The sequence below is a fragment of the Cimex lectularius genome, unplaced genomic scaffold (genome assembly GCF_000648675.2).
Source record: "Cimex lectularius strain Harlan isolate CLEC.00 unplaced genomic scaffold, Clec_2.1 scaffold350, whole genome shotgun sequence".
In the NCBI taxonomy this organism is placed as follows: Eukaryota; Metazoa; Arthropoda; class Insecta; order Hemiptera; family Cimicidae; genus Cimex; species Cimex lectularius.
Genome location: NW_019392929.1, coordinates 36,762 through 108,850, shown reverse-complemented (window position 1 = coordinate 108,850; position 72,089 = coordinate 36,762). Strand labels below are relative to the sequence as shown.

The 72,089-nt window shown below is 33.7% G+C and overlaps 2 protein-coding genes and 1 non-coding gene across 3 annotated transcripts; 2 read left to right on the top strand and 1 right to left on the bottom strand.

Moving 5' to 3' along the window:
- The first annotated feature begins 13,573 nt into the window (after window positions 1-13,573).
- LOC106674241 (phospholipase B1, membrane-associated-like) lies at window positions 13,574-57,589 on the top strand. The gene is made up of 8 exons (XM_014406859.2): window positions 13,574-13,689; window positions 34,838-34,997; window positions 35,055-35,301; window positions 49,326-49,552; window positions 53,538-53,697; window positions 53,755-53,900; window positions 53,955-54,123; window positions 54,189-57,589. The coding sequence occupies exons 2-8, from the start codon at window positions 34,875-34,877 to the stop codon at window positions 54,350-54,352; spliced, it is 1,236 nt and encodes a 411-aa protein (XP_014262345.1). The 5' UTR covers window positions 13,574-13,689; window positions 34,838-34,874; the 3' UTR covers window positions 54,353-57,589.
- Window positions 21,019-21,091, top strand: Trnah-aug. Its single transcript has one exon. It is a non-coding gene; the product is annotated as a tRNA-His (tRNA).
- LOC106674243 lies at window positions 36,240-39,906 on the bottom strand. The gene is made up of 3 exons (XM_014406861.1): window positions 39,399-39,906; window positions 39,277-39,332; window positions 36,240-36,517 (listed from the first exon to the last, which is right to left on the bottom strand). The coding sequence occupies exons 1-3, from the start codon at window positions 39,512-39,514 to the stop codon at window positions 36,285-36,287; spliced, it is 405 nt and encodes a 134-aa protein (XP_014262347.1). The 5' UTR covers window positions 39,515-39,906; the 3' UTR covers window positions 36,240-36,284.
- Window positions 57,590-72,089: the final 14,500 nt, after the last annotated feature.

Here is a 72,089-nt window from a genome sequence, read left to right as displayed (position 1 = left end):
ACAAGAGTTCTTTAAGTTTCATTTTGAACGATTTCGGATTTTTAAATAGTAAAATCTGTTGATATGGAGTTTAAGATTTGGGCTTCCTTTATTTTGAAAGAATTTTCCTTTGAGTTGCATCTATCTCTCCATGAGAGAAAGAGAGATAAAGGAGGAAAGAAAGGTAAAAAGAGAGAGAAAGAAGATAGAGGAGAAATTAAAATCGAAAGATGGGAGAGAGATAAAGAAGGAAAGAGAGAAAGAGAAAGGAAAAGGAGAGGAAAAAACGAGAGAGAGGGAGGAAGAAGAGAAAGAGAGAAAGAAAGAGTTTTCAGTTGATTTGATAAACGATTTATTTTTAAAAATCTCGCGGAGTTAGGCCAATTTGATCTTTCTTAAACTCAACGTGAAACGAATGTTTTACAATTTGAATTTACATTACTTCTAGATGATCGTATGTAAATAATAATAAAAAATTAAAAAAAATTGAATGTGGAACAATAATAAAAACCAAATAATTTTTTTTTTCATTTAACTGTAACAAATCAAGAAATAAATAAATTACATAAATACAAAATTTACTAACAACGTTAAAGATTACATATATATAAAATTAAATTTTATTACGTTTTGAACTTACATACATGCGCTTGAAGGCGATGATATGTACTAATAAAAAAAAACAATAAAAAAAGAAAATTTAAACTGAATGTGGAACAGTAATAATAACTAAATAAAAGATTACATTAATTTAATTGCAACAAATCAATAAAGAAAGAAAAGTATATAATTATACAATTTACTAACAATGTTGTAGCTTGTATACAAAAAAAAACTAATACATTTATTAAGATACAAACCTGAAAAGAACATACAAATTTGTGCAAAATAACATACAATACACTATAATAGTTGACAGATATATTAAATACAATTATTAATCATTCTTCATTAGCAGTTTTGTATAAAGTTTTTTTATTTCTTCTACATTAAAGACTTTCTTAATTGCCCCTGGTAAATCATTGTATAGATATAAACTCGTTATAAGAAAAGATTTTTCTTTTGATATTTTTTTAGAAGAAAGAGAGATAAATAATGTACATAAAATGTACATAAGTGTATCTCTTAGTACTTATTAAATGGGATAATATAAGAAGACCAACAAAATTCAACAAATTCCATTGGTTGTCTATTGGTTAAATCAATAGACAGAAAAAGAAAACGAGAGAGTGAGACTCTTAAAATTAATATAGGTTCCTTGAGGTCGTTTCATAAGGATTTTTGTTCATTTCAAAATGATTTACTTTCTTATTCTCTTCTTCCCACTATCCTACTAGTAAAATGTGCTGAAGATTTGGGATGGTTTTATTTGAGCGAATTACTTTGAGTTGCATCTATCTTGTATGTAGTTCATTTATTATTCTGTAATACATACATAATAATACAAGTTGCACTATGGCTGAAAAGTTATAAGAATGACATTTTGTAAGTTTTTGTCATAAAAACCTAACAAAACAATAGCATTTACATATTGGGTCAGCCCGTTTTCATACGCGCTTGCAATAGCTAAGGTTTTTTTAAAGTGTTTTGCAAAAAAGAAATTATGAAATGCTGTACAAGTTTGGCACAATGAGTATACTATATACATATATATTACTCTAGTACTAATAGTACAGAAGATAACAAATTAAGAATTCGTAACGATTAGGTACAACATATAAAAATAACTAGTGTTAGGGTCAAGAAGTAGTTGTAGAAGATCAACTTGAAAATAAAAAGTGCTTTACCTTGTTTCTACGATTTTATCGGACATAACACCTAGATTTAAGCTAATCCATTTGGAACTAAAGAGCAATGAAAAAACAAGTTTTTGTACGGAGAAACTTTCATGGTGTTATTACATTGCATACTTGTTTACAACTTTTAACACCTTCCGTATGAGGAAAGCCTTTTTGTTGGCCAAATTGTTCTTCAAAATAATAAATTAACGCTGTACATATTTTTAAATGAATTCATTGGTTAAAATCAATTTAAAAATTATGGTTTGTTTATCAAATAATATCGTATTTTTTCGCAAGTTTTCATCGATAATTCTTATCGAAAAGTTGATCAAGGCATTAAAACAAACCAGTAAAAACATTTCGTAAATTAAGTGACAAAGTTCATTTCAGAAAACGCTTAGAACGACGACTCAGCACTGAATTGTGAAACAGCAGATATTCAGATATCTTTTTTTGGTAGCGTGAACTGGACAGATAAAATTTGTCATAACAATGATAACGCCGATTCCGTTAAATATTAGGTAAGAATTGGCCAATCGAAAAACCATTTTGTCCTGGAAAGTTCTGGCTTTGTAGATCATAGGAAATCAAAAATAAGCCCAATGAACTTACAGCGGTGTCTCAATCCTCATTCGTTTCCTTAAAGAAAATCAAATATAAGTATTTTACAATAATTATTGAATAAATGGTAAATATTTTATTTTCGATAAAGGCAATTTCGATATATTTGTTGTAGAATAAGTAAATAATTTTGTTAGGAAGCTTACCATGATATTTCAAGCTCGAACTCTTCGATATACACTTCAAAAAAGGCTGCAAATGTGGGAACACCGTTTTTAATGAACCCTTTTTTGGTGATACTGAGTCAAAAAATATTTGAGCCTGATGGTTCTTCTCAATGAGGCCGGGGGCCCGAGAATCTGCCAAGTTGATGGGCAGCATACCTTTCTCACATTTTGTAGATGCGCCTCGGCATATGTTAATTCACAGTGGACCATCTAGAAAGCAATCCGCATAATCTCTAAAAATGTCATAACAATCCGACCAATGGTTTCGGAAATTAAGCTGTTTATGAAATTTTACGTTTCTGCATGCGCATATCCTATTGGTAAAAAATTCATATGGGATCATCTAGAAAGCTATACACACAATTGCTGAAAATTTCATAAGAATCCGTCAATGGTTTCGGAGATATAGCTGTGTACGCGATTTATTGCGCTGGCGGTACCGTTGAGAAAGTTCTGAATCGCAAAATGAGAGTGGAAATTTTGATTTTGGAGGACAAAGATTTTTTCGATTTCCAGCACAAATTCAAAAAAGGCTACCCTTCCTTCGGTAGTTCGGAAGCAAAATTAAGTAGTTTATTATATAAGGTCGTCCTCTTAACCAAAGTAATTATTTTGAATGATTTATTCTTTTTATGCAAATTGTGGCTGGATTTTAACAATCTATATAAATTTCTTATTTTTAATCGATTTATTATTTTTACGCAATGTATTGCTGGATTTTAAAAAGTTATATAATTTACTAATTTTGAATTAATTAATTAATTTGTTTAAAGGGGCGGACGACAACTTGGTCATTTCAGCCCTGAGCGTATGCGCAATATAACAATATACATTCAATACGCATTCACACAAATAAATACATTCACACTTATATACATTGCATAATTTTGCATATTTCAAAAATAAATAGAACGGACAAATTTCTATCACTCAAAAAATCATATAACACAAAATATTGTATAAAATAAATAATTAAGACCCATTACAGTTCGTGGTCCGTTTGACCAATTAACATTTTTATATTAATTAATATTTATGAAAGGCATTGGTCGAGATGAAAAAGTCAGTGTCACGAGCCGGATTCGAACCCACGATCTTCGGCTAAATTAAGAGGGAAAATTCGAGAGGTGAGGTTGAGAAGGGAAGTTGGTGTCCAAGTGGATCGAGGTCACGATAGCTCAAGTGGTAGAGCAGCGGCGTATTGAGCCGAAGTTCGTGGGTTCGAACACCGCTCGTGAAACTGACTTTTTTATCTCGACCAATACCTTTCATAAATATTAATTAATTGATAAATAATTAAGCTTAACTACGTTCATGATCTCAATTGAAAAAGACAATGTTGTACCTTTCAAAGTTAATTTCTGAAAAACTACAGCCTTTACCGCTCAAAATATATTTGTAGCTATCCGGGCAGCTCTTACGATTCTCCAAGTCTACCAGAACATTTCAAAATTTGTCTGGTGACTACTAAATATACTTTAAAAAACTTGATTTACAAACGGACTAACGCGTGCGTCCCAGGTCACGAGGCAATTTTAGGCAACGAGGCAGCAGACATTCTAGCTTAAAAAATGATCCTCCGAGCAGCACAAGCCCAAATCCAGTTTGTACTGGATAAACAATAGACACATCTTAAAAAACGGTACTTTTTCAGAATAAAATTGAATGAAATTAATAATTTTTCGTGATTCCGTCCTGTTTGAGCGATCCTTATCCACAAAGTTACACAAGTGTTTCAACATTACTTGTCCATAGAAATGATGATGGTTGGGTGAGCGTGTAGGTTCACTTTTTATAAGCGATGGTTCTACTAAAATGTAAATGAGCAAAACCATCATTTACAAAAACTGATTTGTCCATTTTTTCATGATTCGGATTACAGTTGATTAGGACAGACAGTCACCATTGGTTTTGTGATCGCCATGATCCAATTTTTTGTTTTTAATTTTATCAGCTATTATATTTAGATTTATTTTTCAGTTATATCGTGGCTTCTCCTTCTTGGAGACTCGCCGCCATGAAGTTTCGCCTTCTCCTTCAAATAATTAACTTGGGTGACCCGGCGGCCTGTTGTAGGAAGAACAGCTGTAGAAGAGTGCAGACCACTACCAGTACGACGCTTCATTCTAGTTTGGTGAGTACACAGAATTTAAACTATAAACACATTAAAAAAACAAAGCACTTCAAATGATAGATCGTCGATTACATATATAAAAACTTGATTGTTTCCATTTAAGATTACAATAATTTACCATTGTTCAGTCAATCCTGTATTTTTATCAAGGAGGTTTTTATTTTCTTTAATTTTTTTTTTTTAAATTTTAATTCCTGCATCACCGAAGATTCTGTTTTCCGTTGAAAGGATATATACATGCTATTTTAAAAGCTGAAGTTCCCGCCTTTGCCATTTTTAAGTTTTACTAGGTTGGAAATGTGAATGACCCGTTTCCTTCCACAAGACCAGAAAAATTAATTTTTCAGGAAAGGCAAACAACTGCACCCATTACTTTTGACAATGGGGGGGATTCAAATAAGATGCTGGTTAATTAATTGTAGAGGATTCGATTGTGCCGTTTGTTCCTGGATAATTAACTGAATACTGAATAAGTTTTAAGTTTTTGTCTTTTTTTCTCTCAAGTACTTAGTTGCCTGGTTTTTTTATTTCTCTAACTATAACCAAAAATGTTTCAAATTTTCGATATTCTTCGAATATGCAAATTTATGCAATATTCTTCACATATGCAAATTTATGAAATATTATTCATATAATTAAATTTATACAATATTCTTCAAGTATGCAAATTTACGCAGTATTATTCAAATACGTAAATCTATGCAATATTATTCAAATACGTAAATTTATGCAATATTATTCATATATGCAAATATATGCCGTATTCTTCACGTGTGGAAATTTACGCAGTATTATTCAAATACGTAAATTTATGCAATATCATTCAAATACGTAAATTTATGCAATAGTATTCAAATACGCAAATATATGCCGTATTCTTCAAGTGTGCAAATGTAAGCAGTATTATTCAAATATGTAAATTTATGCAATATTATTCAAATATGCAAATTTATGCCGTATTCTTCAAAGGTTCAAATTTATGCATTATTATTCAATTACGGAAATTTATACAATCTTCTTCAAATATACAAATATATGTAGTATTCTTCAAGTATGCACATTTATGCAGAATTATTCAAATACAAAAATTTATGCAGTATTCCTCAATTATGTAATTTTGTGCGGTATTATTCAAAGTATTCTTCAAGTATGCACATTTATGCAGAATTATTCAAATACAAACATTTATGCAGTATTCCTCAATTATGTAATTTTGTGCGGTATTATTCAAATACGTAAATTTATGGAGCATTATTCAAATATCTAAAATTATGCAATATTATTCAAATATGCAAATTTATGCAAGATTTTTCTAAGATGCAAAAATATTAAGAATGAAATTTGAGCCAATGTACGACGGAGGTATGATTAGGATAACTAGTCACCATGTTCAAACTTTAGTAAAAAGAGTGTGCAATTGCATACGAATCCGGGCTTTAGTTGTGTCCACTGCGGTTTAAAAGAAGGAAATCTTTACAAAAAATTGTATTTAGGGTGTTTTTTATAGGTGCAAAATCGAAAATCAACTTTGTTTCTGACCCATGAATACAAATATAATCAAATGAAATTCTCTAGTTTATTTCTTTCCGGGGGAAGTGTAGTTTGTGACTTTTCGAAAATGCTCTAAGTCTAGTCATGAATGTATGGTATCTTCATGGTATAAAATGTAAGCATGTAATGAAAAATTCTGTATACTTGAGATTCTTTTAAATATAAAATAATTGGGCTCCTATAAACCATATAGAAATTAATTAAAATTGAAATTAAAAATTATATAGAAATAAAGGAATCTTCTTTTCATTTGAGAATGCTTTAAAATATATTGGTTCTAGCCAAAACTACCGCTAGAAAATAATTTATGGTTAATATTAAAAGTTATATAAAATTAAAAATAAAAACCAATGACTATTAACGTGATCTAAAAAATTATAAAATAATAATTTTATAAATCAATTATTTTATATTTATAAAAATGTCGGATTAATAGATGAACCATTTATTTGTATTATATTTACCTTGATATAACATTTAATTTTAATTGTACTTAATTTCTATGATCTTGTAAGAGCCTAATTTTTATATTTAAAAAATCGCAAATATACAGAAATATTTATTCATTAATAATTAATTAATTTAAGACCATCACCTAAGTTTTTATTCCTTATTTGACATTACAAAAGTTAATTTGACGTTTAAAAAGGTTTATTTGAAATTAAAAACTGGTTAATTTTAAATGAGATGAGATAACCCAAATGTAAAAATGAAATGACACAACCAGTAAAGTTAAAAAAAAGTTGGATTTGAATTGACCAAATCGGATTCGTTTTAAGCACCATTTTAAAGCCATTAAAAACTATTTTTTATGGCAAACAAAAAATAGGTGTTTATGTGTTGCTTTAATCTGGGGCAATTTTTTTTTAACCCCCTTGTCCTGTTGTTCGAATTATATTTCATACCATTACCTACGTTTCTTGTATTGCTTTAAAGAAAAAACTAATTTGTCGTTAAAAAAGGTTAACTTGATGTTTAAAAAGTTCCATTTTAAATTAAAAACGGTTTAATTGGAAAAAGTATTGGAAAAGCACTGGTCGCGGCAATTTTATTTATTCCTCCAGTTTTTTCTTTTTTTCAGGGGCATCCGACAGCTTGGTCATTCCAGCCCCAAAGCACCAGCAAAATACCGCTGCACACTGTAGACTCATTCACACCAATAAATACATTCATTCCTATATACATTGTTCGCACAAATACTGTTCTGTAGATGGAGTAGTCGATATTCCTCCATCTACCTGTTCACTACAATAATTTTGGGTACTTTAAAAGTTTTCCGCCCTAGATCCAAGTCACGCACGCAACATGACGGCGATGGCGATGCTATTCTCGATTCTCGCCATCAGCCCTTCCCATTCACACCAACGAACATTCATCGTACTCATTCTGTTTGGTAGATGGAGTATTCGATAATCCTCCATCTACCTATTCCCTATAATAAACTAATCTAGATTGGGGTCGATGTGGTATTTTTATAAAATTTCCGCCATCAGCCCAAGTCATACACACAACCTAGAGGCGATGGAGGAGCTGCTTCGCCATCAGCCCTTCCTCATTCACACCTATAAACACACTCACTCATACAAGACACAGAAACACAAAACACATAATTTAACCTCTATATACAATAAAAAAATTCCCAATTCCCCCAAAAGGCGGAACAGGGTACCCTGAAACTCGCTACCGTGTCCGAGAACCATTCTTAAATCCGGCGGCATGCCTACACGCTCTCTATATGAAGCCTCTAATATGACATGCCTCTAATATGCAGGACACATCGAGCAACCTTTCTTTTGCACATTCAACTTATATGTCATACCATTTCGTATGCGTTTTTATTGCTTTAAAGAAAGGACTAATTTGCCATTAGAAAAAGGTTCATTTGAAGTTTAGTTTGAAGTTTAAAAAGTTTTATTTTTATTAAAAAAAGGTTAATTGGAAATTAAAAAGCATTGGCCCGAGGCAATTTTTTTAATCTCATCTATGTTCATTTTTATTTTATACCATCTCCTAAGTGTTTTATTGCTTTAAAAAATGATTAATTTGACATTAAAAACGTTTAATTTTGCGATAAAGAGGTTAGTTTGAGGAAAAAAGCTATAATTCCTTATCGCAGTTAACAATATATANATATATATATATATAACCTTGAAATACATTCACATCAAAGGCAAAAAAATTTACTTTTTTGCTTTTAAAAACTAAGTAAATAACGTTTTGTTAAATTCGTGTCTCCAAGGGTCTATTGGTAAAGAACGCTCGGACACGTCTCTAATAATTTTTGACACATTATCACAAAAAAAGTCTCATTAAAATTAATGATCTACGTCCGTAGCATCTTTTTGTTAACTACAGAAACTTGACCGACATAACAGTTTTGATATTGACTGATGGATATCGGGCTTGTACCCGGGTCAAAAAATTGAAGAGCCTTCTCAGTTTCATATTTACATAGAAAGCGCCAAGATAACAATCATTTTATTGATGATTATTGACGCAGGATGAAAAGTAGATTCCGTCTGACAATACAGTTAGGCAACGATTACGGGGAAAGCTAAATGAACCATTAACCACACGGATTTAGAAAGAATGAATGATTGGATTGGACGGAGGTCATTTTATTAATATCTACTTCCTGAAAAGGAAAGCGTTAATTACTTTTCAATTTAGTGCTAATTGACAGATTAAATACACCCATCGAGGAAATTGGGACATCATTAACCATAAACAATTTGGTTGTTTTAAAAATTTTTATCCCAGATTTTGAATAAAATGCAATATTAGTTGAAGAAATTGTATGTCTTGTGGGAAATTATAGTTAAGTTTTGATTTTATAGATAATTTCTATTACCAATCAACTTAAGAAATAGTATTGCTAACTGTGTTTTGTAATTTAAGGTAGGAAAGAGGTTCAAGGTATGGGAAAAATGCACTTTTATGAATTGTTCTGTTGCTAGGAACGTTCATCGCCTACTCGTCTATAAACTACCAAAACTCCAATTAGAAAACGTTTGACAAAATCTCTCATAACCGATAATTGCCTCATCGTCGTGTCGTCTCATCGACCGTGGTGGGCAAATGAAAACAGGTGGCCCCCCCTTATTAAATTCACGGGCGATGGAACACGTCGTGAAGGCGTAGTGGGTCAACTTTCGGTTTTATTCGTCCGTGATGTCCTTTTTCGACGTACAAATGGTCTTCGTTTTGTAATTACGACGGTTAATTCCATGTCATTATCTTCGTAGTTAAGTTCAGTTAAGTTCAACAAATACGGGGTTGTTTAGAGGAATGTTATCGCCTCATCTCTTCTCCACAATTAGTATGAATAATTTGTCATGTTTTTGGTCGTTTTTTTCCCCTAACAATTCACTACGGTCAATTTATAAAAATTGAAAAGTCTTACATCTTCAGGAGCCATCTTATAATTATATCCCAACGCCTATTCAAAATGCATGTACCTACAAAAATTATATAAGATGTTTTCATAACCAAAGATATAAAGAAAAATTGTTTTTATTTCATCTATATAAAGCTAGAAATAATATAAAATGGATTCACAAGGTCTTCCTATAGTGATTTATTGATTTATATAAGCCCAACTCTGCACACATATGCACAGAATTGAGTTTAGGGTCAAACCTTGGCCCTATCATTTAAAAATACTAAGTTATTTCAGACCCAATGTTAGCATTTTTTTTAATCTAGCCCTCACACATTATTACATTCCGCCCTATTTACGCACGTTTCAGTAAAGTACAGTGGTATAGTAACGGTATCCGATAAACCCTTTCATACCCTACATTCTCGCTAATAAATACATTCAGTAGCAGAATAAACAAAAGGGAACATAAAATAAGATATCTACCAACAGTTCTGTTTCCTCCAAAAATAGGAACGAGGGACACAAATATTCAGTGCCGCGTTCAAGTAGAATTCTATCGGTTGGCATTCCTACACGCTCATTGTATGGAGCCAAGGAATGGCCAATTAAGTGGGACACATCGAGCAACATCTTTACATTCTAGACATGTATGTGTCAACCATATCTTTATATATGGTACAGACAGGATTTGGACCCAATGTTAAGGAATCTTAGAGCAAAAAAGGCGGTGGCGTGGTTTGATGGTTTTCGATTGTTATGGTTTGCCTAAATGTTGTATTTCCCTGTCAGATTGCGTTCTCTCTCTCTCCCCCTCTCTATCTGATATTTTTTGTCTAGTCGTGCCATATTTTGTAAAGATTAAGGGTTTTAAGCAGCATCAAACGCCTCTCTGACCCGCAATACTTGACTTGTCCATACTCTATTTTGTCGGGCTTGACATCACGTGCCATTGTGTAGCAACAGCCAGGTGGAAGCATCAGAGCTTCGGTAGTAAAAATTTCCAGGTCCTGCTACAATATAACGAAGTTGGGTTCGAATCCCGGCACAGCCCTTGGAATTTTAAATGATAATAATATGTAAAATGTATTATAAAGTACCTTACCGCGACACCAAGGGTAGTGGGTCGTTAAGCCGAGGCCTCGGAAGTTGTTTAACTTTACTTACTACTAGAAAGAGTAGTAAAAATGACTGAGGATTAGGAAAAAGAGTCAAATGATTCACGGAAGATATGGATGACTCAAAACCGTAGCTTCATCAGGATCATTTCTGAAAGGAATTGAAAAATATCAACCTCAGTTAAAAAAATATGATCTGAACGAAACATTTAAAAGGTTGGAAATAGATAGTAAAAAGCCTGTCCCAAGATAAGGTCACTAGTACACGTGAAAAATAGGAACAGGGAATAAATCGTCTGTTGTCTGGCCCCAGAACACAGGACTTAGACCTTACAAAAAAGCTGATGAAGTAATAACTGATAATGTAAAATCTATAATATTTTAGGCATGATTCATAAATAGGAAAAACCAAAAACGATTTTTTGAAATTAATCGATTTATTTATTAAAACAACTAGAAAATTACTAGTAGTAAAATTTAGGTTCAACCACTGGTGTACTTATTTAAAGTTCATGTCTAGGAATCAAGTTCGTAGGGCTTGGTCCTCTTCAGTCGTCTCACAGGGTGTCGTGATGATTTTGGTCAGAAAACCTCAGTAAAACTGTCCGGTATTCAGGTATCGATAAATGTCTTCATTCGGTGCGCCATCAACTTCAGAGTTGTTCCTTTTTTTGGCACAGGCTCACAATTGAATACCATTGATCTAGATCGGTTTAATGATCTGTTTATAAATGAGGATTTTGTTCTAGAGTTTCTTCCAAAAAGGAAATACAGCTATGTATATTTTAGAATCAGTTCTTTTTTTAATGTGTAATACTCTTATTTCCTCCTTCCCTCATTTTTTGATTTTCACTTTTTTCACCCCTCTGCTTCCTTTTCTGTTGTTTTCAGATATTTCATATATTTCTCTACTGTTGCACTCTTTCACTTTATAAACAACTGTGTACTTCTTATCCCTATCTACTTCTCTTAGCCTTTTGTTTCTTTCTCATTATCTTTAACTCTTTTTCCTTTTCCCTTTTTTCCTCCCTTTTTCTTCACATATCTCTCCATCTTCCTCTTTTAATTTCCATATCTTTCTCTCTCTGTCTCTCTCATATTTCCCTATCACTCTTTTTTATCCTCTTTGTGAATTGTAAATTTAATTACAGTAATTTGTTTAACCACTTTTACTCTGCTTTCTCTCTCGTTCTCTCCTCAAACTCCCTCACTCCCATTCTTTTTTTAATCTCTCTCTATTATCTATCCATCTCTTCCTCTCTCATTCTCTTTTTCTTTCTTTACATTACTCTCACACTTGCTTAACTTCACCTAAGTCTTTCTCTCTCTATAACTTACTTACCCACGACATCTCTTGCTCTCCTTTCTCTTCCTCCCTCTCTCACTCCCTCTCTCTCACATTTACTCTTTCTCACTCTCCTTCTATCTGTCTATTATCGCTCTATCTATTTCATCTTTCTCTCTCGCGATTCTTATTCTTTTTACGTATTTAAATATGCAACTATAACCTCCTTTTCTCTTTTCCTTTCTTTCTTTTTTATAATAATAAATAATTTTTATACTATAAATTATAACCTTATTTTTTCATTCTCATTCTCATTTTCTTTCTTTGGATTACGCTCAGCCTTGCTTTACTTTACCTCAGTCTTTCTCTCACTTTAACTCACTCACCCAAGACATCTCTTATTCTCTCTCTCTCTCTCTCTCTCTCTCTCATCCACTTTCTATTTTATACTTTTTCTTATGCATCCACGACCTCTCTCACTCTCTTTCTTTTCCCTCATAGTTCTACAACTCTCACATTGCGTCTCTTTCACTCTATCTTTTACATGTATCTCTTAAATGCTATTTACTTCTCTTGCCCATCTCTCTTTCATTCTCTCTCTCTCTCTCTCTCTCTCTCTCTCTCTCTCTGTCTCTCTCTCTGTCTATCGACTTTTCTATTCTTTTAACTATTTTCTATTCTTTATCTTTCTCAAACTTTCTTACACACTCTCTCTCTCTTTATCTTCTTTCATCTTTCCACTCCCTCTCTCCTTCCTCTTTTTTCTTCTTCGCTTTCTATACATCCATAGCACAATTGCTTTCTGTCTATCACTTGTCTGTCTTTCTGTATCTCTCTCTCTCTCTCTTTTCTCTCTCTCTCTCTTTATTTATCTATCTATCTATCTATCTATCTATGTATCTATCTATGTATCTATCTATCTATTTCCCTCTCCCTCTCATTCTCTCTCTATCTTTATCTGTGTATTTATCTATCTATCTATATCTCTTTTCCTCTGCCTCTCTCTTTCTCTCTTTCTCCTTGCAGGATTTATTATTCAACGATTGCACCCCTAATTTTCTAAGTTCTAATTCCTCTTTTCCCTCTAATTTTTAAAACGTGAATAAAATTAATTTAATAAGTTAACTAAGTAAAACTCTTGTTCTCACCATGTTTTGGAATATCGAATATATTTGAAATATCACTATTAACTTTTTTTATAAAAGGCTGTTTAATCAGGCTTCAGCAATTGATTATATCATCAGTTATGACAGGAGAAGACCAACGAGATTAGGTGGATTAAACTGGAACAAGTATTACACGGAGAAAGCTTTTATTTATTTTTGAATATGAGTTATGACTGGGTCGTTGTTGTAAATTGGCGACTCGAAACTTAGTATAAAAGGATTGAACCATCGGTATAAATTCGTGTAAAAAAATTACCCAAAAAAACAGGAAATTTTTATGTTTTACTTGTGCAAACCTGGTCGTTCATTAGGAATGTACATATATTTACAATAGCAAAACGGGCCATGCTCATTAAGACGGAGAGGATCGAGGGTAAATGACGGGGAGTGGGATCGTTTCCGAAGAATCACAGACGATTCGGCCCAAGTGGGAGACTTAGAATCGGGTAGGGAGAACCTCCTGAAGCTCACAGTTACCCCTACAGACCTCGGATAAACACTGATACAGGTGAGCGGAAATTTTTCCACATCCGAATTCTCACAACGACAAAAAACTAAACAATAACTATATCATATGTGGGAACTTTTTTAATTTAGTTTTTAAAAAAATCGATATATAAGTTGAAAACAAGAAACAATGGAAGGCTTAAGTAATGCAATAAAATTTAAAAAAATCTTCCTGGAATAAGTAGGATTTTAATACTGATATCAAAAATTTAGCTATTGCTTATTTTCAAAAATTCAATTTTATTTAGTTCTACTTAATTGTATATTTGTGTGGCTCTTTGGAAAAAGGACTGTTTTAGATTTACTACCACTTCATCCTGAAAATTTGAAATTTTCTCAATTCTCAAAGAGTTGTTCGGTATCGCAGAGTTTTTCTTAGGCCATAAACATAAGAAAAAAAATATGTTTTCTGTAGACTCCATAACTGAGCATAATTTCCTATTTGCAGTTACAATGTACCGGTGTTTGTTACGGCCTCGCAGTTTTTTTATCTGACCGACTGCAAATATTTTGTTTTAGGTTACATCTATATACACAATTTTGGATTTTTAAAATTTATAAATACAAAATTTAAGCTTAACTAAAAACCTATTCACTCGTTGCTTTCTAATTGCAAAAGTTCTATTGGTTGATCATCCTAGCTCATCATGGAAGGAAGTATAGTGCACGTTGTCAAAATGACCAAATGCCAAAACAAAAAAGCGAGACTGAACAAACCAGGAAGACCAGAAAATTAGTTTGCCTAGTTACGATGTATTTGTACAGATTGAATTATGATTCATTTCGTATCGATACGGTTTAGTCAACGGGCATAATTGCGAATAGTGGGTCAAGCCGGCTATCGGCATTAGCAGACCGCATGGTCCGTCGTCCGTCAGTTGTGGGCAAATAAAAACATTAATGACTGCTAATTTAGAAGAGCGTCCGGAAATCGATGATGATCACTGGAAAATCTCGCTTCAGTACTGGTTCAACAATGCTGGCTGATTTCTTACGGACTTCTTTTAATTTTATTCCTCTTGATTCGACCAAATATAATATAAGTACAAATATCTTAGAATATGAATTTTTTCGTCAAAATATACATATACGATTGTTGCGACACCATTGGAATGGGAAATACTGTTTATTTATAATGTATCATTATGTGTGCATTATATTTATGTTTCTCTTCCCATCCTTTCTGTAAACATGAAACAAGCTTTAAAGCTTTTATAACTTTTATAGCTTCTATCTATATGTATTATATCAAGGCACATTGTATATCTCGTTCCTTCTTGTCAATCTTATTTATTCTCTCTCCATCTCTCTCCCTCTCTCTCTCTCTCTCTCTCTCTCTCTCTCTCNATTTATTTTTGTAAAATCGAACTCGTTGATTGTAACAAATATCAATATGACCGAGATCTGCGAGTATTTATTGTAAATAAGGCGTTTAATTCAATTCTCCCTCCCTCTTTCTCTATCTATCTATCTCACTCTCTCTCTCTCTCTCTCTCTCTCATTTTGTTTTGTTTTCTTATTTTGTATCTATTTATTTTTGTAAAATCGAACTCGTTGATTGTAACAAATATCAATTAGTCCGAGATCTGCGAGTATTTATTGTAAATAAGGCGTTTAATTCAATTCTCCCTCCCTCTATCTCTCTCTATCTCTCTCTCTCTCACTCTCTCTCTCTCTCTCTCATTTTGTATTGTTTTCTTATTTTGTATCTATTTATTTTTGTAAAATCGAACTAGTTGATTGTAACAAATATCAATATGACCGAAATCTGCGAGTATTTATTGTAAATAAGGCGTTTAATTCAATTCTCCCTCCCTCCCTCCNGATCTTTTTCTTTCTTTTCTCTTAAGCTGCATACTTGTCACTCTCCTTTTCTCTCTCTCTCTCCCTCTCTCTTTTTCACTTTCGCTGTTTCTTTCTTTTATACCTGTATTCATTATAATCCTAATATATCTATCCAAAAAATTGTTTTTCAAACAATCTCTCTCTGTTTACTCTAATCTCCTGTTTTTCTAGCTTTTCTCTTCAGCTGCTTCTTGTCACTGTCCTATTTTTTCTCTCTCTCTCACTCTTTCTATCTCTCTCTACCTCCCTCTCTCTTTTTCACTTTCGCTGTTTCTTTCTTTTATACCAGTAATCATTATAATACTAATATTTCTAACCAAAAAAAGGTTTTCAAACAATCTCTCTCTGATTACTCAAATTTTTTGTTTTCTTGTTCTTTCTCTTTCTTTTTCCCTCTAGCTGCCTTCTTGACACTCTCCTATTCTCTCTCTCTCTCTCTCTTTCTCTTTCTCTATCTTTCTTTTTCTTTCTCTTTCTCTTTCTATCTATCTCTCGCGCTCGCTTTGTTAAACATTATCTTTTTAAAAGTATAGTTCTTTCACTACACTTTCTTTTATTATTTATTTTATTCTTTTTCTTTCACTCACTTTTAGTCTCTCGTACACTCCGTACGTTCGTTCGTATTTGTGTATAGAAAAGTAGTTAAACATTTAAAACATACACCGAGTTTTGTTGTTTGCGAGCAAAAATTTCATTAATGAGTTAATAGTTCTTGCTTTTAATTTGTGTACAATAGTAAAAAGACATAAAGACATTTTACGTCAACCTCTATTAGAAAGATTGTCATAAAAATCATTCAAATCTCTCAAATTGTAGCCTATATTAAAATCTAGAAATAAAAAATCAACCATAAATTACATTAATCCAGATATGTGAATTTGTGTCTTAAACTATCAAGTATAAACACAAGTTTAAATACTGAATTAAATTATTCCTCATATCTAGATTGACCACACCATTTTCAGTTGTCTGATGCAAATTATAAAACGCGTAAAAATTCAGTTGTAAAACAGATATTTTCATACCGACAGGATTTAGACATATTTCACGTCTCGTCGAACTTTTCGATGTTTATGATGCTTGTTTAGCCTTCACATGATCTATGGGTGGCAATTTGACAAAAGCAGACGATCGATGATTTTGTTATAAATAAACTAACACGTGTTTAACACCATTTGAAACCTTAAGCGCATGGAGATCATTTTATTTGTCAGTTAATGTGAAAAGCATTACACAACCACATAAAATTTATGTTGTTTTTATGTGTAATCTAAACCAGACGTATATAGGTCAAGTAAACACGGATTTGTAATTATTGAAAACCTACGTACATTTTCTTTTGGAGGTTTTCAATTGAAATTTCGTTTTGTTTTTAATTTACATACAAAATAAAACTTTAGACGAATGTTTTCGCGTTTGAAGACGACCGTCCAATATAATTGTCGAAGTGTGGAAACACAGCCACGTAACGACCTGCAGAATCCTCCGGCACGGCACGACTTCCTGCCGAGAGACGTGGTTGAAAAACGTAATCCACCGAAAATTGAATTTCCAACCACTTCAACGAGCCGATTATTTCATTCGGAGTAATTATTATACCATGGGGAAAAACTGCCCACAAAATGAGAAATGGATTGAAGTTTAAATATTAGCCATCGGGGTCTGTGGAGAATATCGATTGCATCGGAAAATGCTTTTTTTTTCTATGTGTTCATATCATTAACAAATAGACAAAATAAAAATCATAATTGGGAATTATAAAACAATATGGCGTGGGAATTGGAATTTAACTGCCGTGTGCTTGTTATGTAACGACCACTGCTTCTCAAAAATTACAGACATATCAGATTGCTGCTGGATATTTACAGGCCAACTCCATTCCAGCTTTCCAAAATTAGTCTATATAATATAAAGTGAACCGTGAAGAAACATATTCAATTTAAACATTTTAACAGTTTTATGCCAAATATACGATAAAAGGCTAGAATTATGGTTATATAGGAAACGCAACGTAATAGCAGAGAGAGGCAGAGAGAGAGAGAGAGAGAGAGAGAGAGAGAGAGAGAGAGAGAGAGAGAGAGAGAAAGAGAGAGAGAGAGAGAGAGAGAGAGAGATTGTTTCAATAACTTTTTTCAAGAAATGGCAGTATGATAATGAATATATAGAAGATAAAAAGAAAGAAACAGCAAAACAAAAAGAGGAAAGGAACAAGGTGGGAAGAGAGAGAGAGAGAGAGAGAGAGAGAGAGAGAGAGAGCGAATAGGTAAGAGTGACAAGAAGGCAAGTAAAACAAAAAGGAAGAAAAAGAGATAGAAAAACAGAGAGAGAGAGAGAGAGAGAGAGAGAGAGAGAGAGAGAGAGAGAGAGAGAGATTGTTTTAAAAACTTTTTTTTGTTAGAAAGGCTAGTATCATAATGAATATATAAAAGTGATAAAGACTGAAAAAGAGAAAGAGATAAAAAAGAGAGAGAGAAACGAAAGAAAGAGAAAGTAATGGAGAGAATAGAACACCAGAAGAAAGTTATATATATTTTTTATTAATTATTTGTCGGTTGTTTGAAAAAAAAAATTGTTTGATTTATAAATTTATAAGACAATATTTAGTTAATTATGTAAAAAAACACAATGACTACAATCAAAAGAAAAGATAAAAAAATAAAACAATTTTGAAAAGACTTTTTGATAGTTATGACATTAAATTAATTTATTAATTAGTTTTTAATTTTTGTTGTTATTTAGAGAATACAAAAACATATAATACGTACGTAATATTAATTAATGTTTCCAAGATTTTATGTTGCTTTTAATTATTTTCCGTCAGATGTTTATTAACATCTTTATGCTAGTAATTAAGAAAGAGAGAGAGGAGAGAGAAAGAAAATAGGAAAGAGTGACAAGAAGGCAACTAAAAGAAAAAAGATAGAAAAGCAGAGGGAGAGAGAGAGAGTGAATAGGTAAGAGTGACAAGAAGGCAACTTAAAGAAAAAGAAAGAAAGAGAGAGAGAAAAACAGAGAGGGGAGAGAGAGAGAACTTTGTTTTGATGAACGATTTATTTTTTCAAATCGCCCATATTTAGGGGTCAATGTGACCTTTCTTATACTTAACGAGAAACAAACATTTTACAATTTACATTACTTCTAGATGATCATATGTAAATAATAATAAATAAATAAAAATTAGGTGATTGTGGAACAATAATAATAACAAATAAAAATGTGCATAAATTTAGCAGTAATAAATCAATAAAGAAAGAAATTATACAATTACGAAATTTACTAACGATGTTATAAATTACATATATATAAAATTAAATTGTCATCACCTCATTAAAAAGTGTAATAAATCTATTAAGAGATAAATCTTGAAAATAACTTAGAAATGTGCAAAATAGCATACAATACACTATAATAGTATGAATACTTGACAGATATAATAAATTCAATAATTAATCATTCTTTATTAGCTGTTTTATATAAAGTTTTGTCATTTCTTCAATATATTGGAGGCTTTCTTAATTTCATCTGGTAAAGCATTATATAGATACATACTTGTTTTGAGAAAAAAAAATTTCTTTTGACCTTTTGGGAGAGAGAGAGAGAGAGAGAGAGAGAGAGAGAGAGAGAGAGAGAGAGAGAGAGAATGTGATAAGTGTATCAAATGGGGTAACATACGAAGACCAACAAAATTCAACAAATTATTGATTGGTTGCTAAATCAGTACACAGAAAAAGAGAACGAGAGAGTGAGAAAAGATTGATTTCGTCCGAAACAGATTCATGTCCAATTGTGTTATTCGGAGTCAAATCGCATTTCCACGGGGATAAGTGGAATGTATTGGTTCAAGTCAAAGATCGGTCCCAGTAACCTTGTACTTAACATTTGGTACCTTTGGTTACCGAACTTGAAACCGGATTCGAACAACGTTACCCAACTTGAACGGCGGCCCCTTGATCGGCAAAGGCTGCAATTAGCCCACCGTCGTCTATTATCATTTCTCTCTGGATAGTTCTGGCCCCGGGGCGGCCAGTAACGTCTTAACTATGCTAATGGGAAACGAGCTCTCCTGCAAGCACAGTTACACGTGTCGGATTACACGGGATACCCACGAGCGCGGTGGGCCCTTCTCGTCCTTCCGAACGGCGATCACTCATCGAGAAGCGTTTAACATTTTTCTCTATAATTGCCTCCTTCATATTGAATAATGGAGGGTGTGTTCTAAATCTACGTTCCGTAAAATCAGTTAATAACGAATTTCTCGAAACGTGTATCATATTAATTTTTATGATTTTTGTTTTCATTGAAAACCTAGTAACTACAGTTCTATAATTTCTTGAGTTTATTGATGTGTCTTGATTGTATTCTCGTTATCTCATAGACGTAAGTACGTATTTCCGATTAGATTTCTAAGTTTCAAATTCTATTTATTAGATATTTAGTGATGAGAGGTTGAATAATTAAACTCGTGTAAATACAAAAGTCCATTCAAAAGCGATATGTTTCAATAATCAGATTCCTTATCTTTTTCCTAAAGACTAAATGGTCAGTTTATTAGCGATCAAGCAAAAATAAATAAAACCTCCTTCTACATCCCTATCTATCAGTTTCATAGGTCCCTTGAAAGGTCTAATCAATATTTTCCTGTTGTATGCCGTTCTTGTTTTATACTATTTCTCTTTTCTGTACTTCTTAATCTCTCTTACCACCAAGTCTTTTTTTCTCATTTTCTTCCGTTGCCATCCTGTCTTTCTGTACCTCTTATTTTTTGTCTACCTATTTCTCTCGAATTGTGTAAGTGTTACAAATACTAATATATTTGTCAGTCAGTGTATCACCTATCACTGTAGTTTTCAACACAGTAAATGTTTATTAGGTTTCGTGGTCCGCTTGACCAAATTTCAATTAATTAAGGTTTTGGTTGAGATAAAAAAAGTCAGTGTCACAAGCGGGATTCGAACCTACGATCTTCGGCTAGATACGCCGCTACTCTACCACTTGAGCTGTCGTGACTTCGATCCACTCGGACACTAACTTCCTAACTCAGCCCCACCTTTTGAATTTTCCCTCCTTTTTGCCATTTTTCAACCTAATAAATGTAATAAGCAAAATGAAGTATACTTCACTATAGCTCTCGTGTCCATTTGTCGCCGTGAATCAAATAGATTACATGACATTTGGAAAATGGCAAAAAAGGGGGAAAATTCAAAATGGATAGATATTTTTTATTTTTTTTATTTTTTTTTTATATTTTTTTTTAACTAAAATGTATTAAAAAACATATTTGCTAGGGAAGATACACTGAGATGGAAAAATTTCAAGGAATACCACCACTTGTATAGTTTTCTATATACAGAATCAGGGAATTTAATATTTTTAAGATTAATTAAGAATTCACTAATTTTCGTGGTCCGTTTGACAAATTAATATCATTCAATTAATTAAGGTTTTTAGTTGAGATAAAAAGTCAGTGTCACGAGCGGGATTCGAAGTCACGATAGCTCAAATGGTAGAGTAGCGGCGTATGAAGCCGAAGGTCGTGGGTTCGAATCCCGCTCGTGACACTGACTTTTTATCTCAACTAAAAAACTTAATTAATTGAATGATATTAATTGGTCAAGCGGACCACGAAAACTAGTGAATTGAATAAGTTAAAATGAAGTATAGTTCACTAAAACTCTCCGTGGCCATTTCATTTGTCGCCGAGAATCAAATAGATTACATAACATTTTAAAAATGGCAAAAAGGAGGGAAAATTCAAAAGGTGGGGTTGAAATGGGAAGTTAGTGTCCGAGAGGATCGAAATCACGATAGCTTAGTGGTAGAGTAGCGGCGTATCTAGCCGAAGGTCATGGGTTCAAATCCAGCTTGTGACACTGACGTTTTTATCTCAACCAAAACCTTAATTCAGTAAATATTCTTATACTAACAATTTTGTTTAAATATATCCATCTTTTTGCTTTTTCTTTTTCCTTCTGTAATAAAAATTTGGTTAGCCACCTCCTTATATTTCTTTTTGTCAATAGTTACACAATTTATTGGTATGTTAAATCAAATCCTCTCACTCTTTTTTCTCTTTCTCTCGCTGTTTCAATCGTTACCTTTCATATACATTTGTATGTATGTATATATNTCTATATATATGTATATATATATATACATTAAATTTAATTACCTTTCAAATAGAAATATCTTCTATTGATCTATCCTGGGATCACATTTGTCACGAAATCGTCGTATGTACGAATGTTTTGTTGTGCTATTAAGATACCACGAATATATGTAAATGATCTTTTGAAATTTTACACTGCTAAATGAGCTAACTTGTTAAAGAAAGTTTTCGAATCGATGATCAATTGTTGTAATCGTAGTTAACTTCTTTCTTGACCCTTAATTGTTAATTACTTTTCTTATTGAAATGTTTGAAATCGTTTATTTTGTCCACTCTTCCATCCACTTTTTTTTAATGAATTACACTTATTTATTCAAATAGAGCAACATGCAACACAGAACAGATGTTACTTGTGTTGATAAAAGTTACTCTTAAAAAGCGAACCTGGATGACCACCGACATATCAGGGTATCCGTTTTAGATGGCCCGTCTGAATTTCTCCTGAACCTGAAAAAAATTTAGTCTAGTTTCAAATTTTTATATTTTTTGTAGAAAAACTATACAGGGTACATCAGGCCTATTGTAACTCCGAAATTTCAAATGCGTCAATACATCCTGATATATCGTATTAACGATATCAATGTGTGCATATCGGAAGTAGACTGCGTTGGAATACAAAGAAACAAAGAAGTTCTACAAGGCTACATGTCAGGTCCGCTTCTGTTTTTAGTGTACGATAACCACATTTTGAGCATACAATGAGCATTAACTGTTTACGTAGATATTTCTGTTCATTACAAACGTTGGCACGATAAAGAAAATGTTTTTCTAAACCTACGTGACACCAGAACGCATCTCACGATCTCCAAATAATTATGTTGTTAAAGTGGAGTGTTGGAAATGTCGAGGGTAAAGGTTGTGTGCATACTTAAAGTTTGAATTCTTATTCTCTATCTTTTGGTCAATTGACGGGTATCCTTTAGATGGGTTTGGAGTTGGATGCAGCATTTCTGGGTTTTGTTGCAAGGAAAGGATAAGTTATGAGACGTTGTAGCAAGGAACGTGTTAGGATTTAGAGGGATAGGTAGTGTTTATTGTACATAGTAGAGGACCTAGGATGTTTCCTTGCGGTACTTCAGCCCCGATAAGGAAGGAAGAGGAAAGACTTGGTAATACCAATCGGACAGGTAGGATATTAAGATCAGGAAATAGGTTGAGGGGCGTAGAGCCTTCATCTTGGAGAGAAGCCCCTGATGCCAGACATGATCAGGTCAAGAAAAACACCAGGATCATACTCATATAATTTTAAATCATCAAAACATATACTTACGTTTAGCTATCCTTATTTTTCTATTCGTTAATCCATCTGTGCATAACTTTTTATATTTGTTCATCTGCTCATCTAACCATATTGTTGCCATATCCTTCATTTCATATTTATTATTTCCCTTTGTCCTTTTTTATATATTTTTAAATAATTTTTTCAATTTTCTTTTTGTAATAGAAATAGAGTATACACATTGAATTTCAAATTAATACTATGCTTATGGAAAATTCTCTTTCATTTATCAATAGAAAATCATAAAAATAATTACTGAGGTTATTACATATTACTTCAAATTAGCATTTGAGTGAGGGTTGTCCTGTTATTTCTTTTTACGTGTTATTGTTTTGCAATTTATTTTAATCCATTATATTTCCTGGTTCGATTGACCAAATAACTTTTTTCAATTAATTGAGCCATTTTTCACGTGGTTGGAGCAGCGGCGTATTGAGCCGAAGGTCGTGGGTTCGAATCCCGCTCGTGACACTTTTTCATTTCAACCAATACCTTACATAAATATTTATTTTAACGTAATTTGTCGAATAGAAACAATGAGAAAATTATTTTCAAAAGCGTCCTCACTTTCAATACACTCCCATTTCTTATTTGTAATGCTTGCACGCTTTGAACGAGGTCTGTGGACCGTTTCATCATCGACATTTCCATTTCTAAAACCAAAATATCCTTAGTAAACAACGATTTGTAGATATTGTGCTATAGTGTTCCAGCACATAATAGAAATAGAAGAAAAATATAGTTTTTGAAAGCTCGACGAAGGACCTTATAGTATATACACAATATGAAAGTCAATTGCCCTAAATTCGGAAATATTTGAATATTTTCTGAAACGGTCGCAATTTCTTCGAACATTATTTAACATGATCGAATATAACTTTTGGCTTTTACGTATCCCAAAAGTTGTAATATCCGGTTTTACACTTTCTCTTGCAAACCTTGACCACCCAAAAACGTAACACAAATGAAGTGTTCTCCCTTTTCTAGCAGAAAACTTAAATTAATAAACGCGTTTATGATTTTTACTCTAGAAACGTAAAATGCTTGGCATAGTGCGAAAATTTATATTAATCAAATAAAACCAGCTATAAAGATTATGATGTTCTTACCATGAGCTGGTCCATAGTGATGGATCATCTCGTTAATCCAAAATCAACAAACCTAATGAGTGATGATCCGTATTGATAAATCATCTGTCTAGGCCGGCATGGCGCGAACTTCGAAAGATCCGGCTTATTGCACAAGTTCGCTTATGAAATAATGGGTGAAAATGCTCTTCGAAGGCTAATGAGCGTTATATTGTCTATTACAATGGCCACTTGAGTCGGACTCATTTCGTTTTTCTTAACTCCCAATAAAAGTTCGACCGATAAATAAACATAAGGCGCTAACGTTTGTACGATTGTTAGCTAACAAACTGACATTCAGAGCTGATGTTTTTATGCTAATAACAATAATTTCCCGGGCGTATCCGCACCTCTTGAAGAAATTCCGAATAGGTTGCGTAAGAGCGATTTCATATTGTTTCCTAAAGGGTACCCATCTTCTTGTGGCAGTATTGCTTACTGCCAAAAGAAGCAAATCTTGCTATAAAAAAAATTATCACTTCCACTTATTTCTGTTCGAAACCAAACGTTCTTCATGAAAAAGTGTTTTATGACTAGTTTGACTATTAGTCAATCGTAAACGTACATACTCAATTTTTTTTTATAAATTATAATAATACATTTTGAAATAATTCGTTATTTTCTTTACAAAATTCATTTAAACAACCATGGTTTAATTAACCAAATAAAACGGTTCATCAGCACTAATATATCTTAGAAAAACATTAAGGACGTATAAAATAGTCATTAAGGATTTGTCCTCAACAATGATCAAATTTCACTTCCTGTTATATGGGTGATTTAAGAGGGCGACTGGGCTTGTGTAATCTCTACATAACAAGAAATCTCAGGATCTTAACCCTGGTTCATTAGCACTGATATACCACAAAAACAACTGATATAAACAATAAAAACTTGTCCACAACATTGTAAAAATTTTTCTTTTTGTCATGAGGGTGATTTAAGAGGGTGAGTAGGCTCGTGTGATGTTTACAGGAAAATCAAGAATACCTGAGACATTAATACCTGTTTATTAGTACTGATAGCTCTTAAAAATACCACATAAACAGATGAAATAGATAAAAAAGGTTGTTCAGGACAATGAAAAATTTTTCTTCTAGTCCCATGGGTAATTTATTAAAACCGACTGTGAGTGGGACAGCCAGTACGACGTCTACAGCAAAAAGAAGTATACCTAAAACTTAACAGTAATTTATTAGCATTGATATCTCTTAGAAAAAAAATAAACACGAATGACTTGTCCACGACCATGTACAATTTTTTTTCTTATCATATGGGTGATTTAAGAGGGGGAGTTTTTCTTCTTGTACCATGAGTAGTTTCGGTGAGTGAGTTGGCCAGCCAGTACGACGTCTACAGCAAAAATAAGTATACCTAAAACTTAACAGTAATTTGTCAGCATTGATATCTCCTACGAAAAAAAGACGCTAATGACTTGTCCTCGACCAGGTACACATTTTTTCTTGTCATAAGGGTGATTTAAGAGGGGCAGTGGGCTTGTATGATCTTTACAGAAAAAACAAGAATAGCTAAGACCTTAATACCTGTTTATTACGATTGAAACATCTTAAAAAAACCAAATAACCAATGAAATAGATAATTAAGTTGTGTAGAACAATGAAAAAAATTTCTTCTTATACCATGAGTAGTTTTTATAGGAGAGTGGGCCAGCCAGTACGACGTCTACAGCAAAAAGAAGTATACCTAAAACTTAACAATAATTTATTAGCATTGATACCACTTAAAAAAACACGAAAAATAAAATAAACACTAATGAATTGTCCACGACCATGTACAAATTTTTTTCTTGTCATAAGAATGATTTAAGAGGGGAGTGGGCTTCTATGATGTTTTCAGAAAAACACCAGGAATAGCTAAGACCTCAATACCTGTTTATTACGATTGAAACCTATTAAAAAACTAAATAAACAAATGAAATAGATAATTAAGATTTTGTAGAACAATAAAAAAAAATTTTCCTTATACCATGAGTAGTTTTTATAGAAGAGTGGGCCAGCCAGTACGACGTCTACAGCAAAAAGAAGTATACCTAAAACTTAACAGTAATTTATTAGCATTGATATCTCTTAGAAAAACCACAAAAACAAATAAACACTCGTCTACAACCATGTACGATTTTTTTTGTCTTAAAGGTGATTTAAGAGGATGAGTGGGCCAGCAGTACGACTTCAGGAAAAAGAAGTATACCCACAACTTAACAGCAATTTATTAGCATTGATATCTCCTAGAAAAACGACAAAATAAAGAATAATGAATTGTCCAAAACAATGGACTAATTTTTTTCTAGTCATATGGGTATTTTATTAATTAATAAATGGATGAGTTTCTTTTCTAATCATTCCACTATCTGGTGTACCATTCTTGTGACATGGGCATTCTCAACACAAGAATGGCACAATTACACAGAAAACAAACACTTTGAGCCCTGAAGATGATCTCAAAAAATATCGAAACGTTGGCACGACAAAGAAAATGTTTTTGTGAAACCTACATCACACCAGACCGCATCTCACGATTTCTGAATAATCATCAACTAACGATCACTAATCACCACACATTTTATGTAGAAAAGGTTGGTTCTGAGGAAATTTACATGCTTCTTACCTGTCATTTCGGCTTCTCCACACTCTTTCACCCCCTTCAGGAGATCATAGAGCAAATCTACACTCTTCTGTAAAAAGTACAGTAGACCAATAGTCCAAAGACAAATGGCGACACGCTTTGGACACCTCGAAGTTCCTGGAACTGATGAATCGCTTGAAAGACAGTAAATTGCCGGTTTCGCAAAATTCTCAAATTCAAAAAACGGTCATCCTGCGGTTCTGTTACCCTAGGGCGTCCAGAACCGGGCCTTCTATAGTAGGACATAATTTCTCGAAAACCTAACGGCGTCTGGCAGAATTTAGTAGAGAACTCCGATGGCAATAGCCGCATACCTGATGGAACGTCCATCAATCAATAAGTGTCACACCAGCGCAACATCCTCAGCATTAAGTGGTATTTCTAAGTTTAAAAATTGAAATTAAGACAACAAAGATGAAACTAAACAATTTATTGCTTCAGAATTCAAATGAGACTGAATTTTAAATTCCGTAAAAATTAATAATTAAAAAATCCTTTATCCTTATTTTGAATTAAGGATTAATTTTGCATTAAGGATTAATTGTGTTTACCTCTAATTGATACTATCAAAACAATGAGACAAATTAAGGGCAGAATTTTCTTTTATAGAGAAAATGAAAAAAAAATTGGGTGGAATTTTTGCCTGTCAGTGTTGTACGCAAAACCTCCACTGATGATATGCGGAAATATGATATGCCAAAACCGCGAGGATAGGCGGTCCAAGATGGTCGGAAATGATCAAAGCACACGTTTATCTCTTCACGATATCACCATCTTTCAACAAACATTTATTTTGATGTGTTTTTAAAAGGTAATAAATTAACCGAATGGAAGCGTGAGTTAGTTTGAGGAATAAGTCCTTCCTAAACGATTAGGCAACTTAATCGATATCCCTTACTTTTCGTTTCACCCGAGGCTTATCTCGGTTCATCGAGTGCATTTTAAGCGTTCGTCCTGTTCGCCCAGTTGCGACACAAAGCGTGCCAGCCGCGACGTGAATAAGTTTCTGTAGTGAAACCGAATTTTACGAGGAGCCAAGTCCGTCCGAAGAATGTAAACACGCCGTGAAAGTTTGCTTAATTAACGTCACATATCGTTTTGAAATCGGCTTCTTGATCCCGTAGGCGATTATTTGTCATTACGCCCATTGTCGGTGTGGTTAGGACGGGAAGAATGGCCGAGGGCACTTCTTCAGCCCATATGAAACAACATCAATTATTAGAAGAAAAAAATCATTTCTACCGTACATCTTGCATAACGGTGTCATAAAACGCGCTTAAGTCATTACCAATGGCGGCGGGATTCTCAGAAACCAAGATGATTTTTTGACGTACGTGACAACACATGTTACTCATTTGCATTTATGACCTTTGAAAAAAGCAAACATTAGGCTTTTACTATTTCCAAAACCGACAATTTCCACTACTTTCACCCCTTTTGTGCAATGCTTGCTTTGCTGAAAGTAGGTTTTATTTATTATTTCATACATATAGAACATATATTTAAACTTGTTAAGTTAATAAATTGCTACTTAAATTAACACAGACGTCATTAGGGGATCATACAACTTTTTGTTTTAAGTAGGGCCGGCAACATAAACTGCTCAACAAATTAGTAGGGATATTTGTAATTGATTCTTATTCTTTTGATTTTAATTAGAATAATAAAAATAGAAAATACAAACCAAAAGCAAATAAATGTTAATCCATATTTTTAATAACGAATTTACTTAAGGATAGTAAGAATGAAGACTAATTTTGTAAACATACGCCTTTTCTCGTCTTTTCTCCATTTTAGTCCATTTCTATTCCCTTTCCTCATGAAAAGACATCATATTGAGCCAGAAGTTCGCAATATAATTATAAGAATGAGTCATCGAGGTCACCAGCAAGTGGATATCCCATAGGTCTCCCGGGCTTTAGCCCGATTCCAAGAAATGCCAATAGGAGGCCCGTTGGCTCACCTCAGAGCAGTACGACGCTAAGGGAGGACAGAAATATTGTCATTGCAGCAAGACGGAAGCCTTTCCTTAGTGCCCGCCAGATCCTAAATGAAATAAAGATGTTTTGGCAAGGCCTTAATCAACACAAACGATTCGTAATCGTTTGTGGGAAGTTGGCCTCATATCGTATGCCCCTTTGAGATGACTTGCAGCAACAGTCCGCCACAAGAAACTCAGGAGAATATGGTGCAGCGAGCACCTGGAATGCTGTTATGTTTACTGATGAGTCGCCTTTCTGTCTCTATAGTGAAAGCAGGCACCGAAGAGTCTACCGAGAACAGGGAATGCGTACAATGCACCAGTTTGGAGGAAGCCAAGGAAGAATGGTCTGGGCTGGGAATTACACTGGAGGACGAACTGGATTCCATTTTATTGAAGGAAACCTCACCGCAGTGCGTTATGTCCAACAAATTATCGAGGAATACGTCCCTCAAACCAGGGATCTTTTGGCAGGGATTTTTGATTTCTGGATGACAATGTCAGACCTCATCGAGTCAGTCCATCAATGTTTAGAAGACCTGGGGACTTTCCCATCTTCCCCTTCCCACATATGCTTTGCACATTGGTGTAGGTTGAGCTCGAGCATACGGTTCGATGCTTAATGTGGACTCGACCTCTCGGAATGGGCAAGCGGGGAGTGAGGTTGTCTGGCCCCACGGGGCTGAGCTGCCACTACACCAATGCTGCGGCAGTAACACCATTCTGTCGTATGCGGAGGTGCGTCAGCTGTCATCTTGAGAATCAAAACTTCCGATAAGGCCGAATAGGCTAGGTGCGGACGTTAAAGATCCTCATTGTCTTTTTTAGGACGACCGAGTATACGGGAAGCAATGCCCTTTCCCACACGACGACGGGTGGTAGAATGTGGTTAAAGCTCGGAGCCCAAGAAAGGTGTACCTCGTGTCCTCATCCACGTCCCTTTCTCAAACCAGGTTCCTCCATTCTTCCCTGCGACCTCTCCCAACCCTTGGTTACAAGGGGGGGGTGTCCGGGCGCAAAATAATGGTGTAGCCCTGAGGGGGCCTCTAGGCAACCTCTCTAAAGCACAAGCTGCACTCGTGTCGGCCTCTGGTCGGCATGGGGCGGCGGGTGCCTTATCAGAGGCACACGTAGGTAAGGGTACCAGCTCCTGTCTGCATAGACGAGGGAGGGTGCATAACCATCTGTACTACGGGGTAACAGAAATGTTCCAAGGTTCAGCCCCTGTTACACTGGGAATGGACTCGTAGTGACGACCGAGTATACGGGAAAGCAAGGCCTCTTCCCACATTTTTTCAGACCTCAGTTCCATTGAACACATGTGGGATGCGTTTTAGGCTTTTCGATCACCATCCGCAGCCAGTTGACCTGCAACAATTGAGTGCAACGTTGCAACACCTATGGAGTGAAATTCCTTATGAAATTAGTGACAACCATATTAACAGCATGCCTAACAAGTGCACGCAGGTTTTAGCTAACCGAGGACATTATTACACGGAATTAAAATATTATTGTGCCCAATAAACACAATTATGGAATTAAAATATTTGCTATTTTTCAAAATCCTTTAATTAAATTTTCCTTCAGTAAAAAACATAATTTTTAATAAAATGTATAATAAAAATGCTAGGGAAATTAAATACTAAAAAATTGGCAATATCCCTTTAATTTTTGGTCAGTTTACATTGGTCGTCGCCAGCTCTAGCTTTGCATTTCTTTTATTTTACTTTTTTTTTCTCGCGTGTTAAACCTACTCATTTTATTTTACTCATATTCTAACCAAGTTATAATGTTTTATGATAAAACGGTAACCAATGATCTCTTTTATATAATTTGTACCTCCTTAATTGTGGATAAAACTCACAAAAGCCCAGAAACAAGATAAATCCGAGAGTAGTCGACAATCCTCGGGGTTATGGGGGATAAACCCTCTCGTTCTCGTTAATAAATTGCATTATATTTAGTGGTCTGACCAAATAACTTCTTTCAAATAATTAATCTTTTTACGTAAAGTCTTGGTTGAAATGAAAAAGTCAGCGTCACGAGCGGGATTGGAACCCACGAAATAGCCGAAGGTCGTCGGTTCGAATCCCGCTCGTGACACTGGCTATTTGATTTCAATACCTTACGTAAAAAGATTAATTAATTAATACATTACATTCACATATTCACACTACCCCAGAGTATTCGATATTCCTCCGGATAATTTGGAATAAACCCTGCCATTCACGCTAATAAATTACATAATCACACTACAAATTATTCACACTACCCCACAGTACTCGATATTGTACGGGATATTGGGGATACAAGCCCCTTCATTCAAGCAATAAATATTTCTTTCAAATAAATAATATGTCGCATACTTGAAGGTATAAATCTATGTAATTAAAAATATTTATTTCTTGGGTTTCTTTTCAGAAACTATACAATCATCAAACTCATTTTCTTTTTATTAATATCGATTTCGGGGGCATCAGCTTCTGCTCATCAGTTTTGTTTTCTTTTTCGTTTTCCAAAAAGACAACTGATGAGGGGAAGTTGATGCCCGAAATCGATATCAATAAAAAGAAAATGAGTTTGATGGTTTCTTGTCCCTTAAAAGAAACCTAAGAAATATAAAAAGTCAACAACCGGAAAATTTCAGGCAGACAAAATTGTCCAAAACGGCCAATCTGGCTTTGTATCCTAACAGATTGAGCCAGGATGGATGGATTGTGCCTTTGCCTTTATTACTTACAAAATAAAAATTGATCCCATCAAAAACTGGAAATAAGAGAAAAATATTTATCCCGAAAATAATGAAATAACAAGGCAATATGTTTTTTTAAATCTTTGCGTGGTTTGAGGTTTGATGAACCTGTAATTTGGTCGTTTCCAAATACTTTCATCTGTCATCTTCAGTGTGCCTGTGTGATTCTGTAAAAATAACGTAATGCCGGCGCTTCAAATGGAACCACCCAAAGAGGACAGGCAGACCAAATTGATCGTTAACGACCAAATTTTCGTTTCAAAGACGTGTTTTAACCAAAATCAAATATTTCATTAAAATGTAATTTTTACATTATTTTTATTCGGTTAGAAATACTTCTTGTGAGCTGTACGATCCGTCCGGGGACTTTTCTATTTTAATTTTACGAGTTATTTAGCTCGATGCTTAGTCTTTAACCGGCGATTAAGCATCATGAGATGGACTTCCTTTGAGGAAAACCTGCATGCAATTGCAATACAGATGATCAGCCTTCCTCAATAGTTTGCGACTTATGCCTTGAACAAATTGCAACCAAAGAGCTTGTACTTATTATGTCGTTATGCAATTTGTGTGATTATATTCTCACCTTTCCTAATCTCCTTTTGGAATCCGTCATGTATCGATTGGAAAATTAATCGAGCTATCAATCACAGAAATATCAATGTTAAATGGCAATGACCAACCCTCTAATGATTTACAGACTGCTTTTTCATTTGTAATAAATCAAATCATTCGACTGTCATCTCGTACCGGGGGTATTTCCTCGGCAAATTGCGCTAATGATCCTGTAGATATTGCAAAATTTACTTTTTCGTTTTCTACTTCGTTCTCAGCCTTCATTTTACTTTAAAAATATAACGAAATAATTTGTAGATTGCGTGGAAACATTTTGTCAAGACTGAAAGACCATCCTGACATAGTTTTTTAGGCTAGTATGGGCTTGGTTTTATAAATTTTCAAGCTTCCACGACAGGTTAATATGTATTTATTTCAAGCCGCTAACGTTACTTCACTTTTGTCCTAACCCAAAAACAAATATTTTCTAGTATTCACTAGTTTTCCTGGTCCGCTTGACCAATTAATAACTTTCAATTAATTAAGGTTTTTAATTGAGATAAAAATTTAAGTTTTAATAAGATGTGATCAATATTAAATCGATTGGATCGAAGTCACGATAGCTCAAGTGGTAGAGTAGCAGCGTATCTAGCCGAAGGTCGTGGGTTCGAATCCCGCTCGTGACATTGACTTTTTTATCCCAACTAAAAACCTTAATTAATTGAAAGTTATTAATTGGTCAAGCGGACCAGGAAAACTAGTGAATTTAATAAGTTAAAATGAAGTATTCTTCACTAAAGCTCTCCGTGGACATTTCATTTGTCGCCGAGAATCAAATAGATAGACGACATTTCAAAAATGTCAAAAAGGAGAGAAAATTAAAAAAGGTGGGGCTGAGATGGGAAGTTAGTGTCCGAGTGGATCGAGGTCACGATAGCTCAAGTGGTAGAGTAGCGGCGTATCTAGCCGAAGGTCGTGGGTTCGAATCCCGCTCGTGACACTGACTTTTTTATCTCAACTAAAAACCTTAATTAATTTTCCAGTATATTACAACTACCTTTACCTACTTTAATTCGATAATTTGTAACATCGAGAAAGGAAATATCAAGGAAACTATTGTGGCACCAGGGAAAAAGCTAAATCCTGCGAAACCAAGAAATAGGCATTGAAGTTTACATACCTAGCAGTAGCTTTTGATCAAAAGTAAACCAAGGTATCTTTGACTCCACACCGGAGCACAGTATAGTAAAGAAGATCTAGCAATTGCATGGAAAATTTTAAGAAGAGATTCCCATAGATTGCATTTTGTTCTATTGGCAAATTGTTGACAGAACCACATATTTTAAAACAGGAGACGGCATTCCATATTGCCTCCAGGAAGAACTTTTGCAGATTGAAAGCTAGATTAATTATTTTTTTGATGGCTCCGTCCTGATTGAGCGATCTTAATGCACAAACCTGTTGAAATATTTCGACATGACTATGCTATAATTCGGGATTACAGTTGATTAGGAGAGACTGTCACGATTTGGGGTTTTGATCGACACGATTGATATTTTTAATTTGATCTTATATATATTTATTTTTATTTTTATATTTGGATTTATATCATTATATATACAGGGTGTTCGGCTACTCGTGTTACAATTTTTTCCAGTAGATTCTACATTCAAAAAGGAACCAAAAAGTCCTAATTAAGTATGGTCCGAATCTCAACAATCTAGAAGTTATTTCACCTTCCTGATTTTTTAAGATTTCACGACATTCCTTCAAATAAACAATGATAACGACAAAATTAAAAGGTTTTGGACAGATCCGTTGATACAATTGAAAACTAAGTTAAATTTCCAATAAGACGTGATCAATAGTAAACTTGTAAACCTTCATGAAATAAGTGTTTTAGTAGTGAACTTTGAAAAATATATTTTTTTTTAATTTGAAAAACTTACTATGGTGATTTTAAACTACTATTTCCAAACCTTGTGACCAGGAAAATTTCAAAAAACGTACTCCATTTAATATCCTTTTAGTGGTGTAATTGCTTTTTTAATTACTTTTTTCAAATATGAAGAAATTGATGAAGGAAAAGAAAAAACCGTGGTTGAAGGATTGGTAAGATGAGAAATTAAAAAAAAAGTCAGCAGTCGTGTTGGTAAGTAAGTAAACCCACTATTTCGGTTTCGAACCCAAATTTAAAAAAAGTTTGATAAATTCATTAAAAAATTTCCTTAAGTTTTTTTTTAATTTCTCACTTTACCAATCCGTCAGCCACGGTTTTTTTCCATTCCTTCATCACTTTCTTCATCTTTGAAAAAAGTAATTAAGGAAGGAATTACACCACTAAAAAGGAAATTAAATGGAGTACGTTTTCTGGAATTTGCTGGTCTCTAGGTTTGGAAATAGTAGTTTAAAATCACCATAGTAAGTTTTTCAACTTTAAAAGACAATTATTTTTCAAAGTTCTCGCTACTAAAACGCTATTTTCCGAACTTTTATAAGTTTAGTATTGATCACATCTTATTGGAAATTTAACATAGTTTTCAATGGTATCAACGGATTTGTCCATAACCTTTAATTTTAGAGTTATCATTGTTTACATGAAGCAAGTTCGTGAAATCTTAAAAAATCAGCAAAAGTGAAATAACTCCTAAACTGTTTAGATTCGGACCATAGTTAATTAGTACTTTTTGGTTCCTCTTTGAATGTAGAAACTACTGGCAAAGTTTTTAACACGAGTAGCCCAACACCTTTATATACATAATTTATATGTTTATTCCATTATATTTACATTTATTTTTCAGTTATATCGTGGCTTCTCCTTCCCGGAGATTCGCTGCCATGAAGTTTCGCCTTCTCCTCCAAATCTTCTTATTAATTTGGGTGACGGCGGAGGCCAGGGGGAGTAGGAAGAGATCGAGGAGCCTGCGGACATTCGCGCCGTACGACGTCTCCGGGAGTTTGGTGAGGAAGTCGAACTCGTCCGAGTAGAACGCACGGTTCATTCGTTTACTTTTCCAGGACCAGAGGTGGCTGTCGGAGATGGGCAGGTCGTCGTTGAGAAAACAAGGACAGATCCCTCCGAATGTCCCGTTTCCGTGTTTTTCTCCGAGGTCACAAATTCCACCGGAATCTGTCGACAGGGTCCGACCGGGTGATATCGACGTCGTAGCCGCCATGGGTGATTCCTTAGTAGCTGGAAATGGAGCCATGGAGGACTACGCCCTTGGAACTTTTATCGAATCTAGAGGAGTTTCTTGGGCCGTTGGTACGTATTATATAATCTACTAAACCTGAATATAACCCATATTTGTTTTGTGGTCATAACTGACCCAATTAATTATTCTTTTGATATAACGTTTTTGGTTGAGATGAACAATTAGTGTTACGAGCGGGATTCGAACCCACGACCTTCGGCTCAATAAGCGGCTTCTCTAAGCACTAAAGCTATCGTGACTTCGATCCCCTCGGACACCATCTCTTCATCTCAGCGTACAACCGTTCGAATTTTCCTACGATAGCTCCTAATTCCTGCAATTAATGGAGAAAAATAATGGATTAAACTTTAAACTAAATAAGTTGAGTGGTATCTTAAATTTGTCTATCAGTGTATAGCAGAAGTTTATAAGTAACATAACCAAGAAAGTGTGGGTAAGATTAATAGGAACTTATAACAGAACTTTCGTTAACACATGTGATTCTTGAAAAGCATCTTAACTTTCATCAAATATTGTTTTTTTTTGTCCAACATTTCCATCATTGACAAACCTAACCTGGACCCTAACCTTCCCTAACCAAACCTGGTAGGTCAATGAACTCGCAATTTTACTTGCTTAAACTTGTTGAAACATCAATTGTGTGAGTAGGATTCATAATGAAAAGAAAATCTGTGGAGGTTTTTCAGAAGTTTGACATACTTGGCCCTCGGAGGACGATAATCTTCTTGGGAATTGTACCAATGTCCCGTAAGTGGCTATTTACAGTGTGGGAAACGTATAATTTCCTCGACGTTATTTTAGGATCCAACAGCCTGGTTAAAACATGGCTCTCATGAGGTGAACGCATGATGTAACTTTCAGAAGTATGTCTCCACGTATTCAAAGCAGGTCTAGACGGCAGGGTATGGCATGTAATCTCACATACGGCCACTTGGCTACAAATACACAAATTGAAATTAGCTTAAAATTGTTAACAAAATGGAAGAAATTATTGAAACAAGAATGTTTATTCCCTTAAGTCAGTATCACCATGTTAACTTTTAAGACTTGGCGGATCGTCCGGCTCGACGATCTTGTACCTCAGTTGGTTCGGCTTTGGAAGGGAAGGGTACGGAAACGGTTGACAAGGGTGGTCGAACGGTGCCGGGATTACGTGAAGCAATGCGAGCACGTCCAAGATCATCGCGCCGTACCTCAGCAATTTGTACGTATCTTCCGAGAACATCGGGTAGCTCTGGGGCTCTTCGTACACGAACTTAGTCGGTCCTGGAACACAAGAACGATAATCGTAAACATACAAAAATCACAATAATAAATACGAATAATTGATAGTCGACGGTAGTACAGCCAACGATATTTCGTTAATAACAGATTTTTACTTATGTTAAAACATCTTTCCTCCCCTTTGTCCTTAATTATGAGTGTGTATTAGTGTATTGTATACATATATGACACCAAACGCTCCCTCTAATTTGATTTATCTATCTTTCTGTAATTTGGTCGTTACTGGTTGTTTTTTAATATAATAATGAGGATATTTTATATGCTTCAACGAACCAACAATCTCTTCTTTTCCGTCATTCTTGTTTGTGTTCCTCATCTATCTACTCTTCTCACTCTTTGACATTTTTTAAATCTTTCTTTATTATATTATCTTTTTACGTATATCTCTGTTCCTTTTTCTCTGTCTACCTCTCTGTCAATCACTCACTCCAACACACTGTCCCTCTATCTTTCAGTCTTTCTTTCTCCCTGTATTTCGTTTACTCCTAATCTTTCTTTTCCCCTAGTCCCTTTTTTCTCCTCTTTATCATTTTCTTAATCAATCTATCTGTCTACCTATCGCCCTCCTCTTTTTTTCGCCACCCACTCATGTTCCTTTCTCTTCATCATTTTTCTCTCTCTATGTCGCCCCCTCTCTCTTTCTTTCTCCCATTATCACTCCCTCTCTGTCTTTACCTCACTCTCTTTTTCTTTCTCTCTCTCTCTCTCTTCCTTTACTTTCTTTACCACTCTCTGTTACTCTCTCTCTCTTTCTCAATCTCTTAATTTCTTTCCTTCTCATTCTCTTTCTATCTCTTACTTTCTTTCCTTCTTACTCCCTCTTCCTCTCCCTCACTCTTTCGTTCTGTATCCGTTACATTCTTTCCTTCTATTTCTCTCACCCCTCTGTCCATCTCACTTCATTCTCACTCTCTCTCTCTCTCTCTCTCTCTCTTCTTGTTCTGCGAGGCGAAATCTGCGACATTAAATAAAACCGCATCCATTCATTCAGTCGTTCTCTGGCTGCCTGTAGGGTCCCACCTTCCTTCATTGTCTCGTTCTGTATCCATTTTTTTCTTTCCCTTTCACTCTCTCTTTCTCTACCTATCTATCTATCTAACTATCTTTGACTTTCTTTGCCACTTTCTGTTACTCTCTCTCTCTCTCTCTCTCTTACTTTCTTTCCTTCTTTCTCTCTCTCCCCTCCCTCATTGTCTCGTTCTGTATCCCTTTTTTTTCCTTTCACTCTCTCTCTACCTATCTATCTATCTTCGACTTGCTTTGCCACTTTCTGTTACTGTCTCTCTTACTTTCTTTCCCTCTTTCTCTCTCTCCCCTCCTTCATTGTCTCGTTCTGTATCCCCTTTTTTCTTTCCCTTTCACTCTCTCTCTACCTATCTATCTATTTATCTATCTTTTACTTTCTTTGCCACTTTCTGTTACTCTCTTTTATTTTCTTCCCCTCTCACACTCTCTCTCTCTCTCTCTCTCTCTCTCTCTACCTATCTATCGTTTACTTTCCTTGCCACTTTATGTTACTTTCTCTCTCTCTCTTACTTTCTTTTCCTCTTTCTCACTCTTCCTCTCCCTCATTGTCTCGTTCTGTATCCCTTACTTTATTTTCTTCTATTGCTCTCTCCCCTCTTAAACTTAGAACTCACTTCATTCTCCTCTCTCTCTTCTTCTTCTTGTTCTGCGAGTCGAATTCTGCGACATTAAATAAAACTGCATCCAATCATTCAGTCGTTCTCTGGCTGTCTGTAGGGTCTCTCCTTTCCTTCATTGTCTCGTTCTGTATCCCTTACTTTCTTTCCTTCTTTTGCTCTCTCCCCTCTTAAACTTAGAATTCACTTCATTCTCCTCTCAGTCTTTCTCTCTCTCTCTCTCTCTCTCTCTCTTCCTCTACTTTTGTTATACCTTCTTGTCAAGCCATCGATCATAAGGGCTAAACTTCTCTATCCCAGAATAAAAATTGTTTTTAAAAAGCAATTTGTATTCTATGATGTTTTAGAAAAGCTTTTACTGTAATACGTTAGAGTGATTGTTGATGCACGTTTGATGAAACGTGCTATGCACTTGTTATGTTCGGTCGTGCTTCAGAGCACGAAGCGTGAAAGCTTTTCCAGTTGAAATTGTCAATAGTCATGAGTGATTTTATTTCAACGACAGTTTCTTTTTTGTTTTAAAACGGTTCGTTTTAATGTAAACCGTTCAGAAGTTGTATTGTCGTACAAATACTATTTAACACACTAATTGACAATTCTCAAGGACTGCAACTCCTTTCATACGGATCAAGGACATTTCTTTTAAAGGAAAAAAGAGATAGTTGCTAAATCTTCATTGCCCCATAAAATTGGAAAGTTAAATCTATTACGACCTGTCGAAATAGAATTGGAAGATAAACATAATTAATAAAACAAGCAATGACTGGGAAAGAACCACTTAAAGGGACAGTATATTTGATTTGACTCGTAAAAAATTATAGAAGAATTTTATTTGTTAATTCAAAATTTTCCATTGCACACTGTGGCTAAAACAGGCCAGTAATTATGAAATACGAAAGAGAAGTGTAAAGTCCCAGTTAAGCGTTGCACACGTTTTCTGACATTTCATTTCCAAATCGTTCCATGTGAATATATTTTACACCTAAGTAGAATATATATTTTTGGTCGAGTCCGAGTCTTTTTTGTGTTATTTTTTGTCCAATTGTCAAAACAGATTTAATTTTTGAAAAATTTCTTAAAGAAATACTTGATTCTTACCGAAGGTCGGCTTCAATTCATACCGAGACGTACGCCTATTCTTGTATGTCTGTATCCTGGCAATATTTTTATTAAATTTGTGTTTTAACTCAGTAAAGACTGTATTCTGGTCAAAAAATCACCTTTCCTTTTTGACCAAGGGCCTCGCATCGTACGAGACCGATTTAGAATCCTGTGAGAGATAGGCGGTCTTCCTCAAGGCCCTTAGCTCTTTAAGATCGCCTTCTAAAGTGTCCATCGAGGATCGGCGATTTTTTTCAGTATATGTCCATTTTGTATAGTGTCGCGTCCTGCATGGTGTCGATCAAGGGTGGTTTTCCATTCTTCAAAAAGGACGTTTCTAGATCGACGTTTATTTATATTTCGATGATTAACATATGATTTGTAACAGGTGGATCGACAAAAATTTATGAAAAAATTGTATCAAGATAAAAACATGGTGATGTAGTGCTAAGTCAAAATGTACCTACAGTGTGCAAAAAACTTTAGACCTAAACCTCTTTCTGTATAAATTTAAGGAGTACAACATAACGTCACATCAAAGAGGAGTTTGAATTTTATGGAATATTTTCTCCCCAAAGCAAATGTTACAGGCTTTTCACTATCTTAAGAAAAACCTCTATCACCTTGAGCACTATTGATAGTTTTTATCATTTTTTCAATTGGAGAGTGAAGTTTTTTTTTATTATGTAATCCACAGTTATCCAACATAAATTGCCAGATGATTGATTTTGTTGACAACCTGCTGTCGATCCATCATCTCACCTTTAACTTTGATATATCTTTTATTTATTTAGTTTTATATCAGTAATTTAGTAGCAAATCTAGGATCGTATATAATAAAACCAGACCTATAAAAAATTACAAAAACCGTAAAGTAGGTTAAAAAAAGTGTATTTGAAAATGGAAATCCCATTAGTTTTAAGCCACACCTTTAAAGCCCTTAATTAAGAATTTTTATGAGAATCAAAAAAAGATTTTACGTAGGACAATAAAATAATAGAAATAATTGTATAAAATACAAAGTTTCAAAACGAGACGCATTCAATAAAGTAGGTTAAAAAAATTGCTAATTTTTCATTCATTTTTTTTACCTCTGATGTCGTGTTCATTTAAAAAGCATTTAAATATGAAATTAAAAAAACCGTAAAGTAGGGCAAAAAATGTGTGCTTGAAAATACAAATCCCATTACTTTTAATCGCAACTTTAAAACCCTTAATTACGAATTTTTACGAGAAACCAAAAAAAGATATTTTTTTCGTAGGATAAAAAACTAATATAAATAATTTAATGAAATTCAAAGTTTCGAAACGAGACGCATTCAATAAAGTAGGTTAAAAAATATTCTAATTTTTCATTCATTTTTTTAACCTCTGATGTGTTCATTTAAAAATCATTTAAATATGAAATTACAAAAACTGTAAAGTAGGGCAAACAATGTGTATTTGAAAATACAAATCCCATTTGTTCTAAGAACACCTTTAAACCCTTAATTACGAATTTTTATGAGAAAAGATATTTTTTACGTAGGACAAGAAAATAATAGAAATAATTGTATAAAATACAAAGTTTCAAAACGAGACGCATTCAATAAAGTAGGTTAAAAAAAATTTCTAATTTTTCATTCATTTTTTTTTACCTTTGATGTCTTCATTTAAAAATCATTTAAATATGAAATTAAAACAACCGTAAAGTAGGGCAAAAAATGTGTATTTGAAAATACAAATCCCATTAGTTTAAGCACACCTTTAAACCCTTAATTACGAATTTTTATGAGAAAAGATATTTTTTACGTAGGATAAGAAAATAATGTCATTCAATAAAGTAGGCTAAAAAATATTTTTAAAATTTTATTTTTAATTTTTGATTCATTTCTTTTTACCTCCGTTACCCAATATTCCACTGACAAATTCATTACTCCACCCGAATTTTATCCAAATTTGACGTTGCTAAAACCGATTAGAAAGCAAACATTATCTTCTATCAGCCTATGTCAAGAAAGTTGAGCTTTTATCTCATTTAAAGTGAGAAAAATAAAGACGAAATCATCTCAAACTCCCAATAAAATTATTTTTAAATTTCCGGTTCTCATTTATTCACAGAGACCTGGTTTGTGCCATTATGTGTATTGTATTTGTTTGTAAGCCGGTGAAAAGTTTCCTTTGGATCGGTGGAAGCTTTTGAAAATATCACCATTTTTGTGAAATTATCACCATAAAAAAAATAGAAATTCATTCAATAAAGTAGGCTAAAAATGTTTTTTAAATTGTATTTTTAATTTTTGCATTCATTTTTTACCTCCGTTACCCAGTGTTCCACTTAAAAATTCATTACTCCAATTTAAAAATAATTTTATTGATAGTATGTGATGATTTCATCCTTATTTTTCTCACTTTAAATGAGAAGAATGCCCCCAATGACCCGTGCACATCTAGTAATAATTGTTCCATTTTTCTAATAAATATTCTAGGGGCTGGGGATACTACGTAAGGTACCCTTCGGTACGTAAACAACACCTTGTGCGACGTACTACTAGTTTACTGCAAGCCTCATCCAAGTCTAATTGTTGGTACGCCTCTGATAATTCTAGTTTACTGCAAACTTCACTCTCAACACGACACGCAAGAATGGCACAATTACCCAGAAAACAAACACTTTGAGCCCTGAAGATGATCACAATAAAGATCGAAACGTTGGCATAAAGAAAATGTTCATTTAATGATTGTGATCCCCATAAATTTTAGTGCCGTTAGATTTAAGTATTGGAAAAATAGGTAATGCCCAATTAGCACATTCTACCGGTACCAACTGGCGATCGTTTACCAGCCTATACAATCCTTCTCGAACTTTGTTTCTAATTGGGAACGGTATTGGACGAGGTCTAAACAGGTTTATAAATCAGGTGATATAGGCGGTGTTTAATTTTTTTATTTTTTATATTATAGCAACCCAATTTAGTAGAAAATACTTCCGGATATTGTGAAATATCTCGAGGAAGAGCGACCTTATTTCTGAAAACAAGATCCAGGCCAAAAATGTGAAACCAATCCCTACCAACGATCAGATTGGAACCGTTATTAATGACATATAAATCTTCTCAAATTACTTTGCCAGAATTTTTGTCATGAACTTTACCATTCCTTTTACTAGATAGCTACAACACTAGATGGAGTCGGAGAGGCTGTTAATGTAGGTGCTGATGCTAGATGCTAGCCTTGGGGAACACCAGATTATAATATCTGTAATTTTTTCATTATATATAGTTTCTTTTGAAAGATATATGACCATTTCCCATCTTTCTTTTAAGTTTATTTATATAAAATGTATTTTATTTTTACGTAATATTTAAAAAACGGGTTTACTTGCGGACAAGTACCATGACAAGATGGAAGGATTTTTTAAATGTGCGTTACGTTAAATGATTTTCATTTTTGTAAGTGTGTATTTATACCTTTTTTAAATATACATTTTTTTTTAAATAATTTTAGCCTTTTAGATTTTTTAAAATTTTTATTTTACACTAAGGATGTTTTTTAGAAGTCTTAAAACTATTTTAAGTTTGCGCCAAAATTTAAACATTTTGTTGGATTTGTGTGTATTTTTTAATTTAGAAATTATTTTGAAATATTTTTTATGAATGTTTTTGTTTTTTTGTGAATAGAGATTTATTTTAATCAGTTTTTTATTTAAAAATTATTCACTATTTTTTGTGCATTCTATGCATTCTAAGTTTCTCTTCTAAAAGGATTTTGTTCAAAATCCAGTCTGCTTTGGTTTTTTTAATTTTGGTGTATATTTTGAGTAGTTTATATATTGAGAAAGGCCTGTGACATTTTTTATTTATTTCATATAAATGTGCTATGTTCTTTAACCGGTTACTCGTGTTTTTTGTTTCATCGATACATATACGTAATTGTTTTATTTTTCTTTCTATCGCGTTTTTCAGACCAATTAATTATTTTTTCAACCAATTTAAAAATCGTTTCATTCAATTTAATAATCGTCAAAACAAATTTAATAATCATCCCTTAAAAAATTATTAATGTGACTGAAAAATGTCATAGTATCTTTTCTTACAATTTGTTTTAATTTGAGGACCAACCAAATTTTATGTGATCAACTCCATATGTTTTAAAAGTTTTGACTTTTTAAGGTATATTGTTAAAATAAGTAAGTGACGAGAAATTTTTAATGTTATTATAGCATTTTTCAGTCAAATTAACTATTTTTCAACGAATTTAATAAGCAAATCATTCAATTTAATTAAATTAAAGTTTTTGCAACTACTAGCTTGTACTGATTTTCTACCCCGATTATAAAATCTCGAAAGGGACGATTTTTAAATCTAATGAATCGGTTTGAAACTATTATTAAAATGAATGAAACGATTATTTAATTAGTGGAAAAAATGATTAATTTTTGAAAAATGTCATAGTATATTTTCTTACAATTTGCTTTATTTTGAGGGTTCAAACCAAGTTTTATGTTATCAACTCCATATTTTTTAAAAGTTCAGACTTTTTTAGTATAAGTAAGTTAAGGGAAAATTCAAAAGGTGGGGTTGAGATGAGAAGTTAGTGTCCGAGTGGATCGAAGTCATGATAGCTCAATTGGCAGAGCAACGGCGTATCTAGCCGAAGATGGTGGGTTCGATCCCGCTCGTGACACTGACTTTTTTATCTCTACTAATACCTTTCATAAATATTAATTTAATAATCATCCTTTTCGAGATGTTATAATTAGGGGAGAAAATCAGTACAAATTAATACTTTCAAAAGTCTTTATTTAAATTTAAAAAATTAAAATAATTATATCAAAAAATAAAAATGCTTGAAAAATGATAATTTTAACACCAACTAATGGAGTGGCTGTCCTGCGCGTTTCGTTGACAGCTTCAAAAGGAATCCATTTCGTAATTGGTGCAGTCGGTGCCCGAAACAAAATTGATACTGCAGCTTATTTCACTTAAGTTGTGAGTACCTTAGGCTTCAGCGAACAGGGTCCTCGCAGCGGTCTTAATTTTGGAGAACGAATACTCTACAGGGTTCAGAGTCGAGTAGGGCGGCAGGAAAGTAATCGTACGAGAAAACGATTCCACAATCTCTTTAGCATCAGCAGTTTTATGGATCCTGGCATTTTCCATAACTGTAAATGCGTAACATAATGAAAGCCCATCGAGTACACAGCTCACGTAAAAATTTGCGAAAGAGTGAGTTACCGGTTGTCCTTTTTCAAATGTTTATATTTTTTAATTAAATGAATCAGCTTCGAAGACCCTGTTAGCTATAGCCAACGGAGCTAACAACTTAATTGAAATAATAAGCTGAAATGTCAACTCCATTTCGGGCACCGACTGCACCATTGGAAGTCCTTTTAAAGCTGCCAATGGCTGCCGCAACACTGCCACTCCATTAATTGATATTAAAAGTATTATTTTCACATATTTTTTAATGAAATAATTTTAATTTTTTTAAATTTAAATAAAAGATTTTGCAAGTAGTAGCTTGTATTTATTTTCTCCCCTGACTATAAAATTTCGAAAAGGACGATTATTAAATTGAATGAAACGATTATTAAATTGGTTGAAAAAATTATTAATTTGTCTGAAATAGCCACAGTATCTTTTATGGGGGTTACATACTATTTATCTTATTTTGAGCTTTAAAGCCTAATTTTATGTAATCAATCCATATGTTTTAAAAGTTCTGACTTTTCATGATAAATTGCTAATGTAAGTAAGTGAAGAGAATTAATTTGTTAATATTATTATGGCATTTCTCAGTCAAATTAATTTTATTCTGAATCAATTTAATAATCGTCTCTTAAATAGAAGCTTAATTGCAAAAACATTTAATTAAATTAAATTGAATAAGTCGATTATTAAATTGGTTGAAAAATTATTAATTTGACTTAAAAAGCCAGTTTCTTTTATGGGAGTTATGTACTATTATTTTAGCTGCAAGTTTAAAGTCTAATTTTATGTGATCAACTCTATATGTTTTAAAAGTTCTGACTCTTTTATGATACATTGTTAATTTAAGTAAGTTAAAAAAATTCATTTTTGAATAGTATTATAGCATTTTTCAGTCAAATTAATATTTTTTTAATAATCGTTTCTTAAATTGTAGCTAGTAGTTGCGAAAACAATTAATTAAATTAAATTGACTGAGTCGATTGTTACATTGGTTGAAAAGTTATTAATTTGACCGAAAAATGCTATAATAACATTAAAACATTATCTTCACTTAATTATATTAACAATATATCTCAAAAAAGATACGAACTTTTGACGTGACAACGAAATATATGGAGTTGATCACATAAAATTTGGTTTTAAATCTCAAAATAAAATAATAGTATATGCTCCCAAAAAAATAATATGGCATTTTTCAGTCAAATTAATAATCGTCTCATCTAATTTAATAATCGTTTCTTTCGGGATTTTATAGTCAGGATCAAAAATAAATACGATCTAGTACTTGAGAAATATTTTTTTTAATTAAAAAAAAAATATTTGAAAATGATACTTTTATTATTAATTATTATTATGTTATTATTAATTTGACTGAAAAACACTATATTTATATTTTTTATGAAATAATTGTACATTGTATAAATTTATTCTCTTTCTCAGCCTCATTCAATTTAATAATCCTCTCAACAAATTTAATAATCGTTTCTTTCGGGATTTTACAGTCAAGATAAAAAATAAATACAATCTAGTACTTGCGAAATATTTTATTTAAATTTTTAAAAAATATTTGAAAATGACTTTTATTATTAATTATTATTATTTTATTATTAATTTGACTGAAAAACGCTATATTTTTATGAAATATTGTACATTGTATAAATTTATTCTCTTTCTCAGCCTCATTCAATTTAATAATCCTTTCTTTCGGAATTTTATAGTCAGGGCCAATAATAAATACTATCTAGTACTTGCAAAATCTTTTATTTAAATTTTAAAAAATATTTGAAAATGATACTTTTTTATTAATTATTATTATTTTGACTGAAAAACGCTATATTTTTATTTTTTATGAAATATTGTACATTGTATAAATTTATTCTCTTTCTCAGCCTCATTCAATTTAATAATCCTCTCAACTAATTTATTAATCGTCCATTTCAGGATTTTATAGTCAGGGTTGAAAATAAAGACGACCTAGTATTTGCGATAACCTTTATTTAAATGTTTAAAATGTAAATGTATTTAATCAAAAAATAAAAACGTAGCGTTTTTAAATCAAATTAATAATTTTTTCAACCAATTTAATAATCGTTGCATTCAATTAAATTTAATTAAAGTTCTTCGCAACTACTAGTTTGTATTAATTTTCTCCCCGACTACAACATCCCGAAAGGAACAATAATTAAATTAGTTGAGGTGATTATTAAATTAAAAAAAAAGATTATTAAATTGATTGAAAAAAAATTAATTGAACTGAAAAATACGATATCATCTCGTTTTTTCATGTCTTAGTATCTGAGTCCCGAATGTTATTAATATTTTACGAGCTTTTTGTTTTTATATTATTTTTAATTTTATTTATATTTTGAATATTTCTATACGACCATTCTTTTATAATATTAGAGGAGTATCCTTTTAAAGCGAGTATGTAAAAAAACATATTTCCCATGCTTTTAGAAAGTAAGGGCTCTATATATTAGATTTTTTTTTTTTTTTTAATAAAAAACAAAAAAACAGTGTGTTTAATAATCTGCCTTAGTAAGTTTATTAGTGTGCCAACAAGTGATGTTTTTCATTTATATTTTTTTTAAATAGTTATATCGATATTTTATTCTATTAATTTTTTTGTACGTTTCTAATGTAAGTTTTATAGTATTAGCATAGTGATTGTGGCTTGTCAGAAAGTGATCTTTCCTTTTTTAAATATTAATTCAATTTTATATTATGAACTTAAATGACAGATGTAAAATCGTCATACATCTTTTAAAAGAAACTATATATAATGAAAAAAATATATGCTGATGATGGGTGTAAATTCCCCAAATATCGTTCTAAAAAAGCGTCTTATAAGATTAAATATTTTAAGATTTTTATTGTTGTTTATTAACCAATAGAAAAAAAACTTGCCTATAGCTAAGTCTGCTTAATTTGCTTAATAATCTTCTATAAGTTCATTCCATTGATAAATGTTTATATTAATGAATAGTTATTACCTAGCAGTAAATAACTATAATACTACCCTCAATGTTTTACTTTGGAATATACGTTTTAGTTTTACTTGGGTCAAGTTAATGCTGCACTCTCTGAACCTAAGTATGAACCAGTCTTCCCGCTCAAACAGCACTTTCTCCCTAGACACAACGTACAAATTATAATTATCTCTTACAAAACATTATGTTTTAACAAAATAAACATTATAATTTGTAAGAAATTTGATTTATGATAATTTTTAATTGAGGGATTTCATCATTAGGTCAGCGAGGCGTGCAATTTTGGTCTTTTCTGATCATCTTGCTCTGCCATATTTGTTTTAAGTTTTCACTAGCTTTTATTATTGACAAGCTGAATTACCTGGCATCGCCTGGGAGAATTATAAAGAGTTTAATTTCATAAAGTATTTTGGTGTGGTTTGTTGTGATTCCATCTGGCATATATACATACTAATCACTTGGTTTTCCTACATGGGAGCCTGTGACGTCTATGAGAAAAACATGGATTCTCCCTTTTTTATCCCTAACCCTTTATGACTGGAATATCTTACAGCAAGACGAACTTTGTTAATTTTGATTCATAGATGTATTTATGTATTTGTATTTATGTATTAGTTATTACCGTATTAATAATTTTAATTAATTATACTTTTTATTTAAGGTCTTGGTTGAGATGAAAAAGCTAGTGTCACAAGCTGGATTCGAACCCACGACCTTCGGCTCAATACACCGCTGCCCTAGTCACTTGAGCTTCTCCAACCTTAGATAAAAAGCATAATTAATTAAAATATTTAGTCATTTTGTTGAAAAGATCACGAAGTTTAGTGAATGAGAGTTTATATCGCGCCAAATAAATCAGTCTAGATAATACACGGGCAGAAACAATGAAGAACAACACAAGTTGTCATGGATCTGAAGCAACTTTGGGCAATGAAGGGTTAAACTAAAAACTGCATATGAAAAATTTATGTTTGGCATATATAAAAATCGATAAAAGACCAGTTAGGAGAGAGATGATTCCAAGATGGAGTTTTAAGTTTGGCGCCAAAAAAATCAGTATTGCCAATACACGGGATGAAACACGGAAGGAACAACACTGCACCCGCCCTAAATTCGTTGGATTTTCTAAGCTGAAGCCAATTTACTAAATTTGGAATTGCCCTGAGGCAACGGTTCAACAAAGGGTTAAAAAGCATTGGATTATGCCGGGAGTCGAACCCAGAACCGCTAGCGTGGCACATACGAGTCCGATAAAATAACATAAATTTCCCTTTGACAATCATGAAACGCCAAAAATCATCATGGAGAGGCAGATCAGGATGATCCAAATACAGCTTCATCGCTCTGCAGACCTAAAGATGAAACAGACATTCTGAAATACAGAAGAAATGCAATTTTTAAAAATGAAGTAGACACAGACATTATTGATCTTATTTTAAGTCTAATTACGGTTAATACTGTTTGATAATAAAGCATTACTTTTATAAATTTTGCATAATGAATCCCTGAAAGATTGTTGTAAACAATTATTATTTTAAAAATAAATATAATAATTTAAGTATTAATAAATCTTTTAGTTTTTAGTTGGTCCTATACCAAAGTAACTACTTTAATTATTATGTAAAACATGGTCGAGTTGAAAAATTAGTGTCACGAGCGGGACTCGAACCCACGCCAGCTGGATCAGTACCACGGAGGTCGGGGGCTCGAGTGCCGCTCATGACATTTTTGTAAACTCAAACATTCTTTGTATAATAATAATTTTGTTTGGGCGAGAAGTAACTATAATATGTAATATATAAAATATAACTATAATAAACTCATAACTCCATGTAAACTCCAGTGTTTTTGATTTTTGTTCCAGGGGGAGACGGCGACTGGAGAAATTTTCTGACCCTTCCCAACATCCTGAAAGTGTTTAACCCCAAAATAAAAGGTTTCTCTGTCGGAAAGGAACCCTTCCTCACCCCGACGACAGCACTGAACGTCGCTTTTCCAGTCTCAGCGGACCAAGACGCTCTGATGCAAGCAAAAAATCTAGTCCTGAAGATGAGGAACACGCGCGGCGTGGACTACGAAAAGTCCTGGAAAGTAAGTGTATCTTTTTTTCCTTTAGTGAAAACTCGATTGAGTCATTTGAAAGCTTGGAAATTGCGTTATATGGTCGAATTGATCTAAATATCAATAGATTTCCACAAAAAAGTTGAAAATAATTGTGTGTCTCTTTTGAAGCCTACAGCAATTCAGATTTGAATTAACTGATATATCATTAATACTTTTATATTCTACATTATTAAATCTTGGTGTTGTGAAGTGTGTTTTATACTCTTTAGGCAGGTTTTAACACATTTAACAATTTTTTTATAGAGAGAGAGAGAGAGAGAGAGAGTGAGAGAGAGGCAGAGAGAAAGTGAGAGAGAAAGAGAGAGGGTCAGACAGAGGGAGAAAGAGAGAGAGAGCTTGAATATTGAATTCAGAGGAACAGATGATGAAGAATAAATATGACAGGGAAAGATATATATATATATATATACAGGGTGACTTGCTACTCGTGCTACAAACTTCACCAGTAGATTCTTGACCCTAAAATGAACAAAAAAGTTCATATTGACCATGGTCCGATTCTCAACCATTTCAGAGTAATTTCGCTTTTTATCGATTTTGAAAGATATCACGTCCTGGCGTCGGAAAATCGTGATATCTTTTAATCTAAACATTTCTCTGAAAATCTAATAGCACCGTTGAAATTCCCGTTAATTTTTCAATAAGAAGATGACGGTGGCAAAATGTTTGGGCTAATTTTTTGTGTTTTATTTCAGCCAGAACTACAAAAAGAGTGGAAAATTGTGTAAATCGGAAAGTGTATAAAGTAATCCAGAGTTTCTAATTTTAGTCTCAGAAGGCAGCAAATTTGAGGAAAACTACCTGATTTAATAACGCTTCCAACGCACTCGTCATTTTCTTATTTAGTGGTTGTGAGACCAAGATGTTGATGACAAAAAGAGAAAAAATGGTGGTTCAAGGATTGCTAATGTTTGAGAGTGACTTGCTACTCGTGCTACAAACTTCACCAGTAGATTCTTGACCCTAAAATGAACAAAAAAGTTCATATTGACCATGGTCCGATTCTCAACCATTTCAGAGTAATTTCGCTTTTTATCGATTTTGAAAGATATCACGTCCTGGCGTCGTTAGAGTGTATAATTTTAAGCATTGTTGATATTATGGTCATTTTTTGTAATTTATCATATGTTAATATATTTATCCTCCTATATTTATCACATATAATACTATCGTACTTTAGTTTTAATAGATATCTTACACGTGCATTTTGTGCTGTTTGTATATCACGTTTGTTTTTATCAGACAAATCAGACATTATAAGTGCACTGTATCGCAAATGAGGTGTTATGAGTGAATTAATTATTTTCTTTCTAACAAACACATTACTAGTGTAGTCAAAAGTGAATAGATTTTACTAACAACAAGTCTAGTTTTTTTACCCAATTGGGTTTATCTTCTATTAAGACACCTAGTATCTTTAGTGCATTTTCAAATGTTATTATGTCATTCTCTAATATTATTGGATCGGTATTCATATAATCCAATTTTTGCGGATGCCCAACAATCTACAACAGTATTTACTAGGATCAATCACTAAACCATGATTTTTGTGCCCATTCATTTATAGGTAGTAGAGATTCTGGTTAACTTTAATAATAGTTTCATTTATATTATCTAACTTTAAACTTAAATGTTAAGATCGTCGGTGAACATTCCATGATAACATACATATACGGCACTGTTAATTTTATTGCCATAAAAAACGAATATTGTAGCTGACAGATTTGTTCCTTGTGGCACTCCATGGTTTATAGTTACCCGAAGATGAATATTTATTTTTAAATGACTTTATGCACATCGTTCGGTTAAAAATATAGGACGAGAACCAATAAAGTTTGAAGGAGTGTGTGGTAAAGAAAGGCATGGCAGTATAGAAAAAAGTGAAAAAGAGAAGGTAGAGAGGAGAGAGCCAGGAGTAGGTACGAAAATATATAATGAGAAGGAGCGAGAAAGTGATTAAGAAATTCTGAAATTAGAAAATGCGAAAAAGCAAAAATTGAGCGTTTTGTCCCATTTTCCGCAGTTTTCAATATTTTATGAATATTATACCCCATGTTCGTCTGGACTAGGATGAATTATGAAGTTTATAACAAAAAGAAACAATTAAAAGTTTAAAAGTGTTCACATTAGAAAATCCCAAATAGCCAAACTGAATGTTTTGCCCCATTTTGCCATTTTCCACAGTTACCGATATTTTATTAATATTATACGTTTGTTCGTCTGGATTCGGCTGAATAAAAAGATTTTAACAAGAAGAATCGATTAACAAATTTACAAAGTCCGGAAATTAGGAAATGCGAAAAAGCCAAAATTGAGTGTCTGTCCCATTTAGGCATTTTCCACAGTTATCTATATTTCATTGATATTAGACGTTCTGTTCGTCTGGACTAAGCTAAATAAAAATTTTTTAATAAATAGAAATGATTAACAAATTTACAAAGTCCTGGAATTAGAAAATGCGAAAAAGCCAAAACTGAGCGTTTTGCCCAATTTTGCCATTTTCCACAGTTGCTTCTATTTTACAAATGTTATACGTCCTGTTCGTCTAGACTATGACGAATAATCAGTTTATAACGAAAAGAAACGATTAACAAATTTACAAAGTCCTGAAAATAGAAAATCCCAAATAGTCAAAATTGAATGTTTTGCCCCATTTTGCGTTTTTCATAGTTACCAATATTTTATGAATATTATTCGTTCTGTTCGGCTGACCTAGGAAGAATAAACAGTTTATTACAAAAAGAAACCAAATGTAAACTCGAAATTAGGAGAATCCAAAAAGCGAAAACTGGGCGTTTTGCGTCTTTTTGCGTGAGTGTGTTCGTTCGTTAACGAATGAATAGGTAAAACATAGACGAATTGATCGGAATTTGAAATCTTTTGTTTGGAAAATATGCATTAAATTATTCATATAGTTCTGACGTATTTCAAAAAGGTGAAGGCTGTGTGAAATACTTATGAATAAAGTCAGTAAATAAAACCTGTTTTTAAAAAGCAGGAAAAGAAGCTAGTCGATCCAGTAGGCAGCCAAATTGCATTTTATAAAATAAATATGAAAATTAGACTGAATTTTTGTTTGTTGTTGAAAATCCATCCATTTCAAACATGATTTCTAACCTCTGTAAAACAAATTTAATTTGTGTTTATTTTTTATTTATTTTTTGAGATGTATGCTTATATTTATAGCAATCTTGTTGAGTCTATATTATTTCCAAGTTTTATCATTTTTTTTATTTCGCGCCTGTTAATGCTATTGAAGACTTTGTTAAGAACAAGGAGTTTCAATTTATTGATTTAATTTATGCTGATAGAAAAATTATATACCCACTTGTGTGGAAAAGGTTGTAGGACAATTTAATTATACGTTTATGGAGGTATTACATACATAATCATTACAACCACTTTTGTAAAATATCGTCCTCATAAAAATTTATGAGTAATCAATAATGATAATGTTGCAATTTATGAAATATTTCGTGTTCCTTAATTCATAGATTATCAGTAATTATTCAGAAATCGTGAGATGCGGTCTGGTGTGATGTAGGTTTCAGAAAAACATTTTCTTTATTGTGCCAACGTTTCGATCTTTATTGAGATCATCTTCAGGGCTCAAAGTGTTTGTCTTCTGTGTAATTGTGCCATTCTTGTGAGGAAACTCTCAACACGACACGCAAGAATGGCACAATTACACAGAAGACAAACACTTTGAGCCCTGAAGATGATCTCAATAAAGATCGAAACGTTGGCACAATAAAGAAAATGTTTTTCTGAAACCTACATCACACCAGTCCGCATCTCACGATTTCTGAATAATTATCGATTAACGGTCACTAATCACCACACATTATCAGTAATCATGCTTGTAAAAAAAGAAAACAAATTTATGTAATCGAGTCTTCGCTTTTCACAGAAGACTCTAGATAAGAAATTTATGTAAAAGTATGTTTTCTAGTTGGTGACAATGTTTTTTGGAGCAAATGATATATGCTCTGCCCAGTGCTATAACAAAGAAGATTACAGTCCGAGAGCTCATGCCAACAAGTTGATGAGGGCGTTGGACTACCTTCAGGACAACATGCCCAGGGCTATAGTCAACCTTGTACCTGTCATAGGTGAGATGATTAATTGTTTTTGTTTCTTAGTAAATATTTTAATAATGATATTTTCAGACGTATCGGCGAGCGTGAGAATCAAGAGATCCTTCATGTGCAGAATGCTCCATAGGTTGTTCTGTTCTTGCTTCCACCGTTCCGGGGACGTCATGTCCTCTATAACCAAAGTGACAAGGCAGTACCAAATCCAAGAGCAAAAATTGGTAAGTGTTTAAAAGAAAACGAGTTCATTTTTTTAAATAGTTTATTCTTTTTAGATTGAAAGCGGTCGATACAACAAAAAGTCGGATTACACTGTTGTCATCCAGCCTTTCATGACGTTTTTCAATCTTCCAAAAAATTCAACTGAAAAATTCAAAGAGGCCATAGATATATCCTACATCACCCATGATTGTTTCCACTTCAGCCAAAAAGGGCATGCTTTGGGTATTTTCCAAATTTGAATTTTCCTTACGATAAATATATCCAATGGGTTTTTTCTCGACTTACAGCGGCCAATTTACTCTGGAACAACATGCTCGAGCCTGTAGGTGAGAAATCAAGGGAAAGCGTAAGCTACCCTCTTCAGAGGTTCTTCTGTCCCACTGATGACAACCCTTACATCTTCACGTACAACAACTCGCAAAGGTTCTACCAGACGGGCAGCCAGTTGTGATAAGATAAAGACGGTGTTGTGTTGTCATATCGGAGCTAATGAACTGGTATATTTTTCACTCGATATTATGACAAAAAATCGCGTTAGATAATTCCAGATTATTCGGGATCGTTAGGCAAATTATCGCCTGTCGCTGAAATTCCGCTGATGAAAATGTAGAGAAAAGTGAGCAATCGACATTGACTTTTCAATATTTTCAAGATTGGTGTCCTCCTATATACTACATAATCCATAACACAATAGAACTACTGGGCATTAGTAAAAAAAAGCTAAAAAGTCAAAAATTACAAATTTGTCGATAGGTAGATCGTTTTCGATCAACCTGGTCAGGCAATTCTAGCTGTTTTCGGCATTCTTCAGTGATCGTTTTGTGTTATATTTTATTTAGTAGGATCCCTTTTTAATGTTGTGCCAAACAGACGCAGGTTCACCACTGAATTTGGTGAAAACCATCGTCAAGCTTCAGGCTCATCAACTAGAAGAAACCTAACCTAAAAATGTTTCTTGGTCTGTCTCTCGGCATTTCTCTATTTCAGTGCTGGGTTTGAATTTTGTCATTCATCCTGGCCTTCTGTATTTGATATTTCAGAAAAAATTTCATAATTTTGACATAAGGACGGGAGTTGTGTCTTTTTAATCTTACAAACTGCTAATATCGAAACGTATCGATCGGAAACGACCAAACTATGGTTTCAAACCCCGGCAGACATAAAGAAAAAACCTAGCCTAAAAATATTAGCTCGTCAGCTGAAACTGCATTCCTTCTGAACTTTCAGCTTATAACCTTCCGGCACTGAAACGCGAGGTCAAAAAGGCCAAGAAAAATTCTAACCTAAAATTTGGTCGTTCTCGATAATTTTGGTTTGTCAGGCAATATTTAACCTTCTTCAGTGCTGGCTGTTAATTCATCATCCTGGATGACCGTTCCTTTTTGGTTTTGTTATTTTTGCAGTTGTATCTCTTCCAACATCTGAAACGTGAGACTAGGAGACCAAACTGGAACGACCTCGGTATTGGTTCATAACCTAAAGATATAAGAAAGTTACCTAGTCTAAATATATTAGGTCATTTCCGGACATTTGGATCTTCAAGACGTATTTCAGCATTTTGCATCTTTAGAGCTGGGTCTGGATTATTTCCGAACATCCTGACGTGCCAGTCCTTGTTATTTTAGTTAGAGTTTTATTATTTTTCATTTTGGAAGTTGTTTCTCTCTATTGTTAACTTTCCAGCACTGAAAGACGAGGATAATTAAAACTAAATAGATCGGAAACAACTAAGCTACTAGTTCATAGCCTTTAGACTTCAGGAAGTAACCTAACCTAAAAATATTTGGTTATTTTCAGCATTTTGCCAACTTCGTTGCTGTGTCTATATTCATACAACTTCCTGATTGGCCGTTCCTTTTTGGTTGAGTGGATGTTTCAGCACTTTGCCATTTTGGGAGTTATGTTTCTCTCAGCTTATAACCCTCACTGAAACGAGTGAGGTTAGATAGACCAAATCGAAAACGGCCAACCTGTAAGTTTATCACCCAGGAGATCTCAAGAAGAAACCTAAAAATATTAAGTTTCCGATCATTTTGGCTTGTCAGACGCGTTTTGGCTTTTCGCGATATTTACAGCTGAGTCTGCGTTATTTCCGAGCATTCCGACTGCCTGCCCTTGTGGTTTGATTAAAATTTTAGCATTCTGCCATTTTTGGGAGTTGGGTCATTCTCTCAGTTTATAATTCTCCTGCCCTGAAACGAGTGAGGTTAAGCATACCAAATCGCAAACGACCAAACTACAGGTCCATCACCCCGCAGACTCAAGAACCTAACCTAAAAATATTAGCTCGTGTTCGATCATTGTATCCTGTCAGACGCATTTCGGCATTTCGCCATCTTCGGAGCTAAGGCTTCATTATTTCAAATATCCCGACCTGTCTGCCCTCGTGGTTTTAGTTAAAGTTGTAGCATTTTGCCATTTTTGGGAGTTATGTCATGCTCTCAGTTTATCTCTCCAGCACTGGAACGAGTGAGTTTAAGCAGCCCAATTCGGAAATGACCAAACTACAGCTCCGTCATTCCACAGACCTCAAGAAGAAACCTAACCTAAAAATATTATGTCATCTTCGATCATTTTATCTTGTCAGATACATTTCGGCATTTTGCCATCTTCGGAGCTATCCAATTTTAGTATATGTACCGCCGAAGCGAGTACATCTTCCGAGCTAAGTCTGCATTATTTCAAATATCCTGACCTGCCTGTTCTCGCGGTTTTTGTTAGTTTTACCATTTTGCTATTTTTGGGAGTTATGTCATTCTCTCAGTTCATCTCTCCAGCACTGGAACGTGTGAGGTTAAGCAGCCGAAACCGGAAATGACCAAACTACAGGTCCTTCATCCCACAGACCTCTAGAAGAAACCTAACCTAAAAGTGTTATGCTATTTTCGATAATTTTATCCTGTCAGATACAGTTCGGCATTTCGCCATCATCAGGGCTAAAGCTGCATTATTTCAAATATCCTGACCTACCTGACCTCGTGGTTATAGTTAAAGTTTTTGCATTTTACCATTTTTGGGAGTTATGTCATTCTCTCAGTTTATCTCTCCAGCACTGGAGGAGTGAAGTTAAATGGACCAAATCGGAAATGACCAAACTACAGGTCCGTCATCCCACAGCCCTCAAGAAGAAACTTAGCATAAAAATATTGTCATTTTTGATCGTTTTATCCTGTTAGACACATTCCGGCATTTCGTCATCTTCAGAGCTAAGTCTGTATCATTTCAAATATCCTGACCTGCCTGCCCTCGTGGTTTTAGTCAAAGTTTTAGCATTCTGCCATTTTTGGGAGTTCTCTCAGCTTATACCTCAACACTGAAGCAGGAGATTAGGCAGAATGACCGAAAACGACCTGTAGGCTCACCATTCTTCAAACACCATGATGAAATCTCACAAAACGTACAAATACCTTAATACGTATTCCTTCTAAATCTGAAAGAAATAATTTATTAAAACTTTGCTTTCTAATAATACCCTTTTGCCATCACGAACATAATTACGGTGTTGTCCTACATGTCCAATTTTCATACTACCGCATTTACAAAGCTGGCACGCGAAGAAATACGTACAACGACAAAAAAATAACGGGCGGTAATGATCTTTTGTGCATGTAATTATCATTAATCCAAGCTGTCAATTATCGTCCTGCTTATAAATGATTAAAAAACCTTGTAAAAAGCATGAAGTAATGACGTAAATTGGAAAAAAATCTGATCTGCTTTCAGTTGTAATTAGGTGAAAGAAGTCATCAAAGTGTCAGATGACATCAACTGTCAATAGTTTGATACACTGATAGACCCGGCACAATTTTAAAATTGATAACCTTTATTTTTCAAAATAAACGGTATCAATAATTAGTGTTTGTTCAAGGTTTTAACAAAATTGTACTATTGAAAAAATTAACACCAATTTTGTTGTTTTATTTTATAAATATATTTATTCAAAATCATGGATGAGAATCTCTATAGTTTTAGTTTTGATATGTTCTATTTCATGTTGACAAAGCGTAGAACGGATTAGCAAGTTAGCATGCAAAAACAGATTTTGATAAGAAACTTATTTATAAACAATCAAAGTGCAAATTTATGTAGTTTAATTTTATGTAGTTCATGTAAATTTTTGTTAAGATGAATCTTTTACATTTTGTAAGCCCTTCAGAGAAAGTCAAACTTGTAAATAAATAATGTATTTTTATATTATTTTATTTGAACCATTATTTTTGTCACTTCTTTTATGTTTATTGCTAAGTTTAGGTACACATAACAAAGCGTGTAGTCAATAGATGCTGAATGGTTTATTCCAGTGATTTATATTCGTTGTTGTTCGAAATCCTTGAAAAAAATGCAGTCGTAGACCAAAACGATTATTGACGACTAAATGTCAGGTCCACCACCCAACAAACAACATGGAGAAATCTCATTATTTCGACTGTTCCGCTGTCAAAACGCGTTCTGATCTGTCACAAACTTTACGAAACCCTAGGTTCTCTGACAACCACGCTCTCTTCACATATCAGTGCCAGATTGGTTTGTGACAATCAGATGACCTGAACTTGAGAAGACTTGGGGAACTTCATGTGCCATGCTTGAACCACGGCCTTTTCGAAGGCAGTTATGATAAAGGGTGGAATCAACGCCGTGTCGAACCGATTATGCATATTGGATCTTTGCACTAAGGTTGGTGAACTTATGAAAAAATGCATTGGGTCACTTATTGGGTCCTCTTCCTCCATTGTTCGAATTCACTGAATATGGCGCAATGCCGATTAGTTCTACAAACCCGCCAGTCAAGACGGACCCAATAATTGACCCAATACCTGCTCAATAAATTATTAAATTGTTGTTATTAATATATCGATACAAATACATACAATTCGAAATAAACAACAATCCGGGTTTTTTTTTTTATCTTTGAGAGTATAAGATATTATCAGTATATTTAAAGTGGAAGTTTTGACAGGTGAAGATGTTGGTACAGACAGCTAAAGATAGACTAATAAAAATTGAGAGAGAGAGAGAAAGAGAGGGAGAGAGAGAGAATGGGGTGACAGGTAAGGAAGGAAATACCGGTAAATAAGATAGGGAGAGGAAAGAGAGAGAGAGAAAAAAGAGAGAGAGAGAGACAGACAGAGAGTGAGTGAGAAAGAGAGGGAGTGAGTACGCGAGAGATTGATTGATTGATTAACGATTTATTTATTAAAATATACACAAAAGTTAGGGCTCTAGGACCTAACGCGTAATTACTATTACAACAGTTGTTTACAGCCACATCAAACATAAATATTGTAAAATCAACAATCAAGTAAATAAGATAGATAGATAGATAGGAAGAGAGAGAGAGAGAGAGAGAGAGAGAGAGAGAGAGAGAGAGTGGGAGAATGGGGTGACAAGGTAAGAAAGGAAATACCGGTAAATAAGATAGGGAGAGGAAACAGAGAAAGATTTTGAAGGAGTGTGTGGTAAAGAGTGGAATATTGGCAAGGTAATAAAGTAAGGGAGAGAAAAAGAAAAGGAATGCAAAGAAAAAAGTGATACCTATCAAAAAGGAGAGCCAAAAGAAGAGAGAGACAGACAAACAGATGATGATGATGATGAACGCTTTATTTATCAATCACACAAGATTTGGTCTCAAGGTCTCGAATAACCCTAGTTTTGAAGTCAATATGTTCCATCTATTGGTTTTACAGTGAACTTCTACTTAAAATTGCTTATTGAAATAAATATTCTAATTTACATAATAATTGAGTAATTAAAAAGCAAATTATTAATAAAATAACTGAACAAAAATACTTTTCAATAGAATGCAGTACAAATCATGAATTATAAATTACCAATATAAATCTACAAATAAAACTTTCTTCACCAAATAGTAATATAAAAAAATTAAAACAAGACAAAATAACAAAAGAAGTTACATTTACGACATCAATTATAACTAGATAAGTGATGATTTTTAAGTTAATTCTGGAAATATTTGATATTTTGACATAGTTTTAAGTGTGTAGGAATTCTCGAAAATATTATTGCACTTTTTACTGAGAATGACCTATTAAAAGTTTTTGTTTTGTGCTTAACTACACGCAGACGGTAGTTTGCAAACCTAGTATCATGAATCTGAGACATGTAATTAAATTTCGTATATAGATATTTTGGTTTTTCAAGTTTTAGAATTTTAAAAGCTTTTCATGTTAGATCGTAATCGATTACATCTTTAATTTTGAGAAATTTGAGTTGCGTAAACCTGTTATATGTACAACTGTCATATTTCAGGTTCAGAATAAACATCACCATCTTCATCATCATCATCTCTCTCTCTCTCTATCTATCACTCTCTCTCTCTCTCTCCATCTACATCTATCTTTCTAATAATCTATCTATCATCCATCCATCTATTTATCTATGTATCTATCTAATCATCTATCTATCTACCCATCTATCATGTATCTATTTATCTATCATCCATCTATCTATCTATAATCTATCTATGTATTATATATATCATCTATCTATCTATCTATCTATCTATCTATATTACTTCATTGTTAGTTTTACAATATTTATGTCTGATGGGAAGTCCTAGAGACCTCACTTTTGCGGGTATTTTAATGAATAAATCGTGAATCAATTGTAATATAATTAATAATTATAATTATTGTTAATCGGTAATCGTTAATCATCTTAATAATTTTAATAAATAAATCGGCAACCAATCACTCTCTTCCTCCCTCTCTCACTCTCTCTTTCTCTCCATCTATATCTCCCTATCTATCTCCATATCTTTCTGTCCCTTGTTTTTCTATTTAGTGGAATGTATATAAAAATATTGCTGTATCAGTTAGCTCGTATTTTCTTTTTCTCACACTCTATCATCACTCTCTCTCTCTCTCTCTCGCTCTATCTATCTATCTAGCTATTTATCATTCTTCATTCAACATCATATCACAGACAGAGAAAGAGTGAAAGGAGGTTAAAATTTAAATAGATAAATAGATGGGTAAAAATCGCCAAGGAGTATATGACAAATGCATAAATAAATCTATAGAAAGATAAATTGGAAAAGACATAAAGAACGAGGCAAATATAAAGGAAGTATTAATTATTGGTAAACTGAAGATTTGATTCATAGTCACTTTGATGAAAACAGATAAACAAGTTAGTAGCGTACATAGAAGGTCATTTATATGAAATAATAATTTATGTATTTGTTTTTAGGATAGACATTGACACATTGTTTGATTATAGGTGAGTAGATAATAAATTTTGCCATTGAACTATAAGGAAAACCAAAACCATTAGACAGTCGTCGCTAAGGACTAGACCATATTCATCAACCAATTTCTATTTATTATAGTTTTAAGGATTTATTACAAATGATTTATAATAAAATGTTATTAAAGGTTTTTTCTAAACGTATCCGACTTTGTCAACACGGAAGCCCATCGATCACTCTGGGTGTTAAATTTTTGTCGCCTAGGCTAATGACATATTTTACCATGTTAGCGTGATAGTCGGATTTCAGGGACGTTTAAATTAATTTAAATTTCTGGAATTTAAAAAATCTTTTCGTTTTCCTAGGTGCTTGACCCGAATTTGAATGATTCGACTAGGAAATCGGGACGTCGAAAAAGTTATTTATTGCTTGGTGTATCCGGACTCAACGTTATTTCATCACGTATAAAAATAAGTATTGGCAAATAAGGAACACCGAAAAGATTGTCATTTAGATACAGTATTCAGCGGAACAGGCATTGTAGGATGGAAATATTTCGAAAAATTCTTAAACGTTAAATTTTTGTGTTATTGTTAATCAGGAAGTCTGTAAATTGACCTTACTCGGAGAATAAAGATTCTCCATGGTTTGCATTGCTGAGACCGAAACTTAATAGGCGGTTTGCTAACTACAACAACTAGGTAAAACTGGAGATAATAGCTGAGAACTTAACCTCAACCACGGCCGAATCGGTTAGGGCAAAACTAATATTTCCGCCACGAGAAATTTTCGTTGATACCGGCAGCTGAAAAGCGGAGTAAAAAATTATACAACAGCCTTGCACGGAATATATTTATATAAAAAAAAAAAAAACTTGAAAATTAACATCCTGAAACAATCAATTTATGAAAACAAGATTAAACTAAAACCCATCATAAACTCGGGCCTAATTAATTGTCTTCCACCAGAACTTCCTTAAAAAAATGGACTTGAAATCGATATAGGCTGGTGGAAAACCAAAACATTTAGCGAGAAAAGACGGACCAAAAACGAGGTACTTTAAAGTTTTCTGCACTTCGCCTATCATTCATTTTCCTTTTAAAGAAGGTTCGCCTAAAATTTTTGCTTTAATAAATGAGTAATTAAAGATCAAATTATTTATTATTTCACTTCCGTCATAATTTATTAATAAAAAACAGAAACCTTTTCATAACATATATGAGATGACGTAGCATGAAGATTGTTTGCACGACCTGCAATCTGAACGAGCAAAAAACTAAATCTGTCAAAACGGTGTTCAAATATGCAAGACATAACAATCATACTTATATATATTATAGTGCGTTTATATATGTAATAGTACATCGCACATTACCAAGTACATGTTGTTTTTATTCCGTATTTTTCTCTCTCTCTCTCTCTCTCTCTCTCTCTCTCTCTCTCTCTCTCTCTCTCTCTCTCTCTCTCTCTCTCTTTATCTTTCTAATTTCTATAAACTATTCAATTCATCTGTCTTTATATTTATATATCTCATTGTCTCTTTTGTGTCTCTATCTATCAATCTATCTATCATCTATCTATTTATCTATCTAACTATGTATCTATCTATCATTTATCTATCTATTTATCTATCATCCATTTATCTATCTATCTATCTATCTATCTATCTATCTATCTAATCATCCATCTATCTATCATACATCCATCTATCTATCTATCATCTATCTATATATCATTCATCTATCTATCTATCATCTATCTATTTATCTATCTATCTATCATCTATCTAACTATCTATCTATCTATATCTAATCATCTGTTTATCTATCTATATAACATTCATCCATCCATCTAACTTTCTATCATCTATCTATCTATCTAATCATCTGTCTATCTATCATCTATGTTTCTATCTATCTAATTATGTATCTATCTCCCATCTATCTATCTAATGATGTATCTATATATCATCTATCTATCTATCTATGTATCTATCTAATCATCTGTCTATCTATCGTCTATGTTTCTATCTATCTAATTAAGTATCTATCTCCCATCTATCTATCTGTCTAATGATGTATCTATCTATCATCTATCTATCAATCTATGTATCTATCTAATCATCAATCTATCTATCATCTATGTTTCTATCTATCTAATTATGTATCTATCTCCCATCTATTTATCTATCTATGTATCTATCTAATCATCTATCTATCTACATATCATTCATCCATCCATCTATCTATCTATTTATCTATCATCTATCTAATCATCTATCTAATCATTTCTCTATCTTATTTACTTCATTGTTGGTTTTGCAATATTTATGTCTAGTGCGAAGTCCTAGAGTCCTCACTTTTGCATGTATTGTAATAAATATATCGTGAATAAATTGTAATATAAATAATAATTTTAATTGACCTTAATCGTTAATCGTTAATCATCTTACTAATTTTAATAAATAAATCGGCAATCAATCACTCTCTTCCTTCCTCCCTCCCACTCTCTCTCTCCCACTCTCTCTCTCTCTCACTCTCTCTCTCTCTCTCTCTCTCTCATATTTATCATATTTATTTTCTTCATCATCTCTGTTCCTTTGAATTCAATATTCAAGCTATCCCTCTCCCTCTTTTTCTCTTTCTGTCTGGCTCTATCTCTCCTTTTCTCTCTGTCTGTCACGTTCTCTCTCCCTCTCTTTCTCTGTCATATTTATTTTCTTCATCATCTCTGTTCCTCTGAATTCAATATTCATGCTCTCTCTCTCTTTCTCTATCTCTCTCTCCCCCTCTTTTTCCCTTTCTGTCTGATCCTCTCTCTCTCTTTCTCTTTCTCTGTCATATTTATTTTCTTCATCATTTCTGTTCCTCTGAATTCAATATTCAAGCTCCCTCTATCTTTCTCTATCTCTCTCCCTCTCTTTCTATCTCTGACTGAGTCTCTCTCTCTCTCTTTCTTTATCTTTCCATCTAATACTGATTGCCAGACGTTCTATTAGTATATTCCTTTTTCTTTCTTTTTCGCGCTCTTTTTCTTTCTGTCTTCTTCTCTTCCCTGTTATTTTTAATTATGTCTCTCTAGCTGCCTGCCTGTCTCTCACAGTGTTTTTTCGTTCATATTTCATTTTCACTTTCTCTCTCCCTCTATTTCGTCTCTTTCGACTTTTCTCTCTGTATCTTTACGTCAGTCGATCTCTAATACCGATTATTTGCACCTCTTCGCACAATCTCATCCTCTCCTCTCACTCTCTTTCCCAGTCTCTTTCTTTTTTTTAGTATAATCAAAACAGACAAAAATGAACAAAATCTTTCATTCTATATATCTTTATCTGAATATTGAAAATGATCTACTTTTCTCAGGAATCTTGGTCATTGAAATTGAGAGCGTAGTTTTTAGTTGTCTAAATGAAATTATTTATTACCTATATTTCACAGAGTACGTTTCAAAGGAGACCAACAGTTTGTTAATGGTTTTAATGTTTAATGGTAACATGGTTTGTTAATTTTCCTTAGTTTTATTTTTTATTTGTTTGCGTTCCTAATTCATGATTGTTTAATAGATGGAAAAACCCTCAGCATGTTAAAATTTACAGATAAAATAAAAATTTCCACACGCAGTACGTCAACAAGGTGCTTCATATTCAGAATGGCCCTGTCACGTTTCCAATCATTCCATGACTTCAATTGCAAATATGGAAAGATTTGCTTAAAAAGATCGGGATTCCCGTCTGAGGATTGTCTAATCCTTTTCGGAATTAGTCGCGCCTTTCAAACCGGGATTAGCGCGACACATTTCGTAAATTTATTAGTGACCTTCGGCCTTTCACGCCTTCATCCATGGCGTTTTATTAGTAAAAGTAATAAAGTTTAACTATAGGGAAAAAACCATATTGCCCCATGCGCTACAGTAACTTCCCAGGCATAAAAACATCGGGTTTTCCCAGATTTGCGCTTTTTTTATTTTTTATTTATTCAACCACTTACCTCCGGGCTTGAAAGAAGTTGCACTTATCCGCTCATTCTTCCGGATTCACGAAATATTTCAGAAGGACGTTGATTATCAAGGCCGTTCGGTTTCGCTTTTTAAATAGGTTATAAGCACACTTGTCCTTCCGCGTCCCCTGCACGATTGATTTATTCGCAATAATACTTCTAATTTACTTTATACTAATTTACCAATTACCGAACTTTCGATTTAACCTTTTTTTCTGGAGAAATATGAGGTTGCACGTGTACAAACCATCGGCCTTCTTACTGACAAGGTGAACGCGTCCACTTCGTCCTTAATTGGTTCTATCATTTTAACAAGATTATAATTTTTTAATGCTTGTCATATTTTAAATGTATTTAGTTGGTCCTGTTTAGTGATGTAAATTTATTTGTAAATTATATGCAAAGTTGATATGAAAAATTTGTTTAACGAGCCGGACTCGAACCCTCAACCTCCCGGCCAATTCCCAGGCACGTAGACTTGACACTTGACCCATCGTGACTTCGATCCCCCGAGACACTAATTTTTCATCTCAACTTTCCTCAATTTTCCATAAAAATTAAATTTAAAGTTTGTAATAATCTACATGTATTTAGTTAACACTGTTTAACCAAAGTAATGATTTAAATTGGTTTATAATTTTTATGCAAAGTTGAGGTGAAAAATTTGTATAACGAGCTGGACTCGAACCCGCAACCTCCCGGCCAATTCCCAGGCACGTAGACTTGACACTTGACCTATCGTGACTTCGATCCTCCGAGACACTAATTTGTCGTCTCAACCACACTTTCCATAAAAATTAAATTTAAAGCTCGTAATAATCTTTAGCAATATAAAATCCTTTGCATGCTTTAAGCTATCTATGAACAGAGGTTAATTTCAGTAGGTCTCATGCCATGTACGTATTGTAATAATATAATACCCCATATAAATAGTGCTCCCTTTAAGCTATTTAAGCTATTGTATGCGCAGTTTTGTGCTTAAAGCACACCGGTAAGTCCTAGTTCGTCAAGGAACTTAATTAGTTGGCCCGGTTTCAGTGGTTTAATATTTTCTATGATTCTCTGCTTCTTTGCAGAATCTTCACGTGCCGTGGGTTATGCCAACGTCTTTAGATGTCCATTTAGTTTGCCCTGTTAGGATTCGCAGTTTTTTCCTGCTTCCTTTAATGCATTCTTTTACATCTTTCATTTCAAAGTTTGTAAGGAGGTTCTCGGATTCAGTGGTTTAATCTCTTCTTTGGTTACGATGGACGTCCCTAAATACTCTTCCGGGCAAGTGTAGCACTACAGTTGGTTATCAGGTTGGTGTCCCCTCTTCTTCTTTGCAGAATCATCACGTGCCGTGGGTTATGTCAATCTTCTTCAGAGGTCCAGTTCGTTTGCCCAGTTTTTCCTGCTTCTTTTAATGCATTCTGTTACATCTTTCATTCCAAAGTTTGTTAGGAGGTTCTTCGTTTCAGTGGTTTAATCTCTTCTTTGGTTACAATGGACGTCCCTAAATACTCTTCCGGGCAAGTGTAGCACTACAGTTGGTTATCAGGTTGGTGTCTCCTCTTCTTCTTTGGTTACGATGGACGTCCCTAAATACTCTTTCGGGCAAGTGTAGCACCACAGTTTGTTATTAGGTGAGTTGGGTCACCTCTGCTTCTTTGCAGAATCTGCACGTGCCATGGGTATTGGCAATCTTCTTCAGATGTCAAGTTAGTTTGCCCAGTTTTTTCCTGCTTCTTTTAAGGCATTCTGTTACATCTTTCATTCCAAAGTTTAATAGGAGGTTCTTCGTTTCAGTGGTTTAATCTCTTCTTTGGCTACGATGGACGTCCCTAAACACTCTTCCGGGCAAGTGTAGCACCACGGTTTGTTATCAGGTGAGTTGGTCTCCTCTGCTTCTTTGCAGAATCTGCACGTGCCATGGGTTATGGCAATCTTCTTCAGATGTCCAGTTAGTTTGCCCAGTTTTTTCCTGCTTGTTTTAATGCATTCTGTTACATCTTTCATTCCAAAGTTTGTTACGAGATTCTAGGGTTGTTTATGTCCAGTGAGTTCCATTGTTCACTCAGTTTCTATCGTTATGTCTTAGTGACAGCTATCTTATGAATAGTAAGTTTTCATTCCAAACCTTTCATATACCACTTGTATATCGAAAATACTACCTAGTCGGCTATTTTCCGTGCCCTAATCTTTACCCAATGATGCCGTAAAATCAAAATAATTCGAAGTTTGTGGTCACATTTTAGCCGAGAGGCGAACCGCAATAGATCCGGCCCGTTATTTACCAGTCATTATTAGAAAACGGACCAATTGGCCAGCTGTTTCTCGGACCAAGTTCTCGGCCATGTTATTTAAAGGCCAAGTACAGAACTGGCACGGGATTCCCCAGACCTTGGCCACCGGTTTCCCATACCCGTCTACGCTGCTTCCCCACCCGTTCAGACGGCATTCCGACCCATGCATCTCGGGCTTTTCTTATTTGATGACCTTTTACTTATTTATGGGCGTAAAAGGGACAAAACCTTACAAAATTGTAAATAAAGTACAATCGTTAACAAATATTCTACCTTTTTCTGTATCAAACAATTTCGTTTTTCTTTCTTATAAATTTTATCAAACATTAAAAAAACTGTCTATCTGTAATAATTCATATAAAATTATTTGACAAGTATTTTAAAAATGTGAAATTTTTCTACACTGAGAGGGAAAAAGTTGCCACCATTAATATTTTAAATTATCTCTCAAACAATCATTCATTGATTGTCTTACAACAATATTTTCTCTCTCTTACTCTCCCTCACTTGTCTGTTTTTTATGTCTTCCTTTCCGTCACTAGTCTCTCTCGTTTTTCCTTCTCACTATCGCACCCATACTATTTCTTTTTTTTCAATTAAAATTCCATGGGGTACCCACAAACAGTCTATATATTATTGTTTATGTTTTTATTTATATGTTCTGGGAACATTGGTTCTCTACGAAGAAAAAATATATGGAAAAATTACAACACATAATACATGTCAAAAACTAAAATAACTGCATAACTTTAAAAAACAAAAAACAAATTTGAATGCGATAAAAGATAATTATTGAACAAACGTTTAATTAATTTTAAAAAAAATTTAAACAATTTAAAACAAACCTATATTACTTTCTCTGGAAAGAATGGGCTAAATTAAAAAGTTCTGGGTAAGAACTAGAAAAAGCTCGAATTATAGCAACATCAAGCCCCGAGGAATATGGCGTACTCTGGGGTGAGTGTGTGACGTCTGGAGAGTGAGGTAATTTATTAGCGAGAGTGGGGTGGGTTCGACCCCGCCCCGAGGAATATGGAGTGCTCTGGGGTGAGTGTGTGACATCTGGAGAGTAAAGGTAAGTTATTAGCGAGAGTGTGGTGGGTTCGACCCCGCCCCGAGGAATATCGAGTACTCTGGGGAGTGTATGAAGTCTGGAGAGTAAAAGTAAGTTATTAGCGAGAATGGAGTTCATATATATATGAACCATTGTTTTTTATTTATATTATTTATATTATTTATTGTTTTTATTTATGCTAATTGTCAATTTAGTTTACTTAATTTTTTTTTCGAGGGTTCGCAACAGCAGAGGTCATATAAACCCTCAGGGTGCCAGTGTTTTTGAAAAACAGCCCATTTGTATGTCGGGAGCGAATGCAGGGCCGCTGGATTCGAACCCGCGACCTTTACCTTACAGTATGAGCGCCGGGTCAAAGACTAAACCTTGTGGCCACCGACGCCCCCACCCCCCAATACACCAATATGATTTGTTATTATATATTTAATGGATGAAAAACATGGTCATATTTTCAAGGATGTGGTGAACGAATATAAATGGGAAAATAAGCAAACACTATGATGAAAGTCCGATAATGAAAGCTTTGTTTACTTAGATAAACCGACTTTGTATTCATTTATTCAAATAAAATCATGGAACGTGACCTAGTATTTACATTAAAGCTCAAATTGGCATGTTAAAAAATAATATTTTGATTTATTCTCTGACATTTTCTTTTTATCTAACCAACGATTTCAATATTTGACATAATTGGTTTATTGTCACATAAATTGTTTCACGTTATTTTAATTCATGTTAAAATAATTTTATTTATTGGGTCATCTGGGTAAGGGAGAGTAGGCCAGATCGCTGATAAAATTAAAATATCAAAATTGGGTTGCACTGTGAATAAGAAGATTAAAATTATCATGAGATAAATCAAATTGCGCGAAACATTAGAAAGAAAGCTCAATAATAAAAAAAAACTTAATTTCCACTATTAAAAAAACCGTGAAATCAATAAAACGAGTGTGACTAGTCTCAAAAAGCTAATCAAAAATAAATTAAGGAGTGAATAAAATTGAAGAAACAAACGGTAGAACTGCTAAACCTAGGATTGGACACTGCTGACTGCGGAGGCGTGTGTACTTCAGCAGAAACAACCCAGTTCAGACATTGCCAGGAAGAAGAAACGCGAGAATATTTCCTCTGTCGTAAAGACACGGGAAGCCCATTTCAAGGCTTTGAGATCTGGTAAAGAGCTTTAAGCTTAACCGAGAGCGCTAGATCATAATGGAGATTGCACAACAGATCAATATTGGACGCGGTGTTTCCGGTTTCAACCCTAATCTTATCAGTTAACCTTAAATTAGGTTGAAAATACCTTCAAAAATCTTCCATATAAAAAATCCAATTAGAATTTTAATTAATTAATCTCTCTCTCTCTCTCTCTCTCTCTCTCTCTCTCTCTCTATCTATCTATCTATCTATCTATCTATCTATCTATCTATCTATCTATCTATCTATCTATCTATCTATCCATCTCTCTGAACAGGCAAGTATAGTTGGGGTTATATTAGGTTATATTAGATTAGAAATGGTTAGGTTGGGATAGAGTTAATCTAGCTACCTCTCTTTCACTCTTATTAATTAAAAATTAAAGCTATAAATATGTATGTTCCATAATAATTTTGTTTATTTATTTTGTATTTATTTATTTATTTTAAATCGAACCCATTGATTGTAAGAAAGGTCAACAGGATCTAAATCTGAGAGTATGATAAATAAAGCGTTTCAATTAAATTCTCTTTCACTCTCTCTCACTCTCTCTCTCTCTCTCTCTCTCTTTCTCTCTCTCTCTCACTCTCTGAACAGGCAAGTATAGTTGGGGTTATATTAGATTAGAAATGGTTAGGGTGGGATGGTCTAGAGTTAGGTTAGGTTATGTTGCCTCTTTCTCTCTACCTCTATTCTCTCTCTCGTTCTCTCGCTCTTTCTCTCTCTCTCTCTCTCTCTTTCTCCTTGTTTTGCTCTCTTTCTTTTTTTTCTTTTTCCCTTTCAACCCCCCATTGCAACTATGTTTCGGTGTACTTCTTTGCCCTTTTTTGATCGTCTTCCGTCTTTCCCTCTCACCCTCTCTCTCACGCTCTCTCTCTCCCCCATTCTATCTACATAACTATCTACCTCTCTCTCACACACACTCCCTCTCTCACTCTCTCTTTCTCCTTGTGTTGTTCTCTTTCTTCTCTTTCTTTTTCCTTCTCAACCACTCTCTCTTTCTCTCTCTCTCTCTCTCTCTCTCTCTCTCTCTCTCTCTCTATCTATCTATCTATCTATCTATCTATGTATCTATCTGTCTATCTATCTCTGCCCCTCTCTCTCGGTCTCTGTCTTCTATGCTTATGCTTTCCATCTCTTTTCTTTATTTCTCCCAACCTTTCCTTTCTTTCTCAGTCCGATCGCTCTCTCTCTCCCCCCCTCTCTCTCTCTCTCTCTCTCTCTCTCTCTCTCTCTCTCTCTCTCTCTCTCTCTCTCTCTCTCTCTCTCCCCTCCCTATATTATGTAGAATAATACGATAGAAAAAATGTAACTCGGTTTCTCATTTATTTAATTTCACTCTTTCCTTTTTACTCTTTTACCTTGTCATTATACTACTCTTAACACCACACTCCGTAAAACTCTCTCTCTCTCTCTCTCTCTCTCTCTCTCTCTCTCTCTCTCTCTCTCTCTCTCTCTTTCTCAGAACGGAAAACTTACATTACAGTTCCATTGAAAATAAAACTAATTTCATAATAATGTTTAAATATGCTTTTAGGGTATGGTACACTATGATATAGTCAAGGGAATTTCTTAATAGCAGTATGCAATGTTTTGTTTTTGATGTGAATATCTTTTTGCCATTATAAGAGTTTATTATCATAATAGGATTGAAAATATTATGAATATTAAATAGACATTATTACCTTATTATATCCATATTAGATACAAAGCAAGATCGATATGTTGGAGTGGACGACTTCCCGATTAGCTAATCGTGTGTAAGATGTTGTTATTGTCAGAATTCTGTTTGTTCGGATGTTTTTGCCAGTTCGATAAGGCTTTTTCTTCCTAACGATCGAGCCCTTTCGACGTCGTTAAAAAGCCGCAATCAACCCGGCCGAAAAGAGTGCCAGTGGAATATTCCACTCGCAGATTTCGCGGCTTAATGGGCTTCGGGAGTCCGGGAGCGGGCCGATTCATTCTTTTCCCATTCGACCTAGAGATGGGCAAAACGAGCATAAAAAGCGAACCGAGAAGTCTTTCTTAAAAGCCGGTTTGAAATTCTTTCTTTTCTTTTTGTGCTTTAGTTACTATTTTGAGAACGAGCGTGCGGTTATTCCCACCTCGCTTATTCATTTCAGCTATTTTCGACGACCTTGCGCCACAATTACTGCGCGAGAATTTTTTTAATTTTAGTAAACAAACAACGCGTAATTGGGTAGACATTTCCGGCTGTTTTCCCGTTTTTGAGTTTAATTCCAGGATTTCGTTCACAGCCTCGGATTTGATTTACGTCACGTTTATTTGGTTTTTCTCTTTTCTTCGCTTAACGGCCATGGGCAATAAGTGCGTTATTCACAGATAATAAACTTTATTTTACAAATAAAGCCCCCAAAAAAATGTTTATAATCATTAAATACGCATTAAGAAGAATTGATGATTTGATGTGT

Coding starts and splice junctions, on each gene's coding strand:
- LOC106674243 (XM_014406861.1), bottom strand. CDS start 39,514: ATGGACACTTTAGAAGGCGATCTTAAAGAGCTAAGGGCCTTGAGGAAG. Junction 39,333..39,398: donor CCCTTGGTCAAAAAGGAAAG/GTGATTTTTTGA, acceptor AAATATTGCCAG/GATACAGACATACAAGAATA. Junction 36,518..39,276: donor TGAATTGAAGCCGACCTTCG/GTAAGAATCAAG, acceptor CTTGTGTTCCAG/GACCGACTAAGTTCGTGTAC.
- LOC106674241 (XM_014406859.2), top strand. CDS start 34,875: ATGAAGTTTCGCCTTCTCCTCCAAATCTTCTTATTAATTTGGGTGACG. Junction 34,998..35,054: donor ACGACGTCTCCGGGAGTTTG/GTGAGGAAGTCG, acceptor TTACTTTTCCAG/GACCAGAGGTGGCTGTCGGA. Junction 53,901..53,954: donor AAATCCAAGAGCAAAAATTG/GTAAGTGTTTAA, acceptor TATTCTTTTTAG/ATTGAAAGCGGTCGATACAA.